At 31.2% G+C, this 72,089-nt stretch overlaps 4 protein-coding genes across 17 annotated transcripts; 2 read left to right on the top strand and 2 right to left on the bottom strand.

Annotated features, from left to right (window-relative positions):
- Nucleotides 1-7,295: 7,295 nt before the first annotated feature.
- LOC124941229 (phosphoinositide phosphatase SAC7-like) lies at nucleotides 7,296-11,702 on the bottom strand. Of its 14 annotated transcripts, none has more exons than XM_047481522.1 (7): nucleotides 11,462-11,702; nucleotides 11,337-11,364; nucleotides 10,568-10,731; nucleotides 10,375-10,458; nucleotides 9,014-9,062; nucleotides 8,874-8,941; nucleotides 8,433-8,470 (listed from the first exon to the last, which is right to left on the bottom strand). In XM_047481522.1, the coding sequence occupies exons 3-7, from the start codon at nucleotides 10,710-10,712 to the stop codon at nucleotides 8,448-8,450; spliced, it is 369 nt and encodes a 122-aa protein (XP_047337478.1). In that variant the 5' UTR covers nucleotides 10,713-10,731; nucleotides 11,337-11,364; nucleotides 11,462-11,702; the 3' UTR covers nucleotides 8,433-8,447. The 14 variants fall into 14 exon arrangements, 11 of the variants coding, with proteins under 11 accessions (XP_047337480.1, XP_047337481.1, XP_047337472.1 ...); XM_047481519.1 differs by having other exon boundaries at nucleotides 11,488-11,702; XM_047481520.1 differs by having other exon boundaries at nucleotides 11,337-11,409; nucleotides 11,490-11,702.
- Nucleotides 11,703-27,045: 15,343 nt separating this feature from the next.
- Nucleotides 27,046-27,721, bottom strand: LOC124941074. Its single transcript, XM_047481333.1, has 2 exons — nucleotides 27,595-27,721; nucleotides 27,046-27,521 (listed from the first exon to the last, which is right to left on the bottom strand). The coding sequence occupies exons 1-2, from the start codon at nucleotides 27,701-27,703 to the stop codon at nucleotides 27,076-27,078; spliced, it is 555 nt and encodes a 184-aa protein (XP_047337289.1). The 5' UTR covers nucleotides 27,704-27,721; the 3' UTR covers nucleotides 27,046-27,075.
- A 5,660-nt stretch (nucleotides 27,722-33,381) lies between these two features.
- LOC124941648 (NADH--cytochrome b5 reductase 1) lies at nucleotides 33,382-36,601 on the top strand. Its single transcript, XM_047481991.1, has 9 exons — nucleotides 33,382-33,600; nucleotides 33,780-33,921; nucleotides 34,014-34,104; nucleotides 34,210-34,287; nucleotides 34,961-35,041; nucleotides 35,157-35,246; nucleotides 35,721-35,786; nucleotides 36,132-36,221; nucleotides 36,375-36,601. The coding sequence occupies exons 1-9, from the start codon at nucleotides 33,495-33,497 to the stop codon at nucleotides 36,465-36,467; spliced, it is 837 nt and encodes a 278-aa protein (XP_047337947.1). The 5' UTR covers nucleotides 33,382-33,494; the 3' UTR covers nucleotides 36,468-36,601.
- Nucleotides 36,602-57,770: 21,169 nt separating this feature from the next.
- On the top strand, nucleotides 57,771-69,681 carry LOC124942896 (putative syntaxin-131). The gene is made up of 12 exons (XM_047483466.1): nucleotides 57,771-57,866; nucleotides 58,007-58,063; nucleotides 64,695-64,743; nucleotides 67,988-68,076; nucleotides 68,162-68,235; nucleotides 68,357-68,399; nucleotides 68,464-68,524; nucleotides 68,634-68,659; nucleotides 68,743-68,820; nucleotides 68,931-69,011; nucleotides 69,361-69,426; nucleotides 69,502-69,681. The coding sequence occupies exons 1-12, from the start codon at nucleotides 57,825-57,827 to the stop codon at nucleotides 69,673-69,675; spliced, it is 840 nt and encodes a 279-aa protein (XP_047339422.1). The 5' UTR covers nucleotides 57,771-57,824; the 3' UTR covers nucleotides 69,676-69,681.
- The last annotated feature ends 2,408 nt before the right edge of the window (nucleotides 69,682-72,089 follow it).

Below are 72,089 nucleotides of genomic sequence, written 5' to 3'. Positions count from 1 at the left end.
CAAATATCATCATTTAAATTTATTTATGGGTATAAGCCTCATATGCATACATCGTATCTCGCAAGAGACTCATGAGTAGAAGAAACCTGTTACGGGCTGCTCATCAAAAACCTCGGTCCTAAAATATTTTATGCATTCGTCTCTCGGCTCAAGTGTCCATATGGGCCAGTTTATGTTTTTTAAGGAATAATTCTGTTTTGTTTACTTTCTCTCTTATTTCTCTTAAACTGAATTCTGTTATTTTGAAAGTTTGTTGTAACCGAATACTCTTTGGCAAACCAACCTCTTTAAATGGTGATGCCCACCCCACTTTTTGGGGCTATGAATTGAATATTTTGGAACTTGGTGTTTAAGTTATCTCTCGGCCCTCCTCCCCTTCTTGGACCGCTAGGTGTAATCTAGTGGTATTTCTCTCCTCCCCCTCAGCTCTTCTCTCCCTAACCTCGAATTCTCCTCTAATTCTATGTCCGTTGCGCTAGAGTGTTGAATTCCACCATCGGTCCTGAACATCAAGAACCCATTTCTTGAATTAAAGAACTTGAAAGGCTCGGTCATAATTAAAAGTATAACATCTTGGTATTAGAGCTGACCGATTCTCAACATGGTAGAAACTCGCCAGCAATCGGAAATGGATGCGCTCAAGGCCCTCATTGAAAACTTGTCCCAACAAATAGCCGCGATGCAAGCTGCCATAGACCGACGATTTGATGCGGCTGAAGAAAGAATGGCAGCCTTTGAGAGCGGGGCATCTGGAAACGTGCAAGAACCCCGCCACATACCCTATGATGATAATTCTTGCCATGCTCCTTCACCATTTAGGCCCCCGCACCCTGGCCAGAACCGCGACCAACACTATGCTCCTCCTACTCGGCTAACCAAGGTCGATTTTCCTCGGTTTGATGGGTCGGATGTCGAGGGCTGGCTAATTTCTGCCGAGCAATTTTTTAGAGTGGACAAAACTAAGGATGCCACTAAATTAGAAATCGCCCCCATTCATTTTTCTGGAGAAACAAGAATGTGGTACGGGTCATATCTTCAAAACCGAAATCATATGGAAGCCTTATCTTGGGACGTGTTCAAGAGAGATCTTATGACACAATTCGGACCCTCTATACACGACACTCCAATGAGACAGTTGATGAATCTGAAACAGGTTGGGTCGGTTCAAGAATATAATCTGCGATACATGTCGATCTCTCAAAAACTCTACAGCATGCCAAGGGAGTACGTCATAGATTGTTATTTGTCCGATCTAAGGGAAGAAATTGCAAACTGCATCAGGCTGCGATTCCCAGATTCTTTAAATGAAGCCATGGCCATGGCTAAAGTCCAAGAAGCAACATATCGGTCCTTAATGAGCAGCGGTAACCTGTACAGCGCTGAAGCATCATTGCTGCCCACGCCGTCCAATATCAACACAGTCGGGCCGAGCACCAATACCGACTTCAAGAATTCATCATATGGGTTTTTTTCAAATGCAAATCAGGGCCAGGTTAAGCAACTAGACTCAGCCTCAATGGATGAAAAGCGAAAGAAGGGCCTATGTTATTCTTGCAATGAAAAATGGCAACCAAACCATAGGTGTAAATCAAAGTTATTCATGGTCTCGGCCAATCAAGAAGATCAAAAACCCGACCAAGAACCTGTTTTGGATGATCTACCTTCATTGCTCAGCCCAAGGGATGAACCTGCCATTTCTTTACATGCCTTGACCGGGTCTAAAGCTTTCCAAACGCTCCAGATTCTTGGCAAAGTTGGGAACCTGCCGGTGGTGATCTTGATCGATACAGGCAGCACCCACAATTTTATCAATAGCAGGATTTTGGAGAAAATAGACCACAAAAGCATAGCAACCCAGGTGCAATCGATTAGAGTTGTTGATGGATCTAATGTGTTATGTTTTAGTGTTTGCAAGGACTTGAAGTGGTCGATTGAAGGCAATGAATACCAAACAGAAATGAAGGTAATTTCCATGGACGGTTATTATATTGTGTTGGGAATTGAATGGCTGATTACTCTAGGCCCGTCTTCTTGGGACTTTGAAAAGTTGACCATATCCTATGATAAGCAAGACAGAACCACGGTCCTAAAAGGGATTCCTCGGTCGCAGGCCAGTTTGATGCATGGAAACCACCTGGAAAAGACCATAGATAAATATATTGTTGCTGCCAAAATGCAAGTAAAGAGTAAGCCCGAAGGCCAAACTGTTTCACTCGCGGAAATGACCTTAGAAGATATTCCTAACGAACTAATTAGAAACTATGGCTCATTCGATGCTGCTGTTATGCTGGTTCGGGAAAAAGACTTGGCCTGGATTTTCGAGCCAAGTATGGAGTTTAATCGAAGTGGGAAGAAATTATTTTTGCACCAGGCGCTGGGGACACTACAGCAACCAAGGCCAGCTCTAAACACTGAAAAACTTGACCTTAGGTGCACAGAAATTCCTCACATGGGCGGAGTGGCAAGCGATCCGGCAGCACAAAGGACCGCAAGGACCCGGCTAGTTCCACTACTGAAGCGATTCTGCCGAAAGTTTTTTGAGAAAATATGGTCTTATGCTGCGACCCTTGCTGAATGTGCCGAAGCCCGACCGAATCAAAAGTTGTAAAGTTGAAGTTGCGTATTAGAGGCTGACCAGTCCACGTTCTTTTCGTCGAGGGCGAGGAACCTCGAAGGGGGGGATTATGTTACGGGCTGCTCATCAAAAACCTCGGTCCTAAAATATTTTATGCATCCGTCTCTCGGCCCAAGTGTCCATATGGGCCAGTTTATGTTTTTTAAGGAATAATTCGGTTTTGTTTACTTTCTCTCTTATTTCTCTTAAACTGAATTCTGTTATTTTGAAAGTTTGTTGTAACCGAATACTCTTGGGCAAACCAACCTCTTTAAATGGTGATGCCCACCCCACTTTTGGGGGCTATGAATTGAATATTTTGGAACTTGGTGTTTAAGTTATCTCTCGGCCATCCTCCCCTTCTTGGACCGCTAAGTGTAATCTAGTGGTATTTCTCTCCTCCCCCTCGGCTCTTCTCTCCCTAACCTCGAATTCTCCTCTAATTCTATGTCCGTTGCGCTAGAGTGTTGAATTCCACCATCGGTCATGAACATCAAGAACCCGTTTCTTGAATTAAAGAACTTGAAAGGCTCGATCATAATTAAAAGTCTAACATTTAAATTATTTATGGGTATAAGCCTCATATGCATATATCGTATCTCGCAAGAGACTCATGAGTAGAAGAAACCACATGCTGTTATTGAAGAATGCTACACTACAGTTACTCAAATTTTATTTGGAACGATCTCAAAACCATACGCATGATATTCACAAGACTAAAGAGAATTCGAGAATTGATGACTATTTTTTTTTTTTTTTTTTTTTGTCAAACTCCATCCTTATCTTGAATTATCAATTTATAAAAAGTATCACATGTTATCACCAAAATATTCTGACCCTTTTGTGTCATAGTACGGATTGCTAGGTGGCATACATGGCTCTAGGGAAGGGAGAAATGATCTATAACGTGTTTCAAATCTTGCAATTAAAAAAGTACCAGGGCATCCCGGTGAGGATCAAAGAAATTCCAAAGTCATTTACCCTAAATTATACCCAAAATTCTTAATTTGATTCTCGTTCGAAGTTTTTTTATTTGATTATTTTTTAAGCTCGACCATATGAGGCAGAGTTTGAGAATAGATCGGTGGGATCAGTTATACAGTCATCAGAGCTACTAGAAATTTGACGAAATTACTCTAATAATTTTTTTTTTTTAAATGACCAAGGCTGAAAAAAGTTTACAAAAATGACATTATTGACTTGTCTAAAGACGAAAATACCCTTTCGCGTGATACGAATGGAATGGATGACCTGATAATGATTGCAAAAATTACCTCCGCATGACATGATAATGTTTGCATTATCAGACCATCCTTTCGCGTGGTATTTTTCTTCCGAAAATATCATTTTTGCAAACTTTATCAGGTCTGGGTCATTTCCCAAAATAATGTCATTATTATGGTCATTTTATCAAATTCCCCAGTATGTTTGTGAATATAAGGGGTGAGTCGACTCGCTCACTTTTAGAGTTCACAAGTAGGCTCATTTTTAGAGTTCACAAGTAGGCTCATTTGTGGTTTGTTTTTAAATGTTAAGGACATTTTGAAATAAAATTGGACTCTTTTCAAAGAACTTCTATTAAAAAAATATATTTTTAAATAATTAAAATATATACTAATTATAAATAAATCTTTAAAGAAACTAGGTACTGCACAAAGGTCCCCTCAATAAGATGATAAACAATGAGTTAGGTCTTGGACTTTATGCCAGGTGCACTTCGATTTGGGTCATTTTTTTATAAATAACTTGAGGTGGAGATCTTCTTTTCAAAACACAAAAGATAGTAAACAAATAACAATAAAAACACTTAAGGCTGGGGCAGGGCACTAGGCCATTTTCAAATAAAATATAAAAGCCCATTTACCTTTCAAATGAAATAAAATATTGGGCCATTAATTATTTATATCCAATCATAAAATACTAATAAATAAATAAATAAATAAAATTCTTTTAATTTTTAGAATAAATAAATAAATAAAATTCATTTTCTTAAGCAAATTTTTTTTTATAAAATTCATTCTCTAAATAAAATCATTTTCATAGACAAATAAAATAACTCTTAAATGAAATAAGCTTCACTCTTGGTTCAATATTTTGTTGGCCTAAAATAAATTATAAACACCAATAATTTGGATTAAGAATATGATGTCACAAGAAGAAACTCCGTCACGAATATTTCTTCGTCTCGCGGCACTATGCTAGATTGTCACAATCCTAACTAGTTAGCCTTCTAAAAGATATAAGAAGATGAAATACTTGAGAGAGAAATAGCTTAGAGAATATCTTGTTTATTACAAGTGTGAGGTATTGTACAAGGTTGAGTGTCTTGGTTTTTGGCCAAAACTTATTTATATACAAGTGGAGAGATCATTCTAGATCCTCCTTGACCTAGGACTTTCTAGACTCTTCTATTACCTATCCTTGACCCAAAAAATCATAGAAATTTCTAGAGAATTCTATAACTACATATACTTAAGAACTCCTAGAGAATTCTAAGGAGTTCTCCTATATATACATACTTTAGGAACTCCTAGAGAGTTCCATGACCCTAAAGGAACTCTTAGAGAAATCTAGATAATTTCATGACCTTAGTTTCAAAAAGGGAACTCTTAGAGAAATCTAAAGAGTTCCATGACCTTGCCTACAACTTGGAACTCCTAGAGAATTCTAGAGAGTTCCATAAAATGGAAAAGACCACAAAAATCTGGAAACTTCAAGAGAGTGCACCTTGTGGGCTTGAGATCTTCACCTCATCTCAATGGGCCGTGACAATAAGCTCACATTATTAATTAACGAGAATTAAGTTCGTGAAAATGCATTTAAAATTAGTTCATTATTATACCTAAAAGACATGTTAAGAAAATATTGTTAAAAAACTAACTAATGGTATGGTGGTAGAATGCAGGAAAAATAAATAAATAAAAATAAGTGGTAAATATCATACTTTCTAACATGCTCAGGGATTTATAAGAGAACGTCATTTTATGTATAAATAATTTCGATTCCCTTTTCCGAATGTAATAAAGCATCAAACATATCGGAATCTCATTATTTGTGTTTTTTAATGCTTTATCATTCTTTTTTGTTTTTTCATAGAGAAAATCGGATGTTGACTCTTATAAGTCAAGTTAATCGCTTGATTAAAAGACTAAGTGTGTTTGCGAGTTATATGTTTAAACCTTTTTGGCCACATTCTAAATTCCTAAAAAAGTCAAAGTTAATCTAAATTTATAACCCTAATTTTGGCTCTAAACATCCCCTTTGACAATGCGATCTCCAAGAAGCGTCATTTTTCGTCACCATGTACAAGATTCGAGAGAAATATAAGTTATGATACGAGATGATGTTTTTTAGGCGTTACAAATACTAAAGACAATTTTCTTGATCTTCGCCACATCTGGGATTGAGTTCAAGAATTGTTTTAATTCGTCGTTTACCAAATTAGGAATCACCTATAATGTTTAAAATTTTCATAAAATATCTTATAGTCTCATCTTCCATTATATTTTTTTTTCTAAATCTCATAGCCCAATATATTTTTCTCAATAACAAATTTGCTAATTTGGAGAATTAAGTTCTGTAACTCTAGCTTGAAAGAACTCATTCATTTTTTTTCATTTCTTTGTTAAGCTCGACATTCAACCTCTCGATCTCGCGACTTTTCCAGCACATTTTTATTCAAATTTCTTACTACATTTTCTAGATTTTCTCTTAGAGTTTGTTCGGATTGAGATAACCAGAGGTATAAAAATAATGATGGTTGATGATTTTGAGGAAGTAATGATGATTTTTGGTAAAAAAAAATTAAAGGGTATTGATATATCTAAATAAAATAATAATTTAAAATTAAAGATATTTTAGTATTTTGGTTAATTAATTAAGTAATTTTATTGATTAAAAAGTAGTGAAATGATTTTTAATTTTGTTCGCTCATTGGAGTTGTTGTCGGTGGTCCTTACCATGAATTTTAGATATTATAATTTTATTTTCTTATCATATTTTTTTTAGAGAGACTTCTCCTTTAATTTAATAAAGGGTAATATTCAGAAAAAATAAGTTTTTTTTTGGTGGGATAGAAATATCAGATTTTGATCTTGGATGCCAAGGTCAGATCCACTACATTAGGAAATAAAGAACGCGTATCGAAATTGAATAAAACCTTGTCAATTGAAAATATTATATTTGTTCGCTTCCTCACAATTATTTGACATAGTGAAAATATTATATTTAGGTTATTATAAAAACCCAAAGAGAACATGTTCCTAGTTTCATAAATTCTAAAAAAATGTGTAGTTATTAAAATCTCCATGATGTGATGTTATCATTGTTAATTAGGTTTGGTCTTCAATCTCACTACAACAAACAAAAAAAAAACTTTTGGCGACGCATAAAAGACTTTTGCCAACCCTTAAAAACGTCGCCAAAAATATTACCGACACTTACTTATGCGTCACCATAAGCAGGGTGGGCGTAAGTTATACCGACGCTTAATTAAGCGTCGGTAACACTAATTTAAGCGTTGCTAAAAGTCTTTTTAATTATTTATCAATCCTTTCAAATAATATTGATTTTATTTTACATTTGTTTATAATATATTTTTGTGTATTTTTTAAAATTAAATAATTATTAAAAAAATTATTTCATACTAATTATTGACATTTTTAATTTTAACAAAATTATATAAATTCTCTCAATAAAATATCTCATTTAATCGTATCATTGTTAGAAGATTCAAAAGATCTAAAACAAACAAAATAATTTTAAACAACAAAGCTGAAATAGAAAAATAGATGATTTGCATCTACTTGATCTTCTATTTGAGCCTTCACTGCAATTATGTAAAAAAAATATTCTTTTCAAAATTAGAAATAAAAAAAATATATTGATGTGAATTAAATATAGACAATTTAAAAAAAAAACCTAGTTGCTGTGTCCACATTTCTTCTTCTTGTAATTGACAACTTGAGGATGAACACTTCAGTCAACCATCAATACCATCAAAAGAAAAAACCAAATACCAATGATTAATTTTTCTTTAACAGTATATAACTCAAACAAAAAGTATAAAACTCAGATCAACAATATAAGAAAAACATCTAATACAAGAAGATAAGAAGAAGAATCACAATATTCGCTCATATAATATTATACTTAAAGTTTTAACAATGTAATACCAATAAAGAATATTGCAATAATCAAAAGAACAAAGACATAAAAAAGGTAGAAAAATATCTTTAAGTAGATTCATTTCCGCATAAAGTGGAAGATGTCTCGATAACTCCCTTATCAATCAACAAAGATTCCAACTCAAATCGATCACATCCTTCCAATTAAAATCACAATGCATTGATGTCATGCATGGATAAATGACAGCAGTACATTTTAAAATATAAAAAGTGAATGAATGAAATAGAATGAGAGTTAAAACCTGTCTTAGAATGTCTAAATTCTGTGTCATATACGTTCAAGGTTAAAAGTTGTTTGTACACATTTTAAACATTGTTTTAGGGAGGTATTTACTGTCGACATTGTTGCTAAGGGTAAGAACCTGCATACCAAAGCAAAAAAGACCAAATAGGTTGAGTGTTAGATTATTATTATTATTATATGCAAGTTTAACCTTGCTTCTATTTCTATTTCAACATTGTAGGTACCTTTTAAACTTATGCATTTGAATGCTCTAAGGCCTAAGCTTAGCTTACATTACTAAAATTGGAAGAAAATATAAAGTTTTCTCCTACAGCATACCTAACAAAAGAGCAGGTAAGAGCTTGATAATTATTTCTTCTTGTTTCAGTTCACTTTCTCCTTGAACCAATACTCTTTAAACATCTTATCTCCTATTCCATGATTTGTCTACATCTTTTGTTTTTTAGACAAAATTCACTAAGCATTAATGAATTAGTGTTCAATCTTGAGTTCCTAATTATTGGCCTTCCTTCTCAAAATAGGAAGAAAATCATATTCTTTCTTCACGAGATAATCCAAATTCATGTAGATGATTCTTCAAATTCAACATATTTTTTCCCACAACCTTGTCATTTATTGAATCATACAATTTCCCTTGTAATGTGAATCATAACTAGTACATGTGTGCTTAATATTAATTGTGCACGTTTCTTGGTTTGGCATATGAGCATATATGGTGCTTCAATTCCTAAATAACTTAACATCCAAAATAATTTATAAATAACTATTAGCTCTACCACAATGGCAAAAGAATGGGGACAAAATGAAGAAATGAAACAAAAATACCAACCTTTATGTGAATTGACAAAAGCATCTGACAACTCTGTCAAAAGATTTGATGACAGATTCACCTGTATTCTTACCAAATCAATGTCAAAAGAATATTAATACATACAATTGCTAGATACTCGAACTAAAAGATAGTTATACCTCGACGAGTGAGATACAGATGCCAATGCATGTCGGAATAGTGGATAGACTGTAATGAAGAAACCCGTTCACAAAATTTAGGAAGAAGTGTGTAAAAGAGATTCAAATCAATACATTAAAATCTTGAACAAGATAAAGTAAATATATGGGCCATGGCACAGATGCAACACAGCTGCATTACTATTCTCGCAAGTATGGGTAAGTAAAGTATTGAAGATCTCCCAAGAATGAGAATAATGATTTATGGCTAAAATAAAATTTTGAGCAGGTCAAAATAATTAAGACCTTTGCACTTACCTATTATTGTTTGCCATCAACATTTCAAGCTGAGGTAACAGTCATCTCATTTAGCAATTGCAAATGCATGTGCACTTAATCATCTGCAGTGGACTAATTCTATCACCCTAACTCACAAGTAATATAACTCAAATTCCTCAAATTCTAAGAGAAGTAGCAGAACATTCATGTACATGAATTTTTCAATCAACCATAAAATAATCAGTCATTCAAACACAATGCATCAGGTCTGCATACTCTCAATTTTTAATTAGAAAGTGAGCGAGGAACCGTAATATCTAGAAAGTAGTTGTGGAGGAAAAGAAAAGAAATTAAGCGGGTGTAAGATGTTGATCTGCTTTAGTGTAGAAAGAAGAAAATAAAGACTTGCTTGTAGTGGATGGATTGCTACAAAGCAATAGCACTATTCTTTTCACGAACTTCTGTTAGGTGTTCACATGTAACTACAGCAAGAAAAATAATATATGAAAATAGCAACAAAGAAAGAAACAGGAGAGACTATATAAAACGTCATCAACCTATAAGAATTTTGTGTTGTGAATCAAGCTTTACAATGACATCAAAATGACGCAAAGCTAAAACACAACACAAATAACCTTTTAGAGGACCAACTTTGATCCTCAGACCAATTTTGAATATTGCTTCTTAGGCAGTGAATTCGCCATCTACATGTCTTATTCATGTCTTATTCATGAGGTGTATTAGCCAATGTAGTGTAGCCAATGTAGTGTAGCCAGTTGGACCCTACTTGGCGTGTTTAAAAAAATTCATGAGGTGTATTATGCTAAATGCGCTTTGAAATTAACTTGCGAAATCTATGCAGATAAAGTGAAAAGATTTCACACTCTAGATTCCAACAATTCCAGATTCCTGTTGTATGTATCTGAAATTCAGTACTAAAGACGTCTAAACAAGGTCACCAATCAAGTTCAAAAAGTTAGGTTGATTCAAATCTGTAGAGGGATGAAGCTAACACTAGATATAGACATTCATACCAGATCTTAGCTCATGAATATGTTTTACATGTTATTACATCAGTTTACATCAGTTTGGTAGAAACTTGCCTGTTAACAACTTTATCATCCCAGCCACACCATATATTGTCTGAATATCTGGCCCTCGAACAGAATTGCATTGTGGAACATCATCTACAAAGAAGGAAATACATTTAGGTAAGACACCTGCGTCTAGTGAAGAAATAAAGCAAACGGTAACACTTAAGAGTAAATGAAGAAACAATTAAAAAAAGGAGCTAACCAATGAGTTTCATAGACCCATCCACCCTACTAACTTGCAAAATGGAACCACCAGAACCATCAGTAGGCTCAACAATATATTGGTCTGGGAAATCCCAAAGTCGCATCCATGTGTATAGTTTTTTAGCAGTATCTGCTTTCTCCATCACTACCGGGTTCACATACCTAGACAGACACAACACACACTTTACATCTTAATTTGATGAAAAAGACCTAAACACTGTTAAAAAAAAACAATTGTTCAAATATTTCACCAGATTCTACTTTTTGACCTAGAAATTAAATTAACATCTAGTTTTTCTATTCATTTCTCATAAAAATGCAGAGTTTCAAGCAAAAAAGGAGATGCGGACTTTCACAATTTTGATGAAAAAATTACTTTGCAGATCTATTCATCGAATCCTACGGCCTATGACTGGATGTGAAAAAGAAAAAGAAAAAGCTCAATAGTGAAATTTACAATCTCAAGCATCACACCATGAAAGACAATCAGTGAGGCTCCACACTTACGATCAGCATCATCAAGGAAACTAAAGCTATATAATTAAACAAGGGAATCAGATTGATCAGAGTAACATGAATGATACCTTTACAATAAGATTTAAAATGATTCAACCACAAAACATATATAAATCTCATGAAATTAGGCCCTGTTTAGTATGTAAAAGTACTATCTGTTGTCCTAATTTCTTGCTATACAAATGTTCAATAGAAAATGACAGGACAAAGAAATTTCTGATTCTCATTGTAATCATGGAGAGTGGATTTACCTGGAGTAATCAGAGAGAGATAATTAAGCTGAAACGTAGAGAATACCGTGGATTAGTGGAAAATCCTGAAGAACTGTGGATTTATATAGCAAAATAATACAGTGAAAGTTAAGAAAAAGATTCACGAGAATAGGAAAACAAAAAGACAAACACCGACATTTATGAATTGCAGAGCGTCTTCAGATCTGAACGGATCGAATGAGAGATAACTTAGAGGAGCAATGGATGGAGCAGATAAACGATGGATTCGAATGAAGCAGGTTTTGGGAGGTTGCGGCTGAAGAAGAGATTCAGAGTGTGGGGGAAGAAGAGGGATCCTAGAGAGAGAAGTGAAAATAAAAAAAATATCTCTTTAACCCTACAAGTGACCCGCGCCCGAACTTATGACCCGCGAATTTATTTTATTTATTTTTTATTATTTATTTATTTGTTTTTTTTGTAAAGGTTGTCATAAATATTAAAGGTCGGCAAAAACCTTTTATTTTTAAGACTTTTACCAACGCTTAATATGCGTTGGTGATTATTTGTCACAAAAGGTATGTTTTGTTGTAGTGTCTTTTTCATTTGATTGATGTGATGTTACTTGTTAACTAGGTCATTATTTCTGGAAAATGTTGCTTCCTTGTCGGGGCTGAACTTTGTTACGCCCATTGGAAGATAAGGGAGGGGATAAGAGAAGATTTGAGATGAGGCTTGGAAAAGAATGTGTGATGAAGAAGATGAAGATTGAGATAGATCAATTTTAACAATCACATAATTTTTTCGTCTGACAGACTCGAACTCAAGTGGATATTCACCTCTTTTTTAAGGTCTCTATTTTGAATTCTGGCGAAAGTAGAAGCTAGAGATAGATAATTTTAACATTTGTTTTTCATAATGCCCTCTACGTGTTTGTTTTTATGCCACAATTAGAGAATAATCATGGGAGACCCAAGAATATCAATATTTTTGCCTACTACTTTCGGTGGAAATTTCTTCTTTATTTTTGTTCATTAGAAATAAGTTGACTCAAAATTTTTGATATTTATGAATGGTTACAAAATAATTAAATTGTCTGTTCTTGATTGATAAAGTATTAAATAAATAAGAGAAATTATTTATTTATCTCCTATTAATTAGGCTAAATATAATAACCAATTTCTATATTTTCTCAATTTAGTTATTTCTCTATTACTATTATAAATAGATAAACTAATAAACTATTGTAAAGATTATTCATTCAATTAATAATATTATTTCAATCTTTCTCTTCAAGAACTCAATCAAATAGTTCTTGTTTATTTTATCAATTCAAGAAATCTAATTTGGTATCAGAGCGTATAAGGGAAAACTCTCGAAAACGATTTCAATGGAAGAACAATATCACTCCTCAGTTCTACCAATAATATCTGGAAGCGTAAAGCTTGATAAATATAATTATATCTATTGGAAATCACAAGTTACTCCAATCATGATAGGTTATGATTTTATGGATATAATAGAAGAAAAATCTTGAAACTCCTCCCAAATTTTTTCAAGAAATAGATGGTCAAAATAATACAATTCAAATCAAGAATCCAAAGTTTAAACAATGGCGTATCCAAGATCAAAGGGTACTCGCATGGCTCTTTTCAACATTGACCGACGAGATTCGTCAACAAGTCTCAAAATCATCTTCGGCACAAGAACTTTGGAAAACCTTAGAGAAAATCTATGTTTCTCAATCAAAGAGCCGACTATTTGAGTTACGGAGTCAACTCCTAAACGCACACAAAGGTAGTGGTTCTCTTCTTAACTTCATTCAACACGTCAAAAACCTATCAGATGCACTTATCGCTGCCGGACAATATGTTTCTGATCAAGATCTGCAACTAACTCTACTCAACGGGCTTGGAGACGAGTTTGAGCCGATGATATGTCCTCTAACTTCCGGACAAGGTCTATTATTTAATGAGATGACAGACATCCTTCTAAATTATGAACAACGACTCATATTCAAGAAAAGAAAATTCCATTATGAAAATATTTCGCGCTCAAACGTTTCGGCGAATGTTGCTTATATTTATAAGCATGGAGGCGGAAAGAACCAAAGACAGAACCGAGACAATAATCGTCCGCAATGTAATTTTTGTCATAAAATTGGTCATCGCTCCGAAAGTTATTTTTATAATCCATCTTGTCAAATATATAATGTACAAGGACATAGTGCTCTCGAGTGCCCTCGTTTTAATCCTTCTACAAATCCTACGACAATGTTAGCTACATCGTCTACTATTGTAAACCAAAGACATAACCGAAACAATAATCGTCCGCAATGTAATTTTTGTCATAAAATTGGTCATCGCTCCGAAAGTTGTTTTTATAATTAATCTTGTCAAATATATAATGTACAAGGACATAGTGCTCTCGAGTGCCCTCGTTTTAATCCTTCTACAAATCCTACGACAATGTTAGTTACATCGTCTACTATTGTAGATCCCACTTTGTGTCCAGATTCAGGTGCTACTGACCATATTACTTCCGATCTTAATAATCTATATGTACATGCTCCTTATACAGGCACTCAAACTATCAATGTCGGAAACGACTGAGATACGAAGATAGTGCTTTTTAAGGGATTACTCAAGGACGGACTTTATTGTATTGAATCTACTGAAAGTTCGTTTTCAACATGTTCTAATAAACAAGCATTTATTGGAATTAGATCTCCGGCTCAAATTTGGCATTCACGACTTGGATATCCTTCTAGCGCTACTACATCTTTAGTTATATCACACTTTAAATTACCAGTTTCAAGTAGTAATACTATTTCTTTTTGTGGATTATGTCAATATGGAAAAGCACATAAACTACCTTTTTTAGCTTCAAAATCTACATCTATGGCTCCTTTAGACCTAATTCATTTAGATGTTTGGGGACCTGCTCCTGAATTTTCATCTAATGGTTGTCGTTATTTCGTACATTTTGTGGATGATTTTAGCAAATTCACGTGGATATATCCGCTAAAGAAAAAGTCGAATGTCTTGAATACGTTTATCAACTTTCTTCGACTTATTGAAAATTTATTTAGTCGTAAAATCAAAATATTGAAAACTGATTGGGGAGGAGAATATAGAAATTTCAAATCATTAACAGATAATCATGGTATTTTACATCGTTTATCTTGCCCACATACTAGTGAGCAAAATGGCATTGCTGAACGAAAAATTCGTCATATTACGGAAACTGGTCTCACTTTATTGGCTCATGCATCTATGCCACTACATTATTGGAGTGAAGCTTTTGAAACAGCCACATATCTAGTACTGAATCTGAATACTGTGCTCTTGCATATACAACTGCTGACCTTTGTTGGATTCAATCTCTACTTAGTGAACTTCGAGTTTCACTTTCTTCTTCTCCGGTTCTATGGTGTGATAATATTGGTGCCGCATTCTTATCAGCACACCCGGTATTTCATGCTCGCACAAAACATATTGAAATCGATTTTCAATTTGTTCGAAAAAAAAAAGTTGCTCGTAAACAACTACTCATTCAGTATATTTCTACTGAAGATCAAGTGACTGATATCTTCACCAAAGGTCTTTCTTCTCATCGATTTGCTCTTTTACGTAGCAAGCTCACGGTTTGAGGCTCACCTTTTCGCTTGAAGGGGATGATAAAGTATTAAATAAATAAGAGAAATTATTTATTTATCTCCTATTAATTGGGCTAAATATAATAACCAATTTCTATATTTTCTCAATTTAGTTATTTCTCTATTACTATTATAAATAGATAAACTAATAAACTATTGTAAAGATTATTCATTCAATTAATAATATTATTTCAATCTTTCTCTTCAAGAACTCAATCAAATAGTTCTTGTTTATTTTATCAATTCAAGAAATCTAACTTTAATCTTATTAATCTTGTTCAAATAATGTATCTGCCATGGTTCTTCGGATGATGTATCTATCATGGGAAGTAAAATTTAGATTGAGATTAACAAACAAGAAGAACTTATTGAACTCTATCAAACATATATCATAATTCCATAGTAAAGAAACTTATGAATTATGATATCATTTTTCTTAATGCAATCTTTGATAGAGCTTTGGTTTCTAGTTGAAGGTTTAGCTGAGATCATGATTATTTAGGAAAAGAGGTCAATTTGAAATCTCAATCCATTTCAGAAAAGAAGGTCGATAAGTCACTTGAAAGATTATCATGAAAATATATGATCATCTAGTATGAATTCATAGGCAACATACTTATCTAGATAAATACTTTTTTAGGTTCCCTATTTATTTTGGTATGTTTGATACTCATTCAACTCGGTCTATTATAAAAGAGAACGTGTTATTATAAAATTAAGGTAGCTTATTCAATTGATTTTCATATTTGTGTTTTAAACTATTTTCAACTGAAAAAATTCATTTTTAAACTTATTTTGGTGTAAATGTCTCATTAAACAGTAATTCTTCTTCAACCGAAAAACTCATTCTCAAACCCAAAAGAATATTTTTATAATATTCTTCCTTGCATCAACTTTTTAATATCACCCCATATATTTTACAATGTTATAATTACATCACAATATTTTAATATTACCCCATTATTTTAAATTTCTTCGTAAATTAATTTAAAAAATTCATTAATGATTCAAAAATTATAATACATAAACTAAAAAATATTTGTTTTAACGTTATTATAATATTTTTTAAATATTATTATAAATTTTTTAACATTATTATAAATTTTGAACATTATTATAAATTTATGTTATATAAAAAATATTATATAAATGAATAAAATTATATAAATAAATTAAAATAATAAATTATATAAATAAGTTTAATGTATAAAATATACTTAAATTAAATTTAGGGATTGAATTAGAAGAAGAAAACTTTTGAGATTGATGAAGAGTGCAAACGTATATATCTGTTTGCAAGAGAGGGAAAATGGTGAAAAACCTATTTTGGGTTTGAGTTTGTGTGTCGGTTGGAGGAAAAAATTGGTTTGGGTTTGAGTTCGATTCTGAATGCTCTTAGTTAAATTTTATGGTTTTGCGTTTGTAATGGTTAGGTTAACTATCTGATGCATCGCGTCTCAATACATATTTTAACAATTGAGTGTAATTGTTTTATTAAGTTTGTTTTGGTCATTGACGCTAACATTTTACTGAGTAAATGAGGTAGGTAGTATAATTGTAGTACATACATTTTTTCGATATACCGAAGAAATTAATATTTTATATTTTGCGATATAATATTTTCAATATACCAAAACAATCAGTAATTTTTCCACGAATCAAATAGTCATAAAATTTTCATAGAGAGAGTTATGACTTTTCACGCCTATACGGAAATAGGGGTGTTCATCGGTTTCGGGGTATTCGAGTTACTTAATTCTGGTTCTTCAATTTTTTATTTTTTTAAGCATACATTTAAAAAATGAACTAAATATTGAAATTTGAATTCGGTTCAGACAAAATGTTTATTACACCTACACAATTATATTGTTTATTACAATAATAACACTAGTATTATTTTTATTTTCACTATCAACAAATTTTAGGGGTTATAATCTTATAAATTTGAAAGGACAGTGGCTTACTTAATTTAATATGCAATAAAATATTTAATTATATCTAATAAAATATATAATAATAATAATAAATAATTCTGTTTTTGATTTAATTTTCGAGTTGAAACACCAACTTAAAAACCAAATCAAAAACCGTATTTAAATTTGAATTGGTTTAAATTCGATTCAAAACCGAAAATAAAAATTCTAATTCGGTTTATTAGAATTCAATTAATACAAATTCAGTCGAATATTTTGTTAATATTGAACACTACTCTAAAATTAATTCTTTTATCAATTGTTTAGACTGGGTTACTCACTATTCTTGTAATCCTATTTGAGGGCACGCAATTTTACTTGCATGTGAGATAATTAGGTTAAATATTGGGATGATTTACAACCATTAAAAAATATTATGCAAACTTGGGATGATTTACAACCATTAAAAAATATTATACAATACTAATTAGGGCTTTTTTGAGGAAGAGTTTTTATGGATTTTATCCGGATTTTATCCAAAAAAAACCTTTGTTTGATAAAAAGTAGGAAAAAACTAGGTTTTAAAGTTTGAAGACTAATTTTCCCTTTGACTTTAAAAGATATAATGTAGGTGAGAGAATGATGATTTAGAGAGAGAGGATAAAATTAAAGGATAGTTTTAATATTTAAATAATAAAATTATTTGATTTGATGGTTGATAAAATGTTTGGGTTTTGAGATAAAAACTGGGTTTTATCCCAAAAACTCTTTCATCAAACGAGGCCTTACACCAAACTTCTTATATTATTAAATTCAGCCCATATAAACATACTCATTTTTTATATCAAAATATTTATAGTTGAGTTTCGCCCATTCTCCCTCCTTTATCTGAACCTTGATCGCATACATTCACTTTTTTTATCCCCAATTCTGAACTCTATTTTAAATATTCAAACCCATCCATTATGTGACTATATGTATTCTTCACAAAGTTTTGTTTTTATATTAAAAGTAATATAGGTATGTTTCAAACTTACTACCTAATAAAACGAGTATATTTAACCAATAGGCTAATAAGAATTTATATTTTAAATTCAACACCAAATTTGATAAACACAAAATATTTTAACAATATAAGTTCAACTTTTTTAACTAACTAATATATATATATATATATATATAATTAATTTCAAAGTTTCTGAATTGTCAGGTCGAGAACTATGGTTAATTTGAATATTTATATGTGAGAGTAATGAATACTTGGGTCGAATTGTGGGTTGAACCACTCATAAACTTAAAACGGTTAAAAATAAAATTAAAAATGTTATATGTATGTTTCGAACTTGCAACTTAACAAAAACAAGTACAACCCTTTAACCAACTAGGCTGATAAAAATTTTATATTTTAAATTCAACACCAAATTTTATGAACGCGAGATATTTTAACAATATAAGTTCAACTTTTTAACCAACTAATATATATATATATATATATATAATGATGCTTAATTTCAAAGTATTCAGATTGTCGGGTCGAGAACTGTTGTTAATTTGGATATATATGTGAGTAAATGAATACTTGGGTCGGATTGTGGGTTGATCCGCCCATAAACTTAAAACGGTTAAAAATAAAATAAAAATGTTATGTGTGTTTCAATCTTGTAACCTAACAAAACAAGTACAACCATTTAACCAACTAAGTTTATAAAACAATATATTTTAAATTTAACACCAAATTTGATGAACGCGGATTATTTTAACAATATAAGTTTGTAACACTCAAGAATTCCCTTCCGTAGCTTAGCATGCGTTTGGACAACACATGGTGTTACGTGAGATCACAGGGTGGCTCGAGGTTCGATGCGTTTCAACATTGGTTTGCGTGTCAAACGTTTTTTTAAAAGAAAACATTATTTTAAAAGATTTTAAGAATATGTAGGAGCCTTTGAAATTAATTATGTAAAAATAATTAATTTTATTCAAATTTTAACAATTTGGGACCAAATAATAATTTGGTTAAGACCCGGTTTAAATTAACATAACTAACTTAAAAGATTTTTTATTGAAAAATAAAATCGCCAAATAATTTTAGAAAAATGAGTAAAAGGTACGTGTATAAATGTACTTTATACCAAAGTTTTTATAAGTGTTCGGATTTTAGTTACGCTCGGGAAAGGGCTTTCGCGCTATATCTTTCGCGCCTGTCAACTAAAAGGTTTTATTTTTATAGCAAAGTATGGTTATTGCAAGATTTATTTATAACATTTATTTTCTTTAATTAGTAGTTCAGATTCCTAAACAAGGATAGGTTTAGATTACGTAAATAATTGTACAAAATTATTTAAAGGGGCGTACCTGCGATTGCGTTGATATAACTGAGTAAAAACCTAAAAAATATCAGAAAAGTGTTAGAATTTAAAAATAAATTCCAAACGGGGTTAGCCAAAATATTCATTTATGAAGTATCCCGAAAATATTTAAATATCATTTTCTGACATTTCGGGATTATTTGAAAATGGATTGGGGTTCCAAAATTACAAAAATAATTTTGGATTTTGAAAAGTGGAACCAAATAGGCGTTAGGACCGTAGTCCTAGGGTCTAGGTCCAATTTTGCCGATTTGGGCTCGGACGGGTTCGGTTTAGACCGAAGTGGTTTGGATCAGGGCTCGGGAGTGTGAGTCTATTGATCTGGAGGGCTCGGTCCTAGATTCGGAAGGTTCGGTCTTAAACTCGGATTGTTCGGTCGAGGAATTAGAGGGCTCAGTCCTAGGGTTCATGAGGCTCGGTGATAAACTATGAATGTTTGATCCTAGGTTCAATATTTTGTTGGCCTAAAATAAATTATGAACACGAATAATTTGGATTAAGAACCTGTACTAACATGATTAATTAACAAGGATTAAGTTTGTCAAAATGCATTTAAAATTAGTTCATAATTATACCTAAGAGACATGTTAAGAAAAGATTGTTAAAAAACTAACTAATGGTATGTGATTGTATTTTTCTACATGTGAATGTTAGGATGCAAGAAAAATAAATAAATAAAAATAAGTTGTAAATATCATACATTCTAAAATGGTCAAGGATTTATAATAGAGAACGTGAATTGATGGATACAATGGACATAGTTTCGATGTCCTTTTCCTAATGTAATAAAACACCAAACTTATCATAATCTCATAATTTGCGTTTTTTTAACGATTTATCATTCTTTTTTATTTTTTATAGGGAAATCTAGGTGTTGACTCTTATAAATCAAGTTAATCTAAATTTATCAAACCCTAATTTTGGCTCCTCATATCCCCTTTTGACGAGGCGATCTCCAAGAAGCGTCACTTTTCGTCACCAGACTTGAGAGAAATATAAGTTACGAGACGTTTTTTAGGCGTTACAAATACTAAAGACAACTTTCTTAATCTTAGTCACATTTGAGATTGTGTTCAAGAATTGTTTCATTTCGTCGTTTATCAAATTCGGGATCTCCTATCAAGTTAGATTAATGTTTCTACAACTCTTGAATTTGAATTTTTCATAAAATATTTTATAGTCTCATCTTCCATTTCAACTTTGTTCTCAATCTGATTCTCATTAGAGTTTTGAAGCCTAATAATCATATTAAGGTATGTCTTTTAAAAGTAATGTGTTAAGAGTCTTTTCATTTAATATTTTTGTCTATATCTCATAGCCTAATATGTTTTTTCTCAATCACAAATTTACTAATTTGGAGCATTAAGTTCTGTTATTATAGCTTGAGAGAACTTATTCTTTTTTTTTTCTATTCTTTGGTAAGCTCAACCTTCAGCCTCACTATTTCTGTTTGCAAATTTTCAGTAATTTTTTATTCAAATTCCATACTAGCTTTTCTAGATTTTCTCTTGTAGTAGCCCATTGAAGTTGTCGGGTAGTACTTACCATGATTTTTAGATCAATGTATTATAATTTTATTTTCTCAACCATTTTTTTTTTCAAAAGAGACTTCTCCTTTAATTTAGTAAAGGGTAATATTCAGAAAAATCAGATTTTGATCTTCAGTCATTGAATGCCAAGGTCAGATCCACTACATTATGAAATAATGAACCTTATCGAAATTTACAAAACCTTGTCAATTGAAAATATTATATTTGTTCGCCTCACAATTATTTGACAGTGTCTTCAGCTTAAAGAGATGACATTGATACATAAAATTAATGAAAGTCCATAGTATTTGCCTCTGGTATGGATGATAATAAGGCGGTTCGGGGCAAAGAATGCATTACCATACTCGTCTCGTTTTTATTTTGAGGATTCTTTTTATACGATCTCCGCCCCATTCGGTTTAGAGGAATCCCGCGGGACATTTTTTATAAAATATTTTAAAAATAATAAAAAAAAATATTCAATAAAATTATATAAATGAATTTTTTAATATAATATAAATTATAATATATAAAATTTATATTATTATAAAGAAATAAACTTAAACTTTTATAAAATATAATAAATAAATATATTGATAATTTTATATATTTAATTGTGTTTATAGTGTTCAAGGTAGAATCGATGTGAGGTCGGAGTGGGGACACAAATATCATTCTCGTCCCATCCTCGTTCGGTTTCAAGAAAAAACCGCACCAAACAGGGTAATTTAATTCAATTACCGTTAAGCGGTTTCAAATTGTCATCTAACTCCTAGTTTCATAAATTCTTAAAAGACATGTAGTTATTAAAGTCTCCAATAATAATGCGATGTTATTAGGTCATTATTGATGTGATGTTATCATTGTTAGGTCTTGTTTATTTGATGAGTTTTTTAAAAAAAATTCCATACAAATCAAACATTATTTCACCCCTCTGAGCAATCATATCATTCAATTCATTAATCAAAATACTAAAATACCTTATATTTTAAATTATTAATTTTTATTTTATCTATATATATTAATACCTTTAAATATTAAAATAATCATCATCTTCTCAAAATCATCGTACATTATTCAATTTTTCTCTATCTTCATTTTTTTAAAAACCAACTAGGCCTAAGTTTTGGTCTTCAATGTTTTCATTTGATTGATGTAATGTTAGTTAGGTCATTATTTCTGAAAAATGTTGCTTCCTTGTCGGGGTTGTACTCTATGACAAGATAAGGGAGGGGATAAGAAAATTTAAGATGAGGCTGGGAGAAGATTGAATGTGTAATGAAGAAGATGAAGATTGAAAGCAATAATCAACAATAAAAAAAAATGTGAAATTTCATTCTCAAAAAATTATGATCAGTAAGTCTTTACATTATAATTTATTTATACTTATTATAGTTTAAGAAATAAGAGTTCACTTTTTAAAAGAAATGAGAAGTTGAAGAGTTTATTTAATATTGTAATTTCATCTACATCGATCTGGTCCAGTGCTTTGGGTTAATGGTGACTCTTGATTTGTCTCCATCATTACATTAAACAATTAGCCCCCACCAACGACAATTCATGACAAACTCAATTTTGTATTTTGTTATCATTTCTTTTCTATTACCAATTAAGTTCAAAAAAATACTTTCATTATGTATACTATTCATCAATTAGGACGGATATATACAGGGTTCGCTAAATCGAAAAAATAAAAATTATAAAACTTATTTTTATACGTTCATTTTATCTATAAAAAAAATCGTTATTTATTTTAAACTCAGTAGTTGATGCACACTGAAGATAAAATTATATGTTTGGGTATTCCTTAATCCTTCTAGGTGGCTCTTTCTTTACATGCTCTTTCATCAAGCAAACGTAATTTGCTTTCTCTCCTTTTTTGAAAGTCACTACTTTGTCGGTGCGATTCCGGACAGATTCTTTTGTGGTAAATGAATTGTAGTCTATTCAATTTTGATTTCTGGAGACAGAGAAGCTAGAGATAGATCCATTTTAACATTTGTTTTTCATATATAATGCCCTGGGAGACCCAAGAAAATCAATATTGTTGCCTAATGCCTTTGGTGGAAATTTCTTCTTTATTTTCGTTCATTAGAAATAAGTTGACTCAAAATCTTCGATATTTTTGAAGAGAAATGACGGTGGAGGGAATTTGGGAGAGTAAATTACGTGTAGCAATGTGATTTGCTGAAAAAATAACAAATTTTATTTATTCTCTCTTCTCACCTTTTATCTTTTTTCAGTCAGTGATGTGGTGACACGTCATTCCCTCTCTCAAATTTCTTCATATCACTCCTCAAAATAGACTACAAAATAAGTAAACTATCTATTCTTAATCTTATTAATATTGTTTATTCTTCAAATAATGTATCTGCAATGTTCTTCGAATCATGTATCTATCATGATAAGTTAACTTAGATTGAGATTAACAAACAAGGAGAACTTATTGAATTCTATCATGTTAAAATTATTTCCAATATTTTGGTACATATATTATTTAGTAATTGTGTATTACTTGTTTAATATACAAAATATACATAATTTAAGTATAAGAACTGATTTATAAAAATAAAAAAATTTTGAGTGCGAGGAATAGTATAAATTCAAATTTGAGTATTGAGGAGAGATAATTTGATGAAATACTCATAGGTTTGTGTTTGGTACTGAGTTGGAAAAGATTTTATCATATAAAGATTAAAACTCAATTAAAGTGATCTATTAAAATATAAAGATTATTGGTTTATATAGACATCTATAATAAATATGAGAATATATTTGTGTAGAAGTAAAAATACCCTTTATTATTTTGTTGATGGCCGAATAATAAATGAGTATAATATTGCTAGATCCTCAACTCATATAGATAACTTACCTATTATGTTTCTCTCATCAGACAAAATGTTTCGGTTCATCTCTCAAGAACACTCAAGACATTCCGATTCAGGTTCAGATCCAGAACAAGAAGATTCAAGATCAAGAAAAGATTCGAAGAATAACGAAGAACGACTTAATGAAACGTTCTTCATTTCAGATTCATGAATATTTCCACAATTACAATTTATCGACATAAATTATAAAGATTATAAACTTAGAAATAAAAATTTAAGATTAAAGATTCTAATATATCAAACATAATATCATAATTCTATAGCAAAGAAAGTTATGATATCATTTTTATTAATGCAATCTATGACGGGGCTTTGATTTCTGTTAAAGATTTAGCTGAGATCATGGTTATTTAGAAAAAGTGGTCAAATCAAAATCTCCATCCATTCCAGAAAAGGTCAATAAATCACTTGAAAGATTATCATGAAAATCTATAAACATCTAGTATGAATTCATAGGCAACATAAATACTTTAGAAAGAAATTTGATACCTAGTTTAAATTTTTTTAGGATCCCTATTTATTTCGGTATATTTGATACCCAATCAACTCGGTCTATTATAAAAGAGAACATGTTATTATAAAATTAAAGTAGCTTATAATGAGTTGATTTTTATATTTATGAGTTGATTTTTATATTTATGTTTTAGTTAGATTTTGTGCTTTTGCTTTTGTAATTGTTAAGTTAGCAATAAATGTATGACTTTTATAATGCCTCGCATCTCAATACGAGTGTAATTGTTTTATTAAGTTTGTTTTGGTCATTGTACGCTAACATTTTACCATAAGATAGGTGGTATAATCGTAGTATGTAGTATGATAATAGTAGTATTCTAAAGTTTCAGGTTCAATTATTTCGAAAGCTCCACTAGATTACATTTAATTAAAATGTGTAGTGACACATATGTTCAAATATATAGCATTACTTACTTAAAGATATTATACAAGTTTTTTAATTAAATTTAAATTTGATTTAAATTGACCGTACCTTCAAATTTTGTTATGTCGTCATTGATATGTGTTTAAAAAATCGAAGCTTATTCCGTCGACTTGATATGTGCTTGAAAAATCGAAGCTTATTTTGCCGAGTTAATATATTGGGTGCTTAAAGAAACCAATGTGATGCATTACGTTAGTATTATTATTAGTAGTTTCAATAATTGATATATAAGATTTAAAAAATATGTTTGAGTTATAATGACTTTGTGTTTAAAATTTAATTTGAATGTATTTTGTGATAGTGGAGAATGATTATGTTTATTTGTTTTATTTATATTTTGAATGTGTTATTTTATATTTTGTTAGAATAAATTAATTTATGACATTTAATATAATGATTTTACCGGGTTTTTTTTGATAATTTAGTTTAAATAATCAAAAATGGAGAAATTGTTAGGTTAAAGTCTTTTATTAATTTTAATGTATCAATAAGATTGAGTTGTGTTAAATTGATTATGTGTAGGTTTAAAGTGAAGAAAACCGAAATGTGAATCAAGTCCAATAGATGATCAAATTCGGTTTTTGGAGAAACGCGTCCGGTATTTTGTTCACTTCGGTTTTTGGAGAAGTGCGTCTGGCATTTGTTCACTTCGGTTTTTAGAGCAGCGTCAAGTATTTTGATCGGCTCGGTTTTTAGAGAAGAGCTTCCGGCTTTTTGTTCATGTTCGGTTTTTGGAGAAGCGCGTCCGATATTTTGATCGGTTCAGTTTTTGGAGAAGTGCTTCTAGCATTTTGTTCACTTCGGTTTTTGGAGAAGCGCTTCCAGCTTTGTGTTCATGTTTGGTTTTTGGAGAAGCGCTTCCGACTTTTCAATATCTTCGGTATTTTATAAAGCGCTTCCGGTTTATTTAACCTCTTCGGTTTTATATGAAGCGCTTCTGGTATTTAACCTCTTCGGTTTTATATGAAGCGCTTCCGGTATTTAACCTCTTCAGTTTTATATGAAGCACTTCCGGTATTTAACCTCTTCAGTTTTATATGAAGCGCTTCCGGTATCTAACATTTTCAATTTTATATGAAACGCTTCTAGTATTTAACCTCTTCGGTTTTATGTGAAGCGCTTCCGGTATTTTACCTCTTCGGTTTTATATGAAGCACTTCTAGTTTTTCCAGAACTTCGGTTTTATGAAGCATTTCCGGTATTTGATCAAACTCGGTATTTGATTAAGTTCGGTTTTATGAAGCACTTCCAGTTCTTGATCAAATTCGGTATTTGATCAAGCATCCGAAATCTCTCTCCAGCGCATCATCCTTATCTGTTATTGGCAGTCTGACACAACAGTTGAGTTAAACCTATAGAAGACTACCACATGACAAACTAATTCAGAATTCATGTGTTGTACGTTCCTTGTACACCACGATCTCTTAAAGAATATTCGGCGCACTACCATCATACAGTACACTCACGATCAAACGCATATTCTCTGATGTACTACCCTGACACACATCCAACCAAAATAGGACACGTATCAGCTGAAGCAAATCTGTCATTTGTCAATTGCCTATTTAAGGAGAAGTTGGAGGACAATTTATTTCTCTCGCACACACCTACTACTTTCACGAGTCTTAAACATTTTGTCTGAATTTTCTATCAAGTGCTCAAGCTCTCAAGTTCTAAAAGTCTACAAGTTTACTAGATCATTAAGTTGCATTACATTCACTAATATTTCTATGTGATATTCAGTAGTGTAAGTTAAATAGAGGTTGTTCTGTTTAACAGAGTGTGTTGTGCTAGGAGTTCAGAAGGAGGTAGTGTTTAAGTCATGTGTGTCTGACCGGGTTTGTATAAGTGTTGTGTTCAAACCAAATCTTCTAGTGAATATCCTTCTCAATGTTGAGAAGAAGGGGTGACGTAGGAGAGTTTGCTCCGAACATCCTTAAACAAACTTTGTGTCTTGTGTTATTTACATTCCGAATCTTCCAACCCATCTGCCGCTTCAAGTCTAAACAAACAGTTCTGCACTTGATTTCGTTCAAGAGTTTGTGAAGACTTGTGAAGAATAGTAACAAATATTAACTTCTAACAAAGATAATATCGAAGTGTAAGTCGACGCCGTTAACAATACTTGGTCAACCTCCTGTTATTGTTAACTCTTTTCCTAACATATTTAGGGTGTGTTTGATAAAACTAAAAATTAAGATCTGAATACTGAAGACTGAAATTTAAGTACTGAATGACTTAAATATTTAAAAATAACAACTTAAATTATCAAATAGGAACATCTTAAATTTAAGTACTTAATATATAAGTTGATTTGATAATATTTAAAATTAATATCTGAACCAAGTACATTAATACTATTATACCCTTATATATTGTTTATATTTATTAATAAATTTAATATATTCAAATTAGATAATTAGATAAATGTAATTTATATTAAATATTAAATAAAAAACAAAATATTAATATTTCTTTCAAATTCACTCACATATTAGACAATTGATTTGCAATTTGTTCACGTAAATTAATCATAAAAGTTTGATCTGCCGGTCTCGAAGACTCCATCATTGTAGTCCATCGTTGTTGATTATTTTGAGTCATATTATCAACTTCATATTGTTCGAAAAATGAGTCGGTCCTGTATCTCTTTCTAATAAAATTATGCAACGCTGCGCAAGCAATAACAATATTTCTTTGGGTTTGAAAACTGTATGGCGCCATCTTATCCAATATTGGAAATCGAGCTTTCAATACACCAAATGTACGTTCAATGACATTTCTTAATTTTGCATGTGCTTGATTAAATAATTCTTCGTTCGTTCGAGCTCGACCACCTCGTTGAAAATCAGCGAGCCAATAACGCACATTTCGATAGGGGGACATAAATCCTCGAGTATGAGTATATGCAGCATCACATAAATAATATTCATCTACAGTTTAAAATAAACATATATAAAGTTATTAATATAAATAAATAATTTTAAAATATAGAATAATAATTACCTGGTGCTGGAAAGGGAAAGTTTGACAATGGATTACGCATCGTCTCAGTTAACACCTTAGAATCATGTGCCACTCCTTCCCATCCCGCCCAAATAAATGTAAATATCATATCGAAATCACAAATAGCTAATACATTTTGATATCATATCGAAATCACAAATAGTTTTTATGTATTTTATTTAAATATAATATAAAATATATTAGGTAAGAATAATAAAATATTTAAAAATGACTAGTAAATAATTAGAAAAATGTACTATTCGGTACTATTATTCTTTGAAATTTCGTAACAATATATCGTCATAAACTCGTCACAAGTATTTACCAATTAAACTTTAGATGAAAAAAATGCATAAAAATGTAATCGAAAATACTGTAAACAACTATATTGGAAAATTCGGCGCAAAATTTTTTTGACTAAATTCTTATATGTCGGAGTATTAACTACACATATTTGCGAAAACATTACTTAGATGAAAAAAATGTAGTAAATTATATATTTTTCAGAATTTAAATTTCGTCTTAAATACATTGTCTATTGTTTATTGTCGTGTAGTGGTGTGTAGTTGTGGGAATCTAATTTTTAAAATGAAAATTAAGACTTAATTATTTATAATTTTATTAATTATTATTTATTTATAATATATTAATATATATATATATATTTTTTTTTATAATTATTATTTTGGTATATAATGATATATTGAAATTTTGAAAATTTTATATCATTATCATAAAGATAATTTCGGTATCAATAACATATCATACACATTTTTCGATATACCGAAGAAATCAATATTTTATATTTTGCGATATAATATTTCGATATACCAAAACAATCGGTAATATTTCCACGAATCAAATAGTCGTAAAATTTTCATAAAGAGAATAGTGACTTTTCACGCCTATACGGAAATAGGAGTGTTTATCGATTCGATTTTGAGTTATTCGAGTTACTCATTTCGGGTTCTTTGAATTTTTTATGTTTTTAAGAAAATTTGAAAAACAAACCGAATATTAAAATTCAAATTATTACAATAATTGCACTTGCTCTTTTTTTATCTTCACTTAATCTTATAAATTTGGAAGGCTTTAATATAGAATAAAATATACAATATATAATAAAAATAAATAATAATAAATGAATTCGGCTTTTGATTTGGTTTCGAGTTAAAATCCCTTAAAAATTAAATTAAAATCTGTATTTGAATTCGAATTGGTTTAAAATTCGATCAAAAACTAAAAATAAAATTCGATTTCGAGTTATTTGAATTATGTGAATTCAAATCCTATCTAGACCAAATATTTAACCTTGCTCCAAGAAAATGATTTTTTTTTTATCAAATCGGTTATAAGGGGTTACTCACTATTCTTGTAATCCTATTTGAAGGCACGCAATGTTGCACATGTGAGATAATTAGGTTTAAATATTGGGATGATTTACAACCCATTACAAAAAAAAAATACTATACAAGACTTACACCAAATTTCTTTTAATATTAAATTCATCCCATATAAACATAGTACTCTCTTTTTAATATCAAAATATTATTATCCGAACCCCGATCGAATACCTTCATGTTTTTTTTATCCACAATTCTGAACTCTATTTCAAATATTCAAACCCAAGTACTAGATATAGGACAAACATATATCCATTATTTGACTATATGGTATTCTTCACAAACACATTTTAGTATAGACATGCTTGCATTGTTCTTGATTATTAAATCATCTTAGTTGGATCTCTCATGGTGTTTTTAATTACTAAGTCATATTTTCATTCTTATTAAATTATTTTTTAAGTTGTCCTGATGCTTCATGCCATATGATCGGGTATTATTCTTGTCAACCATGGAATGTTAAATGTAAAATGACATAATGTAGTTATAACCTTTTTGTGTTTATGTTTTCAATAAGTTACAAAGTATAGGTAAGTTTCTTCTTATTGACAAACTTACAAATATAATAATCATTGAAAATGATTTAAGATAAATGAACTTATGAATATAATAAACATTGAGAGTTATTAAAAATAAATGATTAATTCATTTTATATTAATAATGATCAACTATTTTATATTGATTAATTATTTAAAATTAATTATTAATATTTATTTACATATAAAAGACATAGAAATTCAACCGAACCTCTATCACACACTACGAATGTTATTATTATAAAGTTAATAGATTGAGATTTAATTAAAGTGATAAAAGTATTATCTCGTAGACTAAATGTCTCAAGTTCAACTTCTTAATAAGAACCATTTGATTAAATAAAGGTTACAGTGAATCTTGTTAGTCACCTGTAATTAAATTCATGTAAAAAAACTGTAAGATAGTAAATTATTTTTATTTAAATAATAATAATAATAATAATAATAAAATAATATTAATAATTATTTAAAATAATTGATTATTATCTTTAATGAAGTAAAATGGTTATTGAAAAATAACAATCTAATTTTTGTTTATTTATACAGTGTTTCTGTAAGTTTAACATTTGTTAACATTGTTGGTCAATTGTTATGGCAAAACAACGGGCGCATCACTGCCGCGGTTTATAAATAGTATATACATATATTACTTAAATAATACAAAACATATATATAAGTTAAAATATATAAAAGGACAATATTTGAAAAACATATATAACTATTTGAAAATAATATATATAATTTAAAAATGTTATTCGACTTACAAGTGTTTTGTATTTAATACTTGCATATGTTAGAGAAAATAATTAATGATATTTGTAATATTTTATTTGATAATTTGAATTGTTTAATGAAATAATTAAATTGGTGATAGGTTAATGATTTAACTAACAAGTGATTTTTTTTTAGTTTTATCTGGTTTTTTTCTTAAAAATTATTGTTAGATAAAAATTAAGAAAAAATTGATTTTTAAAATTTCATGACTAATTTAGTCTTGAGTTAAGAAGGTATGATGAATGTAAGAGAATTGTGGATTAGAGCTGCAAATGAGTCAAGTTGCTCGTGAGCCACTCACAAGCTATTCAGTCAAAGCTCGGTTTGTGTTTGACTTTGACCGAGTTCGAGCCGGCTCGTTTAATATTCGAGTCGAGTTCGAGCTCATATAATGCTTACTCGATGATTTGTCGATCTTTTTCGAGTCTCATAATATATAATATATTTTTTTATTTAATATTAAAACTCAAAATTCAACTAATATTTTTTCTTCCCTCTCTTTCTTTTCAAAGCCTATATGGAAGCCACAATTCCTAAAGTAAAACCACAATTTCTAACATGTCTACGTGACTTTTCATCTAACTTAATCTTTTTCATCTGATCTAATTTAATCTAATATACGTGTCTCTTCTTCAATTCTTTCATTCTTTTTTCATTTCTTTTCATTCTTCACCAATTCTTTCACTCACTCTTCACTATTTTCTCTACTCTTCATCTTTTCTTCATTCATTCTACATCATTTTAGCTCTTTATCTCTTCTTCTTTAGTCTTCATGATTTCTTGAACTCTTCATTTATTCATTTTCTTCTTTTTCAATCTTCACATCGATCTCATTCATTCACAAGAGGCTTATATGTAATTAAAATTTATTTTCACTTTACAATAATTATTATTTATAGATAACTTTGATTTCTTTTTATTTTAAGGAAATTCAGCAACAATAAAAGGAAAAAACTATTTTATTGGTTAACTCATTGGTAAGATAAGTCTTATTCATTCTTTTTTCATGTATTAAGAGAAATTATGCTTATATATCTTTTTTTTATGAGAAATGAATCCTTCTAGTATTCTATATATAGGGTTGGATGAATATATAGAATAACACTGATTAATGATAAAAAGATAAAAAAAATAAAAAGTTTATTAAATTATATATAATAAAAGTATATTATATATAATATTAAAAGAGATAATAAAAAAGGGTTAATATATTATATATAATAAAAATAAATATTAATATATAATAATTAGTTTATTATGGAAATAAATACAAATAATTAATATATTATTTATAATAAAGGTATATTATGTATAATATTGAAAGAGATAAAAAGGTTAATATATTATATATAATAAAAATAAATATTATAAATATAATAATAAGTATATTATAATATATATATATATATATATATATATAATATTATGAATAAAAATGGTTAATATATTATATATAATAAATGTTTATAATATATAATATTGAAAGAGATAAAAAAATGTTAATATATTTTATATAATAAAAATATATTATATATAATATTTAAAAAGATAAAAAAAAGTTAATATATTTATTATATATATTTTAGAGAAAAAATTAATTTGTAAGATTAATAATATATATTATAATATATAAGAAAGAATTAATAGAATTCTTGTTATAAGTTAGAATATTATTATAATGTTAGATTTTTGTTATAATTACACCTAAATAATTTAAATATATATAATAATATTTAATAGAAAATATATCGAGTTAATAAATGGAAAACACAGTTAGTTAATTAGTTTATATCTAGATCAATTAATTTTTTTTATATTTTTTTTAATATTTATTTTTTATATTAATTATTTTTAAGATTAAATATTTTATATTATTGAATGCAGGTAGTTGTATGTGTGCTATGATAGAAGAACATTAGCTAAAAAAGATTAATATATTAAATGTTCAAATAATTTATATAGTTTTGTACTTTGAGTTTTGAATTTTATGTTTTAAAATTTTGATTAGTAGTGGTGATTTAATGTTTTAAATTATCACATTTTGGAATTTTGAATAGTTATGATTGTTTCATATTTTAATTTTGAAATATCATGTTTTAAATGTTTAATATGTATGAAATTTTGATATTTTAATTTTGTAAATAAATTTGGTTTGAGTTAGAGCTTAAATTTGAAAATTTAATTTTTGTTCAACTTTTCGAGTCGAGAGGAGTTTATATGTAAATAATAGAGTCGAGTTCGAGCTCAAATTTATAAATGCATTCGAGTTCGAGTCGAGCTAATAAATACTAAATCGAGTCGAGCTCAAGCTAGTTTGAGCTCGGCTCGGGAAGAGCGGACGAAAAGAGGAGGTCTTTGTTCTATCTACTTCTTTGGACTCATTTGCAGCCCTATTGCGGATTAGAGAGAGAAATGATCAATTAGATTGCTGATAAGATGCTTGGGTTATTGGGATAAACTCCCAATAACCAAACATCAAACACTTTAAGTTTTTATGTATTGTTTGACTAAAACATTAATAATTCGAGACGAGCTTAGAGGTAAATAGTCGAGTCGAGTTCGAGCTCACATTTATAAACGCATTCGAGTTCGAGTCGAACTAATAAATACTAAATCAAGTCGAGCTCGAGCTCAAGCTAGTTTGAGCTCGGCTCGACTCATTTGCAGTGCGGATTAAAGAAAGATTAAAGAAAGAAAGGATCGATTAAATTATTGATAAGATGTTTGGGTTATTGGGACTTATGAAACACTTTAAGTTTTTATGTAATGGTTGACTAAAACATTAATTTATTTGGGTGGCATATTTAATATTATAAATGATAAAGTAAAAATATTGAACAAATTAATAAATAATATAGTGAGAGAAATAATTAATAATTGTACCGTATATTTATTTACTTTAATTTAATAAAATAAAATAAACCTTTTTTTAAAAACACAAAAATTTAGATTAACACAATAAATTAGGACAAAAGTGCACGTTTCACACCATATTCAAGTCCAACCAACAACCGCAGTTGGGTTTTGTTAGGTTGGGTTAGGTAAGAGCTGTGTTTTAAATAAATATCGCCTATATTCTCATCAAATTAGTGGTCACTGGGGACTCCATTTTCCCTTTCATCTTCGTTTCGACAGATCCTAGGCTAAACACCATTGCAAAAAAGTACCTGAATTTGCAATAATCCTATGGATCTGTTGGCTGATACCCAAACCCAGATCCTGGGTCTTGCCGTTGCCCTTGTTGCCGTTGTGGTTGCAGCCGTTTTCCTGTTTTCTAGCAAGAAACGCAAAGGTATGAAATTTATATGCATGCATTACTTTTATATACACGGGTTTGATTGTTTGATCCCATTTCAATTGCTTTACATTGGAGAGAAGGAGACGGATAGAGTGTGTGTGTGTGGTCTGGATCGAGTGAATCCTCTTCAAATGCTTTCTTTTTCAACTGAGTTTCTTCGATTTTCTATATAGGCTGTATAGATCCTGAAAAATTCAACCAGTTCAAGCTAGTAAAGAAGACACAGATCAGCCATAATGTGGCTAAGTTCAGATTTGAACTTCCAACACCCACTTCTGTTCTGGGTCTTCCCATTGGACAGCATATCAGCTGCAAGTGAGTAGTACTGAACATATCTTAATGTTGTATATGTATAAAAACATTGAATTAATCGATCTGATTGGATTTATTGTCCAATTTTTGTTCAGGGGTAAGGATAGTGTAGGTGAAGATGTCATCAAACCATATACACCAACTACTTTGGATTCTGATGTTGGACATTTTGAATTAGTTATTAAGGCATGTTGATAATACTTCTTATAAGAAGAACTGTCTTCTTTCATTTTGTTTACATTTCAGATCTTCGACTTGCATGGCTAACAATTTGAATTTGATATTTTCTAGATGTATCCACAAGGAAGAATGTCACACCACTTCAGAGAGATGAGTGAGGGTGATTATCTTTCTGTCAAGGGGCCTAAGGTTTGTTTTGTTTTGTTTTCTCTTTTTATATATGATGTATTAAACTTACTTTTAATATCCTCATTTAGAAAACACCCTTTCTATGAAATCAAATTTGCAAATAAATGTGTTTCTAATTAGGATCTATGCTTCTTGAGCAATCTGGAATACTCACCTGATGGTTACTGTTAGAATGTGAAGTATATTACTTGCCTTTTTCTGCTAAGACATCTTCCTTTTCATCCACAATTGTGTCTTGTTTTTAAATTTCTTAATTTTTATTCCTGGCTCAGAGCATAGAGTAGGCACACTAGGTGAAGATAACTTGCCAAGCCACTTAGGTTAGCGATATTAGAACAATATGTCTACGAACAGTCCAGTGCAGCTCCAATCCAATGGTTGACCGAATTCAGAAAGAAAAAAGGCCAATTTTAGTGTAAACATTGAATTTATCGTGGCTTGAAGGTTGAGTTGTTCAATGAAAATATTCATGTCATTTGTTCAAAGGCTCCAATCCAATGGTTGACCGAATTCAAAAAGAATAAAAGGCCAATTGTAGTGTAAACATTCAATTTAACGTGGCTTGATGGTTGAGTTGTTCAATACAAATATTCATGTCATTTGTTCAAAGACTTGGTATAGACGTTGTTGCTCATATCAGTTAATTAATTCGTTTTTTTTTTCGTTGGATCAGGGACGTTTCAAATATCAAGTTGGTCAAGTTAGAGCGTTTGGGATGGTTGCGGGAGGATCTGGCATCACCCCTATGTTCCAGGTAACTACTATCAATTTATTTATTTTTTGTAGTTCCATAAACTATCTGAAATCCACATGTTTGGAGATGTATCCTTTCGCTATCTTTTGTAATGTTTGTTCTGTTTTGTGTCTAGGTTGCTAGAGCCATACTTGAGAATCCAAAAGACAGGACAAAAGTTCATCTTGTTTATGCTAACGTCACATTTGAAGATATTCTCCTGAAGGTAATGAACTTCTAGTGTCCATTATGCTAAATATGATTTTCTTAAAAGTATAGAAAATCTAGCCTGATCTTTATTATGCTGTTTATGGCTTGATTATAGAAAATCTAGCTTGACCTTTATTATGCTGTTTATGGCTTGATTTCAATTTCTTGGTCTGTTTTGTGTAGGACAATGAATTCATGATTATAGACTTATGTTTGAATAAAAAAAATTCACTATATGGGTTCTAACTTGTTAAAATACTTGTAAAGTTGATGGAAGTTATTACATTGTTTCCTAAGACTCAGGCACAATTTTACAAAAATGGCAATGAGAAAATCGAAAGTAAGAAAATCGAGTTGCTATTTGTGGATGATCGCCTTTATTAATGCAACAAGTAATTGTTATGTGTTGTGCATATCAATTTTAGACAGTCAATGCTGAAATTTTGTTCCAAATTTTAGCGAGTTTCTGTTTTTATTTTTGTATTTTCAGGAAGAGCTGGATAGCTTGGCAGAGAACTATCCTGATCGCTTCAAAGTTTTTTATGTACTGAATCAGGTCAGTTATCTCTCTAAATAGTCTCCCGGTTATGTGATTCAAGGATATAGACTTTGACATAAAGATTCCTAAGGTAGAAAGCTCAATTAACTAGGAATTTCATGCTTCACAAAGATTTAGTCTTGCCACAGGTGATGCCCTTTTTAGATTCAACAACACTTTTCATACCGAATATGGATCTAGTACAAAAGTGGTCTGAAATGAAGTCACTATATGATCCCAACCCTTCTATTGTTTGTAATAAAAATATATTGACACTCTATATACATGTTTACTTTCTCAGCTCAACCATTGACAAAGAATTTGATTTTCCTTGAAATAAATAGCCTTTGATTTTCTCTGCAGCCTCCTACTGAAGCATGGAATGGTGGTGTGGGTTTTGTGTCAAAGGAAATGATTCAAGCCCACTGCCCTGCACCAGCATCTGATATTCAGGTAAGGATCATATTATTGATCTCACAATTTAGTATTAAGCAGTTTTCATTATGATTTCTTCAGCAGCGTGTATTTATTCATATGCCAAACCCCAATGGTGGGTTTTGTTATTTGTTATCAACTTCTTATGATTCATTCTGATCTCGTGTGCAGTTCCTGAGGTGTGGCCCTCCTCCGATGAACAAAGCAATGGCGGCTCACTTGGAAGCTCTTGGTTATACACCAGAGATGCAATTTCAGTTTTGAATCAGGCTTAACATGTATGTTGTTGCCCAACTACATTTTCGTGTTTAGACATCAGGACTCTTAAATCAACTTTGATGAACTAGAACTCTTTTCTTTCATTTACTTCAATAAAAGTTGATTTGTTGTTGTTGTCATTGGAAAGCTACCTGTTGAAAAACGAGAGAAAAGAACACCAATTCAATGAAAAGAAAACTCAATTTTCAAAACTAAAAAACTATAACATCAGTGAATTAATTCTAGCCAAGGATCAATAGATTTAAAATTGGTGTTGGCTAAAATTTAATTTAATAAATTATATATATAATAATGTTTAAATAAATTTAGCTCAACAAATTTTACACCATAAAATTCATCAATATTTATATCACATCTTTAGCTAAATCTCGTTCAATATAGAGTGTTAAACAGTCGGTAAAAAAATCATCATTCATTTTATTACGAAGTTTCGTTTTCACCTCCTTCATTGTTGAAAATGTTCGTTCAGTAGTAGAGGTAAAAACATATAATGTTAAAACAAAATAAATCAATTTAGTCAACCTAACATAAATTTTTGATCGCCTACTCTCGGTTAATTGTTGACACAACTCAACACCTTCAAATTTTACGTCACATCAAAATTATAATGTACCAATTCATATTTCAATACAATAATGTCTTGATTTGTAAAATATTCAGAGTAAAATTTCGTTGCAAATTTACAAATATTATCATTATTAAATGAGTCTAATGTTTTTTTTTTTTTTAAAATGTATTAAGAGATGATTTTTGATTGTAGAGATAGGGGGAGAACTTTTATTAGTTTGGTAATCTCTTTTTTTTTTTATTAGTTAAGATATTATATTTTTTATTTTTTTTTATTTATTTTTTATAGCAGATTGATATTCTATTTTCTTAAATACATATACATAATTTTCAAAATTAAATATTTTATCGAAAAATTGAATTTAAAATTAAAAAAACATTTATAAAAGTTATATTACAATAATAAAAAAGTAGATGAAAAAAATTTAATAACTTAACATGATAAATTTTAAAAATTCTATTTTATCGTATATATATATATATATATATATATATATATAAAATCAGTTATAAATATTATATATAATTAAACTAACTATTATAAATAAAAAAATGAGAATAAAAAAAAAGAATGTGATTCTATTCTTCGGGAATTAAAAATATAAACACGAGTATTTTTATGAAATAATTAAAAAATAGAAAATTAGTAAAATAAAATATAAGCTATTTGTTTCTTTTTTTTAACAACTTATGAAAAAATCAATAGAATAGTAAAAAAAAGAATTAAGGTATATATACCTATATATTTGAAAAAGTTATATATTTTAAATTTAATTAAATTTTATTTTATATATAATATATTATATATTTTTTTCAATGTTAAGATAAAATTATAAATTGAGGAGATTAAAATATAAGGTCAAGGTTAAGGTTTTTTATTTTTTTATTTTTTTATTTTATTTATTTTTATTTTTTTAAATTTAAATTTAAATTTAAATTTTATTTTTAATTTAATTTAATTTATTTTTTATTTAATTTAATTTATTTTTTAAAGATGGGCTTAAGCCTCTTCACCTCTACCCGAATTCGTCTCTGGTTATAATTATTATACTATTAAAAAAATAGCCTGAATTGGGCCTAAAAACAATGCTCATATCATTCTAAACTTGAATAAGATTAAAGGGAAATAAATTATTTCAATTAAACTTTAATCTTATTATGTGTTCATACAAGCATAAATCAAATAGAATTCTGACTAATTTAACAAAAACACAAATTTATTATGTTAGCATATCATTTGAATTGTCTAACAATTAGCTTCATTCTAATTCCGTTGCCACCTTTAATTTCATATTCAAATCAATCCTTTTGAAATTATATTTTCTCTTCATTTGAATCATTGCTCAACTTTGGAGTTAGGTAAAAGCACAATCCAAATCAAATTAAAAGAATATCTCAAATAAAAACAAATGTGGTCAAACAATCTTATTAAATTTGAAAGTTAATAACTAGATGCATAATTAGGAATTAAATCCTATAACATATATCAAGAACTAGATTTAATTTATTTATTTTATTGAAATCAAAATGTTTAGGCCTATTAGAAATCAAATAATAGTTAATATAATTTTAAAGAACTTTCAGTATTCACAAATCAATTTTAATCTCAACTTTTATATTCACTTTTTCCGCAATCAATTTGAAAAACTAATTTAAAAAAAAAAAAGTTGGAATTACATTTGATTACATATATTATTTAACAAGGATACATTTCTTCTTATAAGAATAAAAATTAAGTCCAATTAAACTGGTTTTATTAAAATAGAATTAAAATAGAATTAAAATAGAAAAGCTATGGACTTATATAGATGTCTAAATAAATTCATAGCTTTCTTACTTTAATAAATTAATTTAACTAGACTTATATAGACACCATATTTTTACACCAAAATATATTAAAATAAATATACCCGAAAGTAGGATGAACATACTTAAAGACTAACCCGGAAGATCTAAAACAAATAATTAATTTACAAACAGTCACTCTTTAGTTTAATTCGAGTCAATTAAAATGCAATTTTTTTTCCCAAATCTAACACTTTGCCGACTATTAGGCCGGAAAATAGTAAATTTTGAATAAAATATTGTTTTGTTACGTTTTTGTTTTTTTTTTTTATGAAAAACGCTTAGAAAAATTAAAAATTAAAAAAAATGTTTTTTCCTCTAAAGGACAGCTGGAGCTCCGCCATAAACGGCGCGCCAGACTAGATCTCCAAGCGCCATTAGTCGGCGCGACAGTCAAAATTGAGTCAACTTGGACGATTTAAGGACTGGTCAACCCGAGTCATGACCAGGGCAACACGCTCACCCGGTCAAAGAAGTGAAAAATGGGCGGGAATTTCAAACTTTGGCGTGCCATGTAACCCTTCTTCTACAAAACACCGATCACCGGTCTTCATTGCAACTTCTTTGGATTCTGGGAAACCATTAATGTGTTCTTCATTTGGTACTTGGGTAATGTTTGGGAAAATTTAGAAAACTTTAGCTTGCACCACCTTTTAAAAAAAAAAATCCCTTAGGTCTCAATACTTGACCAAATTTAGTAATTCCAATTGCATTAGAAATCTAAGAGGACCATCTACAATCCTTTTCAGCCCGATTTTCCAAATCAAGTTAGGATCTTTATGCCATTTCAAAACAAGGCAATGTTATGAACATCGAGTCCATTTCTCACCACCATTCACTTAAAACGTGATTATTGGAGCTGTAGTCCACTATTTTGAGCTCATGAGATATCAAAAGAAAGCTAAGAGATATCAAATTCGAATGACACCGGTCTCCTAGTGTTATTCGAAGTTTAAAGGATCGCGAGTTCCCACACAAGCCAAGGTATACACACCTTTACACCTTAGAAGCTAAATAGAGATAGTCGCAGATTCATTTAATCATAACTCAAGCTACACTCAACCAATTGGGGTCAATTAGATACGAATGGAAATGTTCAGATATTATATTTCTTTTGACACCAAGAAGGATACATGATTCGAACCAAAATTCACACTAAGTTGCCCGCAAGGTACTTTGGTCATTTCGGGGTCACTTGTGTTCATTTAGTGATTCATCGAGCTACAAGTCATCTCAATTAAAATGTTTAACACAAAAGTTGTAGCAAAGACTTATACCTTTCCAACGGTCCCAATATAAGCATCCAATTCAACCTTATAGATCACGAGAGCCCAAAGAAGATCATTGTCCAAAAGGTCAAGTTGAAGAAGACCAAAAAAAGACCAAATATTTTCATCAACTAATGACATGAACTGTGCTCTTCTATTCAAGAAACTTAAAACACAAATATTGTGGGCCTCGATTTGGACTTTACCCTAAAAATGACCCATTTGACCCTGAGTCGAGGCCCAATTCGTCATTTAAACAAAGCCCCTTTAATCTTAAAATTACAAATTCTCCCTCCCTTGCCAATATAAATTAGGAGGTTCTAAACCTGCTAACCAATCCCAAGATTCCGGAAAACCGCAAGAGAGAAGAAATAATCGCTCAAGAGTAACTACATTCGAGCTTGAAGAAACCGCTGCGCCAGGAAGAACCTTGCCGACAAAAAACTATTCCAACCGAATTAGAATCTGGTGTCTCAAGAGACTGTATCACTTACTGCCTTACACAGGAGAGAAGAGAGTGGCTAGAGGAAGAAAAAATTAAATATTAAAATAAAATGTCATATATATAATTTTTTTAGGATTTAGAGTTTAGAGTTTATGATTTAGGGTATATAATTTAAGATTTATTTCATATATATAATTTTTTATTTATCTAATTTATCAAAATGACATCGTTTTGATATCTGAAACAACAAGTAAGACAGTCTCTTTGGAGGACAGCACATCCTCACTCATTCCAGCCTTTCTTCTTGTCTTCTGTCTCCTCCTATACATAATCAACTCCTATACATAATCAAGGTAACTTCAAGAAGTTGTAAGACTTCTAAGCCACTCTATCTTGATTCTACCAATTTAAATCGATTATAAGTTTGATTATCTATTAGAGGTGCTTGGTTTAATTAAGAGAATATGAATATGAATATGATTATAGATGTATGGAATGAGAATATGTATGATTGATAAAAGTATACCGACTAGAAATATTAATCATTCCCATTCCGATTCCCATTGATAATGTTTGGATGAAAAATTATTATTATTATTTTGTCATTAAAATTAGTATTAATATCTCAATTTTATTTTTTATTATATTTTATTTAATAAAAAATAAAAAATATTATTATTTTTAATCATAATTATTTAAAATATATAAAAGATTTAAGTTTGTCATTATTTAATAAAATATAAATATTTAATATTTTATCATATTAATTATTTTTAAAAAAAAATTATTATAACAAAAAAAATTGAATGATTAATTTTTATTAATTATAAATAAAAAATATTATATATTAATAGTGGTATAAATAATTTTTGGTTAAATATAATATTTTATTTAATAATATATAACATAATATAATTTTTTTAATAACAATTTTATTTAAATATTTTATAATTAACTTTTCTAATATTTTTTAAATAATTGTTTTATATAAAATTGTTATTTTATTTTTAGTTTTTATATTTTAATTAATTTATTATAATTTTATTTTTCATATATAATATTTAAAATTAATTATATTATTATTAGTTATTGTAATTATAATTTTATTTATTAATTATATTTTAAATAATTCATTAATATTATTTAAATAATTGAAATCATTTCATTTAATAAATAAATTAAAAATGTAATTCATTCCTCATAATTTAGAGAGGAATAAATGATTTCGAAATATTCGGGAATCAAATCAATACGTGGGAATCAAAATTATTAACCAAACATCTCATTTTATTTTCTTTCCCATTCTCGAGTTTGAAAACCACGTACCAAGCATCATAATATTTTGATTCTACTCATTGTTTGGTGCATATTTACATGTGTTTAGTTGCTTGCTTGTGTTGATTTAGCACTTAGTTGTTAGTTTAGGTTAGTTTTGAGTTTGATTAAGCGCAAGATTTATCAAACTAAAAATTAAGAAATTAAAACAAAAATATTCTCGTCGGCACTGTTTGGAGATTCGTCTCAAGAATGGCTGCCTCATTGCGCAAACTAACGACTTAAGCTCTCTAACATGATCACCTAACTAAGTTAGCCTAAGTATAAGCAAAAATCAAGAGCTAACTGTTGTTTTTGGCACAATTAGAATCCCACATCGGAAGATGATGGGAGTGAAAGAAGTTTCTTAGTATATAAAAGAAACTATATTCACAATTAGCAGAAATCCCACGTCGGAAGATGATGGGAGTTTGAGAAGTTTCTTAGTGTATAAAAGAAACTCTCCCCTCTTTGGTTTATTGCACCCAAATTTGTATCTCTTCTTCCTTATTAATTGATAGCCTTAGTGCTCGGAGACGTAGGCAACATTTTGGCCGAACTCCGTTATCAAATTCTGTTAGTGTGTTCATTATTTTGTTTTCTTCTTTTGTGGTTCTGTTAGGGTTTTCCCCAACAAGTGGTATCAGAGCCGAAGGTTCGTCCTTGGCATGGTGGAGTCTTCAAAAGGGGCGTCAACTCCTTCGTCATTCTGGACGAGGACACCGATGTCGAATTTGAAGTTTGTGGTGGAGATCTTTGATGGAACTGGACATTTCGGCATGTGGCAAGGTGAGGTTCTAGATTGTCTTTTTCAGTAGGGTCTAGATGTTGCTATTGAGGTCGGAAAGCCAGATGGTATAGAAGAAAAAGAGTGGAGTATCATGAATCGGTTGGCGTGCGGAACAATTCGGTCGTGCCTGTCCAGAGAGCAGAAGTATGCTGTGAAGAATGAAACTTCTGCACAGAAACTGTGGCAAGCATTGGAGGACAAGTTTCTGAAGAAGAGTGGTCAGAATAAGCTCCTTATGAAGAAGCGACTGTTCCGGTTTGAATACCAATCAGGTACTACGATAAATGAGCATATAACTAAGTTTAATCAGTTAGTAGCGGATTTGTTAAACCTTGACGTTAGGTTTGAGGATGAAGATTTGGCTTTGATGTTGCTATCGTCCCTTCCTGATGAATTTGAACACTTAGAAACAACGTTACTTCATGGGAAGGGAAATGTTTCTCTTGATGCTGTAAGTTCTGCTTTATATAGTCATGAATTGAGAAAGCAGGATAAAAGGAAAAGTAAAGTAGATACAGCAGATGAAACATTGATGGTCAGGGGCCGTCAGCAGAGCAAATCAAAAGGGAAAGGAAGAAGATCTGAAAGTAGAGTTGCCAAAGATGAATGTGCTTTCTGTCGTGAGAAAGGACATTGGAAGATTAACTGCCCAAAGTTGAAGAAAAAAGAGAAAGATTCTGAAGATGCGAATGTTGCAGAAAACAAAGGTGATGCAGATTCAGAATACTCTTTATCGATGTCACACACAACATCACATCCTGATGCGTGGATATTGGACTCAGCCTGCACTTATCATATGACACCATTTCGAAAGGGGTTCTTTGATTTTAAGGAGCTAGATGGTGGAGTTGTTTACATGGGAGATGCTAATACATGTAAAATAAAGGGGATAGGTTCAATCAAGCTGAGGAATGATGACGGATCCACCAGAATTATTAGAGATGTTCGGTACATACCGAATATGAAAAAGAATCTCATTTCTTTGGGGGCATTGGAGTCGAAAGGCCTACATGTGAAATTGGAAAATGGAGTTCTTATGGTAATATCTGGAGCGCTAGTGATGTTGAAAGCTATCAGGAAGAGTAATAATTTGTATTATTATCAAGGTAGTACAGTTAATGGGATATCATGTGTATCAACTTCCGGGAGCAGTAAGGAGTTAGAGGCAACAAAGCTATGGCATATGCGATTGGGGCATGCTGGTGAGAAATCTATGCAAACTCTTGTCAAGCAAGGATTGTTGAAAGGTACAAAAGTTTGTAAGTTAGATTTCTGTGAACATTGTATTCTGGGAAAACAAAGACGAGTAAAATTTGGCATTGCTATGCATAATACCAAGGGTATTTTGGACTATGTGCACTCAGATGTCTGGGGACCTGCCAAGACTCCTTCTCTTGGAGGTAGACATTATTTTGTTACTTTTATTGATGATTTTTCCAGAAGAGTATGGGTGTTTACTATGAAGAATAAAGGTGAAGTGTTTGAGATTTTTCTTAAATGGAAAACTCAAGTTGAAGACGAGACAGGAAGAAAGATCAAAATTCTTCGGACTGATAACGGTGGAGAATACAAGAATGATCCATTCCAGAAGTTATGCCAAGAGTGTGGCATAGTTCGACACTTCACAGTTAGAAAAACACCACAGCAGAATGGAGTATCGGAACGTATGAACAGGACATTGGTGGAGAAAGTTCGATGTATGTTGTCTAATGCTGGGTTAGACAGGAAATTTTGGGCAGAAGCTGTGTCATACGCTCAACATTTGGTAAATCGCCTACCATCATCAGCACTTGTTGGCAAAAATCCATTAGAGGTATGGTCTGGAAAACCTGCAACTGATTATGATTGTTTGCATATTTTTGGTTCTATTTCATATTATCATGGAGTTGAATCAAATTTGGATCCACGAGGAAAGAAAGCTCTTTTTATGGGATTTACTACAGGAGTTAAAGAGTATCGCCTCTGGTGTTTGGATGCAAAGAAAACCATTATCAGAAGAGATGTTACTTTTGATGATTATTCAATGTTGAATAAGGTAACACCAGACAAGATTGATTGTACTCCGCAACAGGTGGAGTTTGAGCAGATAAAGATAAGCCCAACTAGAAGTGACTCTTCGACGACAGACGAAGAGTTAAATGAGGAAGAGGTTCTGACCCAAGAACCTTTAGAACAAAGTGAATCAATTGCTGTGAATAGGCCAAGACGAGTTATTCAAAAACCAGGTCGGTTTGTTGACATGGCGGCCTATGAACTTCTAGTCGTAGATGATGTTCCATCCACTTTTCCAGATGTCAGTCGAAGTACTGAAAATGGAAAAAGGAGAGGTGTTATGGAAGATGAGATGCAATCTATTCAGAAGAATGAGACATGCAAGTTGACGCATCTACGAAAAGGGAAGAAGGCTATTGGTGGTAAATGGATCTTTGCTAAGAAAGAAGGATTTCCTGAAAAATTTGATGTTCGCTACAAGGAAAAATTGGTAGTTAAAGACTACGCTCAGAAGGAAGGAGGTGATTATAATGAGGTACTTTCTCCTGTTGTTAAACACTCTTCCATTAGAATTTTGTTGGCCTTGGTAGCGCAGATGAATTTGGAGCTAGCTCAACCAGATGTGAAGACCGCAGACATACACGGTCATTTGAACGAGGAAATCTACATTTATCAACCAGATGGATTCAATGTTGCTGATAAAGAAAATTGGGTTTGTAAGTTGAATAGATCATTGTACAGGTTGAAGCAATCGTCGAGACAATGGTACAAACAACTTAACAAGTTTATGATGGAGCACAAGTACACAAGAAGCATATTCAGTTCATGTGTGTATTTGCGCAAATTGTAAGATGAGTCTTACATCTATCTACTCTTGTACGTTGATGATATGTTGATAGCATCAAAGAGCCAATATGAAGTTGACAAATTGAAGGCTCAATTGGGTAAAGAGTTCGAGATGAAAGACATGGGGAAAACCAAATCTAATTGTTTAGATTTGGTAAACATCTTCCGCGTTTGAGTCGGCGTTGAAGAGCGCCAATTGGAAGCACTGAAGGTTTATTTTTTAATATTGAAGATTAGTATTTGGATATTGTGCCAAGGTGGAGATTTGTTGTTTTTGGCACAATTAGAATCCCACATCGGAAGATGATGGGAGTGAAAGAAGTTTCTTAGTATATAAAAGAAACTATATTCACAATTAGCAGAAATCCCACAACGGAAGATGATGGGAGTTGGGGAAGTTTCTTAGTGTATAAAAGAAACTCTCCCCTCTTTGGTTTATTGCACCCAAATTTGTATCTCTTCTTCCTTATTAATTGATAGCCTTAGTGCTCGGAGACGTAGGCAACATTTTGGCCGAACTCCGTTATCAAATTCTGTTAGTGTGTTCATTATTTTGTTTTCTTCTTTTGTGGTTCTGTCAGGGTTTTCCCCAACACTAACATGACCCTTAGCCTTCTAATTATTTGTCATTGGAAGGACTCAGCCATGCAAACTGCAAATTCTGACGATGTTCATGCCGCGTCTCTTTTAGAGGGAGAAAGACTTTGTTTTGGAACAATGTGAGGCGATTCACAGACGACGATGAAGATGGAGCCAACACTGGCGATTCCAAATAAAAAAAAGTACGTAGAGATCTACTAAGATCGAATCTCGACCGACAACGGAATAAAACGAAGAATGAAAAAGTGTTAAAAAAAAAATAAAAAAAAATAAAAGTGTCGGGTTTGATCCAAAAATCACAAAGAAAATTTATTTATGCAAAATATTGTCGACCATCACAAAAATTTCAGGATAAATTTCGAAAAACTAACTTGGTAGTGTCATAATAGAAGTTCTTCTACTCTAAAAATTTAAAGGAAAATTACTAAGTTTTTTTAAAATTATTTTCCACATTTATATTTATATGCAAACATATCTCTCCTGAAATAAACTTTAAACTTTAATTTTTCATTTATCGTTTTTTCTTTTTGGGGAAGCGTTCTAAGCTCGCTAATATTTTACTCTTATTTATTTTGAAAATTTGTATGCATATACAAAATAATTTTAAAATTACACTGCAATTGAGTTTGTAACGGTTAAAGTTATTATAGAAGTTCATATATGACATTACGAAAAATAGCGCATTTTTTTAAAGGTGCTTCAAAAATTCTGATTTTTTTATGTTAATCAAATATACTTGTATGAACCTACTAAATAATGTTATAATTTTTGAATATGTAGAACTTAAGATATGAGCCATCATAGATAAAAAATTTCAAACATATCCTAAAAATAGTGATTTTTTTTATTATTGTAACAAATAATATTTTTGATTATCCTATATTTTTGAGATTTTTCAAAAATAATTTGGAGGCTCCAATACATGAAAAGTGGAACCAAACAAGTCTTAAGAAAAATTTGAAATGTTGAAATTTGAAACTTCAAGGCCAAAATTGAACATAAATGAAGTTTGATGGTCGATGGTCGATCTAGACGTAAACGAATAGTTTAAGGGCTGAATTAATTTCAATTTATCAAAACAAATATAAATTGAAAACTTTGAGGTCAAAATTAAACATGAATGAAATTCAGGATTCAATCTGGACTTGATCGGAAATTCGAGGGATGAAATATTTCATAATTATTAAAAAAATTTGAAATTGTTTAAGTTCAAAATTGAACGTTGAAAGAGTTCAGTGCTCTATTGAAGGACGCTGAAATTTTAGGGACTATAATAATTTTAGTTATTTAAAATAAGTTAGAATTTAAAAGAGTGAAGCCAAAATTGGCTCTAATTAAAATTGAAGGGTTTGAATAAATTCAGGGAAAAAGTCCAAGGATCGGGAATATTTAGAGAACTGAAAGTTCTTCTCCGCGAATTTCCTCCAATGTTCTCCGTGACCAGCTTTGCCTAATCAGGTAATATGGCCCTCTAAAAGCGAAGAAGTCACATGAACCCCTAAGTTTCATTTTCATTCAATTTTGACTTCAAAGTCTCAATTTCAAATTGTCGGTCCTAATTATGGGAGTCTCGGTCCCAGCACAAGATTTTTCGGTCGTGGGATCTAGGAGCCTCGGTCCCAAGTCTGACCTCTCGGTCTTAGGTGGGAATCCTCAGTCGGATTTCTCGGTCCTTTTTTAAGAACACCGGTCATTGGTCTGAGTCATAACTCAAGAACAACAGTTCTTGGTCTCAGTCTTAAGTCAATTTTCTCGATCATTGGTCTCGGTTAGGACTGAGGATTCTCAGTCCTACTTCTCGGTCATCGTTCCTATAGGACTTGGTCAAAGAGGACCGAGTGTTATTCATTTGGTATGAAGATTGTAAGTTTGTATCTTTTGATACAGATCATGAAAACATGATCGGTAAGTTGCTAACAACTCATATAGATGTAGGGATCATAATCCCTAATCCTAAACCGAATCAATCGAGCACTAGGACGATCGATTTCTCAACCCGATTTCTAGGGAAAAGTTTGGGAACTTTTGATTTAAGCCATCTCATGGCCTAATTCTTGTTCCAATAGTTTTCAAATGAGATTTATAGTCGAACACAATCAAAACAAGAACACCAATCAAGTTTTGTAACAACTTTTAAAACTGAAAATAAAACATTATTTTTTTAAAAAGTTCGATCAAACATGATCTGGATGTATGTAATATGATTTGAAATCTTTCATAACATGTTCACAAACATGTTAGGCAAATATTTGAATCAAAATTTAAGTTCAAAAGCTCAAGAACACGAAATTTAAAATTTCCAAATTTTCAAAACAAATTTGGGTTTTTTGAATGAGATTGAATTGATGAAATCTCTTTCGACAGAAAGCTTAGAAATCATATAGGGATTGATTTAACTATACAAAGCACGAAATTAAACCTTAAATAAGAACAACCCGATCGAACTTGGAAAAATCTAATTTTGAATCACAATTTGAATTAAAGTAGGTCTAGAAGCTTTCTAGTGATTGAAGTGTTGGGTTTTGCAACAACAAAACTATGGATCTTCTTAGAAATCAAACCTGTAACAAATCAGTTTTTAAATCGTCTATGACGAACAACAGATTTACCAAGAACTGAAATAGCACAAAGAAATAAACGTCAACACAATATACGTGGTTCAGTCAAAAATTGACCTACGTCCACAAGAGGGATAAGTTTCACTAAATCAAAGAAATGTCAATAGTAGAAACTTACATGCCCTGCTCTCAAATGAAATAAGTGATTACACTAGGAATGATTGGACTACTCCACAATCAAAAGATCCCCCAATCTTTCTCTCTAGATCAGCCAAAGAACAAGAAGAAGAAGGAAACCAGAAAACCCTAGATCTATAATTCACTCTCTCTCAACCTTACTCTGTTATGAGAAAAATACCCCAAAAAAGTATTTATATTCTAACCCGTTTTCATAAAAGAAAACCCTGACCCGTTTACCCGGAATTTAAAAACCCGCCCGCAATGGCAAGGAACACCTCAACAATTCTCCCCCTTCCGAGCCATGGGAGAATGTTGTTATAAACATTTATCATCGTGACGCTTCTTCCAGAACCATTCCAGCTTTGGCACAACATATCTCATGCTTGCCTCTTTGTCATCATATCTGACCCGTTCTCATTTGTATGCATTTTCTCCAAGTATAACTCCTTCTTCTCGATTACTTCACGGATCCAATGGTACCTTCTTTGGATGTGTTTTGAACGTGAATGAAAACTTGGATTCTTGCTCACATGTATAGCACTTTGTGAGTCACTAAACACCACAAACCTGTCTTGTACAATGCTTATTTCTTTCAACAATTCTTTCATCCATCTCATTTCCTTACAACATTCAGTAATGTCAATATATTCAGCTTCTGTAGTAGACAAAGCAACACATTTCTGTAGACGAGACTGCCATGATACAACTCCTCCTCCAAAGGTAAACAAATACCATGAAGTTGATCTCATAGTGTCAATATCACCACTCGTATCTGAATCAGAAAACCCTTTAATATGTGGCTTTCCAGTACCATAACACAAAGCGTATTTGGAGGTTCCTCGAAGATATCTCATTAGCCACTTAACCGCTTCCGAGTGTATCTTACCGGAATTTGAAAGGAAACCACTAAGTACTCCAACCACATGAGCTATATCTGGTATTGTACAGACCATTGCATACATCAGACTGCCTATTGCTGAAGCATATGGAACACTGCACATTTCTTGTCTTTCCTCTTCATCCTTGGGAGACATTGTCTTGTTTATTTTTAAGTGTGTAGCCAATGGACAAGCAACTGGCTTTGCCTTGTCCATACAGAATCGTTTTAGAATCTTCTCAATATCTCTCTCTTGAGATAACCATAGCCTTTTCTTCACCCGATCACGAATGACATGCATTCCAAGAATTTGTCTTACTTGACCCAAGTCTTTCATCTCAAAAGACTTAGCCAAATCCTTTTTCAACTTGGCAATCTTGAGCTTGTCTCTCCCAACAATTAACATGTCATCAACATATAGGAGAAGTATAATAAAATCATTAGAAGCAAACTTTTGCACAAAGACACAGTGATCTATAGACGTCTTCATGTACCCATGGATGGTCATGAACGACTCAAACTTAAGATACCACTGCCTTGGTGCTTGCTTCAAACCGTACAGACTTTTGACAAGTTTGCACACCTTGTTTTTCTCACATTTCTTATTATAACCTTCAGGTTGCTCCATATAAACATCTTCATCCAAATCACCATGGAGAAATGCAGTATTGATATCAAGCTGTTCAACCTCAAGATCCATACAAGCAGCTAGACTTAACACCACCCGGATAGAAGTCATCTTCACTACCGGTGAGAAAATCTTATCATAATCGATTCCATGCCTCTGGCCAAAACCTTTGACAACCAGCCTAGCCTTGTATCTTGTCTTGCTATCATCACCTTCTTGCTTGATCTTGTACACCCATTTATTTTGTAATACTTTTCTGTTCTCTGGTCTTTCAACTAGATCATATGTGCCATTTTTCAATAATGACTTCATCTCTTCATCCATGGTAGCTAGCCATTCTTTCTTATGAGCATCTTCAAGAGCCTCTTTATAGCATATAGGCTCCCCACAATCAGTTAGAAGGACATACTCTATAGCAGGGTACTTAGAACTTGATATTTTCTCCCTAGTAGACCTCTTAAGTACCTCTGTTTGTTGATTCTGTTGATTTCCATCTTTTTGTTGAACTTCAAAATCAGCCTCAACATTATCACCAAGATCAGTTTTAGTATCAGTATCATTTCCATGGCCTACAGTTTGACCCTGAGGAACATCATCATCACTATCTGAGTCTTAAGCTACATGTGGCCTTGTCTCCTCAACATCATGAGACAACTCAAGATCAGAAAGATCACGTATGTATGCATCAATTTTTCACCATCTTCAAAATTCTCAATAGTCTAATATTTAAGGAATACCACATCTCGGCTTCTCAAAACCTTTTTGTCAATTGGGTCATAACACTTGTATCCCCACTTTTCATCACCATACCCCAAAAATATGCATTGTCTGGTTTTTTCATCTAGCTTAGACCTCTCATCTTTTGAAACATGCACAAAAGCTCTACAACCAAAAACACGTAAATAGTTATAATTAACATCTTTACCTGACCAAACGTTTTCTGCACACTTATTATTCAATGTCTTGGAGGGAGAATGATTGATCACATACACTACAGTGCTCATGACTTCAGCCCAGAAATGCATAGCCAACTTGGCATGGGAGAGCATACTCCTCATCCGTTCTAACATTGTTCTGTTCATCCTCTCTGCCACACCATTTTGTTGTGGAGTCTTGGGCACAGTCTGTTCATGTCGAATACCCTACTCTTTACAATAATCATCAAATGAGCATATGTACTCTCCCCCATTATCTGACCGCACCCTCATCAGTTTTCTTCCTGTCTCTCTTTCAACCAGCTTGTGAAAGACCTCAAACCTTGCTGCAACCTCATCCTTGGACTTTATAGCATAGACCCAAACCTTCCTAGATGCATCGTCTATGAAGGTTACAAAATAGGAAGCACCACATATGGATTTAATCTTCATAGGACCACAAACATCTATATGGACCAGTTCAAGGACATTCTTTTTCAGTTCCATTTTTGACTTACTGAAGGAGACTCTATTCTTCTTACCCTTCAAGCAATGCTCACAATTTTCAAGATGAGCATCCTTGAGATTCAGCAACTCATTCCTCTTGATCAAAACATTCAGCCCCTTTTCACTAATGTGGCATAGTCTTTTGTGCCACAACTCAGAGGATGACTCCATCAAAACAGAATATGCTACATCATAGACAGTTCTCAAATTTGTCTTGTATAAGGAACAACATTTCTTATCTCGTGCAACAACCAATGAACCATTGCTTAACTTCCTTGCTCCACCACTGAAAATATTATGGTAGCCTCCATCATCGAGCTTACCTGCTGAAATCAAATTCATTCTCAAATCAGGAACATGTATTACATCTCTCAATGTCATGAAGCAGCCCATGTTTGTCTCGATTCTAACATCATCAAGACCAACTATCTTGGACACACCATTGTTACCCATGCGAACCTCACCATAATCACCAGCTTTGTAGGACTGGAAGTAACCTTTGTGTGGAGTATTATGGAATGAGGCACCTGTGTCAACAATCCATGCTGTTTCATTTGAAGATGTGCTAAGACAAGAGTCTTGATAGTTAGAAGCATATGTCAGTTCACCATCTGTAGCATAAGTAGATGTATATGCACTCTGTTCTTTCTTTTCTCTGGGCTTCACTGTACCCTTCTCTTTATCATTTTTAAATTTCCAGCACTCGTTTTTCCAGTAACCCATTTTCCCACAGTAATGGCAAGCACCATCCTTCTTTGGAGCTCTAGACTTGCTTCTAGACTTTCCCCTGCTCGAACCACTTCTATTATCCTTTGATCTTCCTCTATTAGCCACCAACATATCAGACTTAGAGGGTTTATCCCCCTTTCAATTCTCCTCATCAAGTAAGGAACTGGTGACAAATGCCATGTTGACTTTACCATTTAGTGCTAAGTTGCTGAGAGTGATAATAAGTGTCTTCCAACTTGCAGGAAAAGATCCAAGGACTAAAAGTGCTTGCACTTCATCATCAAAGTTTATCTTCATACTACTCAGCTGATTCAAAATATTTTGAAATTCATTCAAGTGCTCAGCAATTGATTTATTATCAATATACTTTAGATTCACCAGCCTTCGTACCAGTGCTGCTTTATTCAATGCTGACCTCCCAGCTTAGTGAGCTTCAAGTTTGCTCCACACACCATACACTGTAGTCTCGTTCTCAACATGGTGCACAACATTTACACCAACCCAGGAACGAATAAAGTTGCAGGCCTTTCTATCTGTCTTTTTCCAATCAGCCTCTTTTATAGTCTCAGGTCTAACACCCTCATTTTCAATTTCTTCATTCAAATCATCTGAAACTAACAGATCACTATTCATCAGTTTCCATTGTCTGTAGTTTATACCATTCAGACTCACCATATCAGGTCTAGATTTCCCCATTATTACTGCTTTAACAACTGACAAAAACCCCAGCAAAGAAACCAATTGATCTCTTCTATTAATTTCGCCAAATAACCAGCAGAGCACTCTGCTCCAATGTTAAACAGATAACCAATCAATACTGCTCTGATACCACTGTTGGGTTTTGCAACAGCAAAACTATGGATATTCTTAGAAATCAAACCTATAACAAATCAGTTTCCAAATCGTCTATTACGAACAACAGATTTACCAAAAACTGAAATAGCACAAAACAATAAACGACAACACAATATACGTGGTTCGGTCAAAATTGACCTACGTCCACGGGAGGGATAAGTTTCACTAAATCAAATAAATGTCAATAGTAGAAACTTACATGCCCTGCTCTCAAATGAAAAAGTGATTACACTAGGAATGATTGGACTACTCCACAATCAAAAGATCCCCTAATCTTTCTCTCTAGATCAGCCAAAGAACAAGAAGAAGAAGGAAACTAGAAAACCCTAGATCTGTAATTCACTCTCTCTTAACCTTACTTTGTTATGAGAAAAATACCCCAAAAAAAGTATTTATACTCTAACCCGTTTTCATAAAAGAAAACCTTGACCCGTTTACCCGGAATTAAAAAACCCGCCCGCAATGGCAAGGAACACCTCAACATGAAGAACACTCCAATGATCTATAGGAAGCTTTCCCAAGCCCTAGATTGAAGCCTAGATCGCCGTAATGATATCTTCAAAAAGACAATGGCCGAAGTTATTTGAAATTCTTCAAGCAGCCTGTAATTAGTGGATTCTGTCTGCTGGATTGGAAGAAGAACACATAGGGAGTATTTATATTAAGCTAGGTCGGTTATTGAAGTCGAATTCATATTGAATTTGGCTTCTGAAAATCTTCTTCTTTGTTTCTGTTTTGTCCTCGACAGCCTAGTTCTAGGTTATGTTTTGACTTCTAATCATAGGGGAATTGAAGGCGAAGGAGAGACGTGCACGTTGTGAAAAATGGAGGGTTAAAGTTGAGAAATGACAAAGATAGAACTTCTGGAAGGATCGCCGATGTCGAGCGCGAGCCTCCAATGCTCGCGAATTCTCAACAAAGAGAGAAAGAGAACAAAACGACGTTATTTTTGTTTAAATGAACGCGTTGTTGGCATTCCGTCCATCGCTAGGCGTTCCATCTGGCGTTCAGGCGTCTGTTCCCGTTAATTGATCCGTTGTGGACCTGGGCGCGCACTTCCTTGGTTACAACTAGATGCGTGGCTCCTTCTTCATCCAACGTTAATCCGATGGATAGAATTCTTGATGCAACCAATCTTCTTGGTTTCGGCCACACTAGATCAACAATTTTTATTTTTAATAAAAGGGTAATTTGAAATCGAATTTTTAACCCTTTCTTACGTTTTTCTTTATCAATTTAATACACAAAATATTTTTGATAACATAATAAAAATTATGTTAATTTATTTAACTTTTGGATATTTTTGGTTATTTATTTAATTGATTTAAGCCATAAATTATACATAAATTATGTTTAAAATCATAATTAAATTATTGCAACCCTTTTTTGGGTTTATTTTGAGTAAAATAAATACAATATTTTAACCTCAAATTATTTTTGGTTATTTAATTAATTTTCCTAATTAGGGTTTAACTATCACAATAATTAATCATAATTACTTTTATCCTCTCCTTTTGATTATTTTAAAATTTAAATTTAAAAATTCAAAATTTTATTTTAAATTTATTAATATTCTTAAAAATTGGGGTATGTAAAATTTTTATGTTTACAACATTGCAGTCTAGTTTGGTATAATACACTTTGTAAGAAATATCTCTAAAATTTTCTCCATTAATCTTCAAATAACTCTACTTAGCTTGAAATATAATAGTTGTCCTTTCCTCTTTAAATACTGAGATATTACAGAACATCAACCCTTTAACTTCTTGTTGGAACAACTTAAATATCTCTTGAGTGTAGAAGTTTTAAAATTGTCTTTCAAATACATAACCACTCACAATTTGTAGGAGAGAATTAAACGATTGAAAAATCAGTTTCTTCTCTTTCTCAATATTTTTAACAAAGACTTATCATTATTGCTCCCCAATTGTTTGAGGGATGTAATGGAGTGCACAAAGTCGTCAAAAAAAATGTTCATACTTTCACTCTGTTGAGATGTGGATATCCTTGCCCGAAAGTTGCCTTTCACATAAACATGTATTCATTTAGATCTTTTCAAAAATAAAAAATCCAACCAAACATTATCTTCTAACTGATAATCGTATAATAATCTTTCATTTACATGTGGTCGGGATTAAATTTAGAGAATTTTTTAAACATAAATTATTTAAATTTTATATTTTCTCTCTCTTATACATCAAACAACGTGATTCGTGATTTATTTTTGTCATAATCATGACTCCCGTATAACTTTAAAAATATGTATATATATATATATTTATATTTAAAGTATTCTTTGATTAAAATATAAATTTATGTTATTATAATAAATTTATATAATTAATTAACTTAGTAAATCTATATAATTGAAATTAAAAAAAATATATAATTATTTTTGTTAATGATAAAATAAAATTATGACTAATAAAATTATTTAAGTGACAAAAATAATGAATAAATGATTAAAATCCGACTAAAATTTAATTAATAAAACTTTAAATTGAAATGATTTAGGAATATTGTGTGGATATAACTTTCTAAATTTTAAAAAATAATAATAAAATAAAATTATGAGAAAAAAAAATATATATTTGATATAAAAAGAAAAATAAAATAAAATTAATAAAGGAGAGAATAAGAAAATATTAATATTTTTCTTATTTCAGACTATTATATGAACTTATTAGACTATTAAATGAATTTATTGAGTGAAAAGATTTATATGAGGTAGTGAGAAATTAAATTATTTTGATAATTAATTTTAAATTAAAATAATCCACACCAAACAAGTAATATATACTATGATAAATAGTTCAAAAGGTTATTTGTGTTTTTATAAAAAAAAAAGTTTACAAGTTTACCTGCCTTCACGCTAGAACGCCAAATCACTGGTCCAATGCCTTCCATCTCGCAGAAAGAAGCTCTCTTTTTCTCTCTCACTCTCATATTCTAATTTTTGTTTCCATCTTTCTTATGGACTCCTCTTACTTTTCTCTCTATAGGTGATCCTTATTAGAGAAGTTTTTTCTTCTTCCTATACTCTGTACAGTTGTCTCTGCAATTTGCACATTCCTTCCTTAGGAACTTCCATTCAACAATGAACGACCTTCTAGGGGTAAGTGTTTCTCTGTCTTACACATCTTTGATCTACCTTCAGGGCCGGAGTCAGGATTTGAAACCTACCCGGGCTAATATTTTATTAAAAAAATTTATCCGGGCTAGTTTTATAATAATATTAAATAAACAAACAAAATAAATTAAGTATACTGTCACTAGTGTTTTTAGCGACGAGAAATAATCAATAACGACGGTAATTTACCGTCGTTACTGATTAATACATACAATATATTTAGGGCTACAGCCCGGGCCGGCTTGTACATGGCTCCAGGGGCGGAGCCAAGATTTGAAACCTACCCGGACTAATTTTTTAACAAAAAAATCTACCCGTGCTAATTTTTTAACAAAAAAATCTACCCGTGCTAATTTTTTAACAAAAAAATCTACCCGGGCTAGTTTTATAATAATATCAAATAAACAAACAAAATAAACTAAGTTTACTGTCATTAATGTCTTTTAGCGACAGGAAACAATCAATAACGACAGTAATTTACCGTCGTTATTAATGAATGCATACATAATATCTGGGGCTACCCGGGCTACAGCCCGGGCCGACTTGTACTTCGCTACGCCCCTGTCTAAATTGAGATGATATTTACTATTTGAAATATTACGTTTTACTGGATAAAAGACACATATGATGGGTCTGGTACTAAGAATTGGGTTACTTTAGCTACTAGTCAATTTAGATTGTTTGGTTTTTGTTTTGAGACTTTTTCTTTGAACCAACTTTTCATATGCCAAAAAGTTTTTCATTGTCTTCACCCATCTTGTAAAGTTAAAATTTCCATTTTAGGAATTTAGACAACTCAAATGATTGCTTAAATAGTAATGTTAAATGTGCTTTGTTGCCATCTTACTGATGATTGAGTACACTTGTTGAATGTTTATTATATCTTGTGATGTAATATATATTATGTGCAAAAACACTTGAACTCTGTATTGATCTTGTTATTAGATGGCAGTGGCATTTGATCCCTTGAGAGAATGAATAACTCTAGTTTTGAAATGATTCTCAATTAGATCTCATTATTGCAATAATACATTGGACTGTTCTTGAACACTCTGAGAATTAGGACATTCTAGATTTTCTAAAATAAACAAATGATGGATCAAGTGGCAAGACACACTTAATTATGTTTTAGTATATATACTGATTTATTAGCTTTTGAAGAAAAATTGTCATAATTATTATTAACATTAAGTGGGGTATGAATAAAAACATCTTGGATCGTCAAATAATGCAGAGTTCGTTTCGAAGATCTCGAAGTCGAGGTGGAAGTGAAGATCTTGAGATAGGGATACAACGTATGAATTCAAGAGAATTGGGCTTGGATAATTTCTTCAAGCAGGTGGTTATCTTGCTGATTTAAATCATTTTTCTTCTTTTTACTTTCTTTTAATAGATGTACTTCAATTTGTTGTTTATCTGTTTCATCAATTATCACTTTAGATTCTGTTAAGTTAAACATTGTCCTTTAAATTGTTGTAGGTCCAAGAGATTGAAAATGAATATGAGAAACTCAATAAACTGCTCAGAAAACTCCAGGTACTAGAGCCTCTTGTCCTTCTCTAATCTCTCTTTTTCTATTGCACTATAAGCATACCTTTTCACTATTTTTTCTATTTTTCTAAATGGTCGGGTTTAAGAAAAGTCCGAAGTCATAATCTTCCACTTTACTAACTATATGAATTTTCAATTTCACTTACTAAAACTAATTTATTTTAAGTTTCCAATAACTTTTTCTATATCATATTGATGTCACATTGGTTTAGAAATATCCATATTAAACACACGATAAAAGAAAATATAAAGATAAAGGGTTAAACAATAATAAATAACACAAGATATAACGAGGTTCGACCAACAATGGCTACATTCTCGGGGAGTCGTCAATTCTATTAATTTTCCATAGAATAATGGTCCAAGTAACCCTAGGTTATAATGTCTCTATTTATAAGAGTACATGAAAAGCCAAAAAGACTAAACTAATACTTCTAAGCCCAATAAAGGCTTAAAGTCCATTACAATATATAAACCTAATAAAGTATGAGCCCCAAACCCAACAATTTCCATTTTGGGCGAATACCGCACTTATTGAGATGTAATGAATAAATTACAAATTCAAAAATCTCTACATTGACGAATTTCACGTCCCTTAAGAAATACACAAGTCATACCCATAAAAATCTCCACCTTGACAAAAGTCAAACCATCAAAAATAAGTGGGTTTAACACTTTAATCTTCACTTTTGCTCGAGCCATTCATGAGATAACTTTTCGTACCTCCACTTCCACTAAAGAGCCCTTAGAAGAATAACAATCTCCACCATCACGTATATCGCGTCATCAAAATGTTATGAGCCACACATCAATCTTCATTGCTCGAGTCATTCACGAGATAAATCATTATACCTCCACTTCCGCTAAAAAATCCTTATAAAATAAAATCATAGAGTTTATAACACCAAGTAAATTTGGGTAACCACGTTATTTCAACGACGATAGACATTGAACAATTCTTCCAATCTTTGTTCATACCCGTTGACATATGCGGAAACTAGAATTAACAATTCTTTATTATGTCAAAATAGTTTTACATTTTTTTGCCACAAATTGAGTGTCTTTTATTTTTCAAGTCCAACAATCGATTGAAACCAAAATACCGATTAGACCCAAGACAAACTTTCATCGTCTACTTTTTCAAAATTAGACATCTATTGAAAACTAAGAACACCCAAAACGAACTTCCATCGTCTACTTCCTCAAATAAGATATCGATCGAAAACGAGAAGACCCAAGACACACATTTATCGTCTACTTCATAACAAATAAATTAGGTATCTCGACATCTATTTTCACAAACTCAAGATCTGACAAAGCATTTGTCACTTATCTTGCTTTGAACAATGCACACTCAATCAACTTGAACCTCATACTTCTCTTTGAACAAATTAACTTGCAATCTACTTGTTTTTTTAATCCAAAAACTATTAGCAATTCAAGAATATTATTTCAAGATTCACTATCTCTCTTCAATTGTCTTCACCAATGTTTCAAATGATCATCTATAGTTTTTCTGAAAGAAATCAAATATCATTCCATTTGAACTTATCGAACTACTCATCTAGCCCATTTTTCTTGACTAGGAATCTCATTTAAGGTCTCAATCATCTCACCAATAAGATGACAAATCAATCATTCAATTCATCTAAACTATGATTCATAATGTATAGAAATTAAGATAGAACAAAAACAAAATCATCACCTTCGAATTAACCGAGTCTCTCATCTAGCCTCGTTTTTATGTCTAGGAATATCACTCAAGGTTTTATTTATCTTCTCACATTAAAAGATAATGCAATGATTTTCTTGGTTCGTTTGAGAGTTCTCTCAAGATATCTCCACCTCAACTTATAAGTTTCTTTCATTAGTCCTTCTCTTCTTAGTCTTTTATTCATATTGTGTGTTAACTGGAATTGTGTCAATCTTTAATCACATGGAAACTCAAGGTTTTATTTATCTTCTCACATTAAAAGATAATGCAATGATTTTCTTGGTTCGTTTGAGAGTTCTCTCAAGATATCTCCACCTCAACTTATAAGTTTCTTTCATTAGTCCTTCTCTTCCTAGTCTTTTATTCATATTGTGTGTTAACTGGAATTGTGTCAATCTTTAATCACATGGAAACTCAATGCAATCTTGCAATTTGGCCTGAAGGATTGCCCTTTCAATATATCAACAATGTTGTCATCGATAAACACCATTTTGATAACAACTTTCCATAATCGATCATGTTTTTTTCAAGTGTAAAGTACATAATCTCACCACCGTCTCCATCTTTATTAGCTCTTCCAATAAGATAAAAGGTCATAACCAAAAATATACAAAGTTTTTGGTCCCATACAAGTCAAATAAAACTCAAACTAGAAAGAAACTGTAAGCCCTAGAAAAACAATCTTTGAGACATTCAAACCTTGATATGACCGTTGAAAATACAGAGGAATGAGTTACCAACCTCTCGACAAAATCTCAGCGCAATCGAACTCCGTTTGAATCTTCGATCGTCAGTTTGATGAAACTTGCGCGACTTTAGGCGAAAATCTGCTGCTAGATTTTCTCTCTCCGCCTCTATTTTAATTTTAACTTATTCAATAACCGTTTTCCACAGAAAAATATCTTCAAACTCATTTTATCCTAGAATTTCTTTAAGTCAAAGCCCTCGACATAGTGAAATAATGCCACTCATTTATGCCAAAACAACCGGTTATAATAAAACCTCCAACTAATTTTCAACAAACATGAAGTTGTATCATTTGTTCTCCACATTCTTCTAGCCAAATCCTGCATAGAAAGAATCTAACAAACCATGTATATGATTAGTACACCCTCAACTCATACCTTAGAAATTATCATTCTTGATAGAACCCTTGAATCATCAACACTCACTTGACAACTTCAGACCAACACTTACCGGGATTGTCAATCAAAACCTACTCACAAAGTTTGATGCAAATTCAAATCTGGACTTTATACACACATATTAAAACCACACTCTTGCAAACAAACATTAAAGCCACCCGCTTTAATTAAAAAACCCTTTACATGTTGCATCAACTGTCTTTCACAATCCACAACATCGAATAAGCACTCCACCTTCTTTTTCAACTCTAATTTTCAATCTTCTTATTGACGAATATCAAATCTCTTAAGAAGATAAATCACAAATCTTCATCTTTGAAAATTAAAGTCAAACAAGCCTCAATACAAATCCAATATCAAAGCAAACAAAGTTTTAAGAAATTCATTAAAATCAAATAAGGCTTTACTTGTGAAAATTGAAATCAAATATGCCTTAAACCTATTTTGTGAAATCAAACAGACTTAAAAAAAACTCATAGTTAAAAAATTTTTAGTTGTTAAACGCTTCAAAGATTATAGGATCTTCTCTCTATATATTATATTATGATAATTATATTATATCATAATATAATACCTATATAGAGAGAGATTTTTTTTTCTTTTTTATATTTTAATAGACCATATGTCCCAAATTAAAATAAGTCAAAATAATAAATCTCAACTTCTTTGTTCTAGTGTCACTGCCTCCACAACGACTTTTCGTCACCTGAACCCATTGGCGCCTTCGAGAAGAACAAAAGACCAATCGTCTTATTCTTTCTTCTTCTCAAGTCATCATCACTCATAAGTAAGAAACATTTTAACGACCGTTGACATCTACTTAACAATTGAAGATTTTGACTCAAATCTTCACGTCTAATTCTTCTACAACCAATGTCATTTTTTCTCAAATGAGTGATTGGGGGAGATAATTTGGGAGAGGGAATAACGTGGCGTAATCTAATTCGCTAAAAAAATAACAAATTTTCTCTCTCTTCCCCTCTCCTCACATTTTATACTTTTCCCAGCCAGTGATGTGGTGACACGTTATTCCCTCTCCAAAATTCCCTCCTCTATCACTCTTCTTCTCAAATAACCAACAATCTTCAACAAAAGCACAAATATCCAACAACTTTTTCAATGGTGGTTAGGGTTTTCGTCATATCTTCACAAATAAATTAAGTTAAACATTCACAAAATATGCTCTGATACCACTTGTCGAGAAAATATCTAATCTAAACACACACAAAAGAATATATAAAGATAAAAGGGTAAAGAATAATAAAGAACACAAGATATAATGAGGTTCGACCAACAATGCCTATATCATTGGGTAGTCGTCCATTCTATTGATTTTCCATGAAATAATAGTTCAAATAACCCTAAGTTATAATGTCTCTATTTATATGAGTAAATCAAAAGTTAAAAAGATTAAAATAATAATTTTTAACTCAATAAACACTTCTAACCCATTATAATATAAACCTAATAAATATGAGCCCAAAACTATTTTATCCTTGTTTGAGTCCAAAACTATTTTATCCTTGTTTTTGCTTCCACGTAGGTTGTTTGTTATATCATCAAACCTTAAGCTCTAAACTACCTAAATGATCATTATTCTTATATTGATTGAGTATTAACCATACATGCTAAAGCATTATTGTCACAATATCCTAATTCAACTAAAAACCAATTAAGAGTCTCATAATTATTAAGTTTAAATTTATTTTATTATATTAGTTAACTTTAATTATATAATTTTAAATTTATTTTATAATCTTCTATTAGTCATTCTTTGCTATTAGTTAATTTTTTTTAATTATTTATATATTAGTTAGCATTTTAGATAATAATTAATTCTAAATTCAAACTTGGTATTAGAGCTCAATTAGAACCATATAACTTCTTAGTTTTATCAACAATAATTAAAAACGTAAAACTTAATAGACAAAATTATAATTATTATAAATCACAACTTACTCTCATTATGATAAGTTTTTTTTAATTTTTTTTTGTGAATAATGTAAATATCTGAAATCACATAAGTTATCATTTTCAACTTTTAAATCTACATCTATGTTTTCTTTAAATCTAATTCATTCGAATATTTTGGGAGCTGTTTTCTGAATTTTCGTATAGTGGTGGTCATTATGACATTTTGTGCATAATTTTAATATCCTCTAAAAAAATTCCATTTTTTTTATAGGTTTATTAACTTTCTTCGACTTGTTAAAAATTTATTCAGTTACAAATCAGCATTTTATATTTTTTATCTTGCTTACATATTAGTGAGCAAAATGGTATTGTTCGGTCAAATTACAAAAACTTGTCTCACTTTATTTTATTAACTCATGCCTCAATATCACTACATTATTGGAATGAAGTTTTTGAAACGACCACATCTTTTATCCATTGTCTTCTTACTCAGATACCACATCTTTTATCCATTGTCTTCTTACTCAGATACTACATCTATTATCCATTGTCGTCTTACTCGGATACCACATCTTTTATCCATTGTCTTCTTATTCCGATCACCCTTCAAGACTCTTTTTAACTTTCCTCGTAACTATAGTATTTTAAAGATATTTGGATGTTCTTAATATCCAATTACACTATTATACAGTCAACACAAACTCGATTTCAAATTACTATAGGTAGTTTACTTAATTACAATTCATCTTAAAATGTTATAAGTGTCTTTACATTCCGACTAGACTCAGACTATAAGTATATATTTATTTTTCGACATCTAATTTTTGATGAGTTCACTGTTCCTCTTAAAAATAAGGAACATGTGCACGTGTCTAAACTCACCATTTTCTCTCCTACCTCCACAATATCACTATACTATATCATCATTTTCTACTCTACCAGATACTATTTCTATTATTACCATCTATTCAACACAATCAATTATCGCAACAACTCTGACACATGTTTGTTTTACTCATTAGATAATCACATGTGATAAGTCACAATACATGTCTTTATTAGCTCTTACCGCTACTAATCCGTTACTACACATACATGTTTTACCAATATTAATAAGAATTCATAATGGCGTATTGACATGAAAATGTGCATAATACTCTTATTTAAAGCATAATATTGTCTCAATTGTTTTTGTACACCATCATATAATCTTGTTTGATGTAATTGATATTCAAATTCAAGCATAAATTTAATGGATATCGATCGACACAAAACACGTCTCGTAGTGAAAGTGTTTCATCAACATTGTTTTATTCTTTCTTTGAAAATATCTCATTCCTCGTTTTATTAATTAACTTAACATTAGTATTGCATTTCTTTATGAGTGTCTACAAGATGAAGTCTGAATGACACACCCATTCACTTTTGTTCATCAACACTTTCCTAATTATGTATACTAACTTCACAAGACACACAAGACAATGTATGTTTTTAAACACTCAATCTTGGTACACTACTGTTTAGACTCATCTATTATCTCCTAGTTTCATATTATTCTTACTACTAACTATAAATCATTTCTCACGAAAACATATTCAACTATTTCCTGTTGAACGTGGAGTCAATACACTATTTTATTGATATTAAAGTCACTCCCACAAAAGAACACTTATTTGTTTATGAATCCAAATATATAGACGGGCTGGTATACTCCAAGTAAAGTTACTTTCATTTTCCTATAAATATAAACTTTCTATAAATTTATTAGTTGAATGTCTTTTTTTCTTAAAATATATGGCTTTCCATGACATTGTCCTTGTTGATTTCTTATGAATTTGTGCAGGATTCCAATGAAGAATCAAAAGCTATAACAAAAGCCGCTCTAATGAAAGGTACTTGGACCATGTGACAAATACTTGAGACTTTTTAATTTAATAGTTAAATTGTTGGGAATTTTATAAGTTCATGACCTATGCAGTATGCTTAAGAATATGTGTTAGGAGTGACACTCCTGGCTTTTGAGCTACCTCAAATCTAGTATATTAAAAAAAACATACAAGTTTTTCACATTGTCCAACTACCCTCCTATAGATTAATAATATTTTACTCTTAATAATTTATAATGAAAAAAAAGGAGATTAAATACTTAGGAGTGGGGTATGTTTTTTGGGTTTGGAAACTTTTTAGGGTTGCCTTATGTTGAGGCTGCCCTAGCTCATGGGTACAATGGGTAAGTCCACGACTAGTAAGTACAATGCTGTCAAAATCATGAATCAAAATATTATTTGGAATTGTCTAAAACCGTTGTCACTTACAAAGTTAACTTGATTGTAATCCAAAAATTTGTATTCCTAATTATTTTCTGCCTCAATCTGCAGTCGTGTTTGACACTCTTCAAAAGACAATTACTATTCATTGCAATATTTTCTCCTATATTCATTCTAAGATGGTGAAACTATTTAGAAAGAATATATCCTAAAGTTTGTGTTAAAAAACAGGATATGAATATGAGATTAATCAAGATAAACAGAGACAAAGTATAAATCAAAAAAATACGTAAATAACACAAGATTTACGTAGAAACCTAAGACGGGAAAACCACGGGTAGAGGAGTAAAGATTACAACTTAGAGAGAAAGAAAAATAATGACAAATATTATGTGTGTGGATAAAACTCTAATTAAGACTATATATCAAAATCACTTCTCTTGAAGTCATGAGTGGTCATAAAAAAGTCGAAACTTTTATACCACTACCTTGACGATTGCTTTAAACTATAAAAATATTTCTTCAAATAATAAATACAGTCATCTTCTCTTAAGAATGTAAATCCTTTAGGTTCATGCATATAGATGTCTTCATCTAAATCTCCGTGTAGAAATACGGTCTTCACATCTAGGTGCTCAAGCTTCAAAATATGCATCGCTACGTTGTCAAGTAATTCTCAAATTAAAAAAAATACACAACTAGAGAAAACACGTTAGTGAAATCAATCTCTAAAATTTGATTATAACCTTTCATAACCAGACTCGCTTTAAACCTTGCATCTTCAATTTCATATGTACCTTCCTTTTTTTATACACCCACTTACAACAAATTACCTTTTTTCTCACGAGTAATTTTATGAGGTTCCACGTATCATTTTTATGAAGAGATTCCATCTCTTTTACATAACAATCATCCACTTATCAGAGTCATGAAGAAGGTTCTTCATAAGAATTAATATTTTCTGCAACACTCAATGCATGAATAATCAAATCAACTTCACCAAGTCTTCGAGAAGGTTTAATAACACGTCTAAGACTACCAGTAGCAGTAGAATATTGTGGTGGTGCATGCGGTGGTGAAGTATTAGACAATTCTAGTATAATTGACGGTAGTATTACAAGTTTAAATAATGATTTATTCTCAAACTCCATATGTGTACTAGATTCTTGTTGAGTCTTATTAATAGAAGTGCTAGATTCTTGTGTAACCTTATCACCAGAAGCACTAGATTCTTGCTGAATTTTATCACAAAAATATATAAAGGATGTAACATGTAACATATGTGTTTTATCGAAACTAACATCTAGACTAATTATTACCATTCTAGTTTCTAGACACCATAGCTTGTACCTCTTTATATCAAATTTATAACCAATGAAAATACACTTCACAGATCGAGCCTCCAATTTTCCTTGATCAACTTAAGCATATGCCGAACAACCAAAATTCTCAAATCATAATAACTAGAAGTAATACCATACTACACTCTTGCAAAATCTTTTTATTAATTCCAGTTGAAATAGAACAATTCACGATGAAACATGCCAAAGTTGCAACTTCATCCCCCAAAGACTTTGATAAATTAGGTATTAAGGAGCATACAACACAATCACCATCAAAGTTTCATTAATCCTCTCTACCACACCATTCTGTTGTGGATACTTAGGCATTATATAGTGCCTTACGATTCATTCAGTTCTGCATAGAGCATTAAATTCTTCAGAACAGAAGTCCAAACCATTATCAGTACGCAAACATTTTATTGGTTTCCCCATCTGTTGTTTCTTAATTATAGTCTTCCACTCCTTAAACTTAGAGAATACATCACTCTTTTGCTTCAAAAGTAACCCAAACTTTTCTACAGAAATCATCGATAATCGTCAATATATAATAAGCACCTCCCATAAAAGGTGCATTAGACGGACCCTAGAGATCAAAGTGAATATAATCCAGTGTTATGGATTAGTTTAGAGAACCTAACTATTTTCTGATTTATCGATGACATAATGATCACAAGACTTCAATATAGTAGTATTATGCACAACAAGAAGTCCTTGCTTACTCAACTCGGTCATGCCATTCTGAGTCATAAGACCAAGTGGAATATGTCATAACTTTGTGACATCATTATCAGATAACGAGGAGGTAGTGAAAACAACATCGCCTACAACTTTGGAGTTTTAAAGACAAGTACACATGTACTAACCTTCATAACTCCACCTTCAATAGTGTACTTGTACCCTTTTAAATCGATGATACTAAGAGATATAAAATTTCTCTTTAAATCAGGAACATGTCTCGCATCATCAAGTGTTCGAACAACTCAATCAAATATCTTGATTTTTATTATTCTTATACCCACGACCTTACAAGATGAATTTTTTCCAATCAATACATTTTTGAAAATTATATCATATGTTGAAAACCAGTCCCGATTGGGACACATATGATACATATAACCAGAATTGAGTATCCAATCATCTTCTGACCTTGAATAAAAAAATGAATTATAATTATTTTTGTCCAAGTTTATTTTATTTTTATATTTTTATATTTTTTAAATTTTATTATAATTTAATTAGTGTGATTAATATTATGGAGGTTAAGGGTTTAGTTCATTTCTCTATCACCTTTTTGCATTATGTTATCTCATCCCTTTTGTTTGTTACATAAATATAAATCCAAATGAGATGAGAAGCTTAAACACTGTTCTATGGACACCAACATAATAAAGAAAGAAGGATATTTCTACATAAACAATATGGAAACACAATAGAAAAAAGAGTTTTATTTCCCATCTATTCAAGTCTTCTTTTATTAAAAAAAAGGAGAGCACATTAATTATGTTGGCTCATGCAATCTTCTTTAGTTATAAAGCTGAAAATGGAGAAAGACATTGATGAAGTGGGAAAAATTGCCCGACTTGTTAAATCAAAGATTGAGGAGCTGGATAGAGAGGTAAATGTATACTGAAATGCATATAGTATTTTTCCATTTCAAATTGTTAAAGTTAATAATAATCTTGTATCTTTACTGTCTTAAGAATTTGGCAAATAGGCAAAAATCTGGATGTGGAAAAGGAACTGGTGTTGACAGATCAAGAATGGCAACAACACTGTAAATCTTCTCCTCTTTCCATGTTTAGTCTTATATTAAAGTTCTTCATTGGAGCCATTTGTTGTTGATATTGATAATAACTTTGTGACCAAGATAATTGTGGGGTTTTATTTGATTGTAGTGCCTTGAAAAAGAAGTTTAAAGATAGAATCAACGACTTCCAGGTAAAAACCTCTCGAAAAATATTTTATTGATTTATTTATCAAATTCTAATAAAAATGTTTGTAGACTTTGAGAGAAAATATTCACAAAGAGTATCGTGAGGTAGTTGAGAGACGAGTTTATACAGGTATCGAGATTTACTATATCCAATGATGTACTTGCTTTTGATGTTTAATACTTGATCATGTTATATTCAGCTAATTGTAAGGTTTTTGTTCTTGCAACAATCTAATTAGTCACGGGGTCTAGAGCTGATGAAGAGGTAACTTTTTTCCTCTAGTAATCTTCATTTACATGTATTTTTTAGGCATACTTATATAGTTCTCATTGGTGGAATATTTGCAGACAATTGACAGATTGATAGAGACTGGAGATAGTGAACAAATTTTTGAGAATGCAATTCGGGAGCAAGGAAGAGGCCAGGTTTGTATCCACCACTTGGTTCTATTGAGGCTCAACTTTCTTATAAAGGATATTATTTTGATGATGCCCAAGACATATATTATTGATGTAATTCTTGCATTCATTTGCAGATAATGGATACTCTGGCTGAAATTCAAGAACGCCATGATGCAGTTAGGGATGTAGAGAGGAAGCTCTATGAACTGCAACAGGTATTGTCACTTGTGGAAGGGATTCTTCATCTTCAATATTCAACTGAAATGATAAGGCTGTGGTATTTAAGCAAAAAGAAAGGTTGGAATGAAGAATTAATCTCAATTTTTTTAACATTTCCAACACAAACAAGACATTCTTCACATTGTTGCTGACATATTAAATTATTTGTAGACAACAATTTACAATGCCCATGTGACTGTTTTGTATGATAAAAATAGTTTTGGATTTTCAGGTTGAAATTTTTATGAGTATTAGTTAAAATACTAAAGCATGTGTCTGATTACCAGAATTGAATTTGAGGACAATTCAACTTTTCCTTCACCATCCTGTTTCCATCTTGTGCAGACATTTCTTGATATGGCGGTTCTTGTGGATGCTCAGGGAGATCTGCTCGACAACATAGAATCACATGTGAGTGGTCTTCTTTTTTACTAATATATTTCTTGAACTATAGTCGTTATTAAGTTGGCAGTATGATGTTTGTAGGTCTCGAGTGCTGTTGATCATGTACAATCAGGTAACACAGCCCTCCTGAAAGCGAAAAAGTTGCAGAGGAAATCCCGCAAATGGACATGTATAGCGATGATTATCCTCCTTATTTTCGTCTTCATTGTTATTGTTGAAGTTGTGAAGCCTTGGAAAAACAAAAATGGGGCTTAATTAGAATGCACTCATTATTTAATGTTCTTAATTCAGTGGGAACTGAATCAACAACAAGGTTGGTTGGAGGTGCAGAAACACTTGAGTATAGTTGGATTTGTAAAATCTGGTGGGGATATGAATATTAGCATGATCAATTTGAATAAACCATTGGATTTCTAGCTCTATTTATGCATGCCTAAATGTAAATAATGAACTTAATATAATGCATTTATGAGACATAACCTCATTCCCACACTATATCTCTTAAAGTTGATTGCATTTTTTCTTTCAATTTTGTTGATATAATTCAACTGTTTTATTTTTTGTGTCTGGTATTCCATTACTAGTGCATTATGTTTTGGATAGCTCAAAATTGGTTATCAAGAAATATATAAGAGGTGAAAGATCATGTTGAATGTCACTAAAGCATTAGCAAGGTTTCTGGTTGGATAGACATGGGAATGAAGATTTGTTGGTTTCAATTTGAGCATGTACATTTGTGTATGGTGATAGCTTAAGAAAAATGAGTAAGAGTGATAACTTGTTTGGTCTTAGGTAATTTGAGTTTACTTAAAAAAAATTAACTTTCACATGACATATTGTTTCAATCATTAAATAATAATTTATTAATAAAAGTATTAATAACTTATTCCTATTTAATTCATTAATAAAGTATAAATAAAATATTAATAAAATATTTTAAGGAATCAATTATCACAATCTAAACAAAAATAAAAATAAAAGTGAAATTAATTATTAATTTATTTTATTATCATTTTCTATTTATATTAAGTTTTGAATTACACCTATATTATAAATGAGATATAATGTAACTCTTTCTAATTATAACTATATGTTTTTTTTTTAAAAACATAATAAAATAATTTTTTATTTATATATCTTTTGATTTGTTTTTTTACATAATCATTGGTCATATCAAAACTTGATAAGAAGAGAGAACTAAAAAAAATTAGTTTAATTAATTTGGAATTGAGGATCTAATTTCAATTCCTAATTAAATTTGAGGAATTAAATTTGATACTATAAGATTAAGAATTGGAATTTGTAACCCAAAACCTCTCATCTCTCCTCTCGGAAAAACTTAAGGTTCGATAAATTTTGATCTCAATTTATGTGTCAATTTTTTTAATAAAATATTATTTTACAAAATTCATTAAAAAAATGTATTTGACATTTTAAATTAATTATAACTATAATTAATTTCTTTGTGATCAAATTTAAATAATCTTTCTAATCAAATAAATTGATTAAAGAGATATGTAATTTAAATTAATTAATTAAAAAAATATTTATTTGATGAAAGAGTTGTCATTTGATTTTGAATTTAAATCAATAAAACATATACGTATGCAAACGTGTATTTCATCAGAGATTATAAGTTCAATGTTTGGTGATATTCGGGAAAGACTTTTGCGCTATATCCACTTTATAAAATCTTGACTTTTGAATAATTTGTTTTATTACATTTTATTTAACTAATTATTTTCAGTTCCTAGAAATGCGCATGTTTTTCTTGCATTTTGAATTATAAAATAATATTTAAATGATGGCACCTATGATTGATTTCGATGATTGATGAGGAAAGTACTTGAAAAATATCCATTTAAGACATTATAATTTAAAAATAAATTCCAAAAAGACCTTTATCAAAATATTCTTTTGTGAAAATATTCTAAAATTATTTTGATGTTGTTTTTTTTTTAAATTTGTAGAAAATGGTTTTGGGCTTCCAATTAAAAAAAATAAATTAAAAATCTCAAACAAACGGACCATAGGATAAGTCTTCTTGGTTGAGGGTGTATATTCCTTGGTCGAGGGATAAAACCCCTCGGTCGAAGGCTAAAACCCCTCGTTCGAAGGCCGAGACCTCTCGGTCGGGTGTGGGGAGCAATCGATCAAGGTGCGGGGAGCTCTCGGTACTAGGCTAGGAATCTTCTATGGGTGCAGGAAGCTCTCGGTTGAGGTGCGGGGAGCTCTCAATCCTAGGCTAGAAATCCTCAGTCGTGTGCGAAGAGTCCTCGGTCGAGGTGTGGGAAACTGTCGGTCATAGACTAGGAATCCTCAGTCGGGTGCATAGAGTCCACGATTGAGGTGCGGGAAGCTCATGGTCCTAGTCTAGGAGTACTCGATCGGGTGCAGAGAGTCCTCGGTCGAGGTGCGGGACACTCTCGGTCATGGGCTAGGAATCATCGGTTGAGTGTGGAGAGTCCTCGATCGAGGTGTAAAAAGCTCTTGGTCAGGTCTAAAAATCCTCGGTCGAAAACCATGTTGGGCTTGTTTTCTCGGTCGAAAATCAAGCCCACTCTAGAATTTTCTCGATCAGGTGTGAGGTTCCTCGGTCGAATGTAGGGGTATTTTCTCGGTCGGAAATCGAACCCATGTTGAGCCCTCGGTCGGATGTCAAGAACATC

This window comes from Impatiens glandulifera, chromosome 6 (assembly GCF_907164915.1).
Source record: "Impatiens glandulifera chromosome 6, dImpGla2.1, whole genome shotgun sequence".
In the NCBI taxonomy this organism is placed as follows: domain Eukaryota; kingdom Viridiplantae; phylum Streptophyta; class Magnoliopsida; order Ericales; family Balsaminaceae; genus Impatiens; species Impatiens glandulifera.
This window is presented reverse-complemented; position numbering and strand designations above follow the sequence as displayed.

Coding starts and splice junctions, on each gene's coding strand:
- LOC124941229 (XM_047481515.1), bottom strand. Junction 9,063..10,374: donor GATGATAAAGTTGTTAACAG/GCAAGTTTCTAC, acceptor TCTTCATTACAG/TCTATCCACTATTCCGACAT. Junction 8,471..8,873: donor TTTTGTCAATTCACATAAAG/GTTGGTATTTTT, acceptor CAAAAGATGTAG/ACAAATCATGGAATAGGAGA.
- LOC124941074 (XM_047481333.1), bottom strand. CDS start 27,703: ATGATATTTACATTTATTTGGGCGGGATGGGAAGGAGTGGCACATGAT. Junction 27,522..27,594: donor CTTTCCCTTTCCAGCACCAG/GTAATTATTATT, acceptor TTTAAACTGTAG/ATGAATATTATTTATGTGAT.
- LOC124941648 (XM_047481991.1), top strand. CDS start 33,495: ATGGATCTGTTGGCTGATACCCAAACCCAGATCCTGGGTCTTGCCGTT. Junction 34,105..34,209: donor ATTTTGAATTAGTTATTAAG/GCATGTTGATAA, acceptor GATATTTTCTAG/ATGTATCCACAAGGAAGAAT. Junction 35,247..35,720: donor TTGAAGATATTCTCCTGAAG/GTAATGAACTTC, acceptor TTGTATTTTCAG/GAAGAGCTGGATAGCTTGGC.
- LOC124942896 (XM_047483466.1), top strand. CDS start 57,825: ATGAATTCAAGAGAATTGGGCTTGGATAATTTCTTCAAGCAG. Junction 68,077..68,161: donor TTGAGGAGCTGGATAGAGAG/GTAAATGTATAC, acceptor TACTGTCTTAAG/AATTTGGCAAATAGGCAAAA. Junction 68,525..68,633: donor TGAGAGACGAGTTTATACAG/GTATCGAGATTT, acceptor CAATCTAATTAG/TCACGGGGTCTAGAGCTGAT.